The sequence below is a fragment of the Rutidosis leptorrhynchoides genome, chromosome 2 (genome assembly GCF_046630445.1).
Source record: "Rutidosis leptorrhynchoides isolate AG116_Rl617_1_P2 chromosome 2, CSIRO_AGI_Rlap_v1, whole genome shotgun sequence".
Taxonomy (NCBI): domain Eukaryota; kingdom Viridiplantae; phylum Streptophyta; class Magnoliopsida; order Asterales; family Asteraceae; genus Rutidosis; species Rutidosis leptorrhynchoides.
The window spans coordinates 42476141-42548229 of NC_092334.1; the positions used below are offsets into that span (position 1 = coordinate 42476141).

General features: G+C 33.4%; 1 non-coding gene and 1 pseudogene across 1 annotated transcript; both read right to left on the reverse strand.

The window, feature by feature from the left end:
* Nucleotides 1–8293: 8293 nt before the first annotated feature.
* LOC139887827 (CENP-B homolog protein 2-like) lies at nucleotides 8294–55734 on the reverse strand (annotated as a pseudogene).
* On the reverse strand, nucleotides 12443–12549 carry LOC139894809 (small nucleolar RNA R71). The gene has a single exon (XR_011775291.1). It is a non-coding gene; the product is annotated as a small nucleolar RNA R71 (small nucleolar RNA).
* Nucleotides 55735–72089: the final 16355 nt, after the last annotated feature.

The window sequence follows — 72089 nt, forward strand, 5'->3', positions numbered from 1 at the left end:
AAGTCGTAAATTGTATATTTATCGTTCGTAATTAGTTTTAAATTAGTTTTTGCCGTAGTTATTTTTATTTCTAGTTTTTAGACTTTGCCGTAAAATCTCTTAAGTACTTTTTCTTTAGACTAAGATTTAGGTACTTTAGAAATTTGCGACGCCGTTTAAAGATTTTAGTACTTTTTAAGTTATTGCCGTTTTGGATATAGAATTCCTTTTAAGCTTTAATACCTTTAGACGTAAGTTTTAAATTTTAGTTTTTAAACTTTTAAGTTTCGACGCTGCATTTTATTATTTTTCGACGCTTATTTTTCGACTTTTATTTTTCGATGTTTTTCGACGCACTCTTTTTCTTTCTTATTTCTCGACGCTCTAGTTTTTAGGGCATCGAATTTTCTATTTCTTCTCTAAAATTTCAAAACGAAAAATTATTTTAAGCGCTTAAATTGATAGACATCCAAAATTTTCTGGTTCTTAGTAATAGTTGGACTTGTTAGTGGCGAGTTGTGGGCTTCCGATTTAAAGGGTCCTGGCTACCTGCTGCATCTATTGGCTATTCGAAACGTGGGCAAAATCAGAAAATTCTATTAATTGGATAACTTATATAATTTTTATTTTTATAACTAATAGGATATTCAGTGAATGCACCGAGCAAAACGTTCACCACTTTTTATACGTTCACCACCTGTAACTCGATCAAGACATCTGGCCAATATTGTCGTCGTTGATTTTTCTTTAGAATCGTCATCTAGTCGACCAAGTACTCCAATTCAAGTTTCCGATAATCCATTTTTTGAACCCGACTTCACTACCGAAAACCCGGAGGATATTCAAGGACAATTCCAAGATCCAGAACCACTAATCATTCCTCCTGAACCACAAACCGTTAAATCAGAATCCTCTAGTGATTCGTATTCAACAATTTCAATTATGGAAGTAACGGAACCTCTAAGTATGGAAGACCGAATGAGAGCCACACGCACGGGCCAAGGTTACGCCATTATTAAGCCAGACATTAATGCGCCAGATTATGAAATCAAGGGACAAATCCTACACATGGTAACTAATCAATGCCAATATAGTGGTACGCCAAAACAAGATCCAAACGAACATCTTCGAACATTTAATAGGATCTGTACTCTATTCAAAATCAGAGAAGTTGAGGATGAACAGATCTATCTCATATTATTTCCCTGGACTTTAAAGGGAGAAGCCAAAGATTGGTTAGAATCGTTACCTGAATGGGCGATTGATACATGGGATGTCTTAGTTGAAAAATTTCTTAAGCAATTCTTTCCGGCATTCAAAGCGGTGAGACTTCAAGGAGAAATTGTTACATTCACGCAGAAGCCAAATGAAACTCTATATGAGGCGCGGACAAGATTTGGAAAGTTGTTAAGAGGATGTCTGCAATATGGTTTAGACACTTATCAAATAGTACAAATATTCTACCAAGGTGTCGACGTTGCTACACGAAAAGACATCGATACAGCAGCTGGTGGTTCCATTATGAAGAAAACCGCAACTGAAGCTCACAAGATAATTGATAATACAGCCTCCCACTCGCATGAGTAGCACCAGGAAAAAGATATCTTTCGTTCATCTAAAGCGGCTAGAGCCGATTCTAGCCATGACTTTGATTCCGTTTTCGCAAAAATAGATGCTTTCGAGAGACGAATGGAAAAGATGAATAAAGATATTCACGCAATACGAATCAGTTGTGAGCAATGCGGTGGACCACACTTAATGAAATATTGTCACATCGAGCAAACGATGGAACAACGTGAGAATGTCACCTACATGAACCAAAGACCGGGAAATAATTATCAAAATAATTATCAACCGCCAAGGCCAAACTTCAATCAAAATCAAAACATTCTTTACAATCCAATGGACCCAACAATAACTCGTATAACCAACAAGTCTGAATAACCAACCAACTCAAAACAACACTTTCAATCAACAAAGACCTGGCTTGTATAAACCACCACAACAAACCGAAGAGAAAAAACCAAATCTGGAAGAAATGATGGCAAAGTTAATGGAATCTCAAACACAATTTATTACAACTCAAAACCAAACGAATGAGAGGTTTGATCAGTCATTAAGAACTCAACAAGCTTCCATTTTGAATCTAGAAAAACACGTAGGTACTCTTGCTAGCATGATGAGTGAGAGGGAACAAGGAAAGCTACCGAGTGATACTGAAGTAAATCCTCGGAATGAGAATGTTAATATGGTGTCAAAAAAATCTGAAAAACCATCATCAGAAGATGGGAAGGTTTTTGATGTGAGTAACAATGAAGAAGTTACAACACCACCACCACCACCCGAGTATGTAAAGCCAGTGGTGGCACCATACAGACCACCCATTTCGTTTCCAAGAAAAGGAGTTGAGTATGAGCAAGTAATAGGTAATAAAATTTGTGATACCTCTGGAAAAAAAAGAAGAAGAATAAGAAAGTGCAAGAAACAAAAACCGTAAAAATAAATCCGGTGAAGACAGTTCCACCAAAACCTCCACCCAGGTTGGGTGATCCGGGTGAATTTATTGTTCCTTGTCTACTTAGTGATTGTGTCATGTATGATGCATTAGCAGATTTAGGTGCGAGTATGAGTGTTATGCCTCTTTCATTATATAAGAGATTAGGAGTAGGTGAGTTAAGTCCAACGGAGATGAGTGTCCGACTCTTTGATCAAACCATTAGGCACCCAGTTGGAATTGCTGACAACCTACCCGTTCAAGTGGGTAATTTAAACTTTCTAGTCGAATTTATTGTCATTGACATAGAAGAGGACCCAAACATTCCTCTAATTTTAGGTCGACCATTCTTAGTATCCACCGAGGCGTTATTTGATGTAAGAGAGGGTAGAATGACACTTAGTGATGATAAAAAATCGATCACCTTTGTGAGTCGAAAGTCTAAATCTCCACCAACCAAAACCGTTGAACCAACAAAAACGATTAGTAAGAACTACATTGTTTTACCAACTCCAACGGTAGTGCTTAACAATAATAAAATGCCTAAGTGTGGGGAAGATGAAGTAACACCTAATGATGACCTGATAACAAAGAACCCCATTGTTGATATGAAATTAAACGACCCCGTTATTAATAGTTCAATGAAGAAACTTATTAAACGGATTCGCGATGCTAGAATTAAGGGGAACTTTAAGTTATGTAACCGGTTAGTATCCAATCTATCGCCTAAAGAAAAGGCAAAACTAGTTGAATTTGTGGATATTTCACAGGAATCCGACCAATGGCTTAAAGCAAAAGTCACAGATATGCAAGTTGATTATGGTCCAAAAGAAATTGACGATGAAGTTAATCACAATTTCGACACCACAGCTACCTAAGTGTGGGGAGATTCAAATGTTCTAAAAATAAATTACTGTCTAGAGTTATTTGTTCTGTTCTCGTGTAGTTCCGAGAATGGAATCCGATTGGTCTTTTCCACTAGCAGACACTAAAGAACTAGTTTTCTCCCCCCATTCTGAATTTTTGTTTTGTAGGTTTTGTATGAAATTAATATGCATTTTTAAATTTAATTTTTGTGTGATTTTAAAAAAACAAAAATTACTTTATTTCTTTAAGTTTAAAAAAATAATTTCTAAAATTCGTCGTAAGTTAAAGACTAGGTCATGCAACTGAAATTGCTTTACCCGAGGGGTGACAAATTTTGTTATCATTATTTTTAATATTATTGATCTAAAGTATACCAAAAAAAATTAAAAAACCCCAAAAATCTTTACTTTTAAAACAATCACTTTAAAAACGACAAATTTTAAATTTTGTCGAGGGACGGACTAAGTAAACATACTGAAACTACCTAAAGTAAAAAGAAACAAAATTTTTTAAAAAAAAATTATTCATTTAAATTGTTTTAATAAATAAAGGTTTTATAATATATATATATATATATATATATATATATATATATATATATATATATATATATATATATATATATATATATATATATATATATATGTTTGTAGTTTATCTTATGTACAAAACAGGGAAAACAGTGTACTTTCAAAGACTGGCATTAAAGTTCAGCAAAAGTTACTAATTTTGACGACAAGACGCAAAATATCAAATGTGATATAAAATAATATGTTTGCAAACTCGGTATTTTTAATCACTTTTCTACACTAATCACCCTCATGAATTTATAATTATAGTCTGATTTCATGCAAATGAGGGCATTGCATGATCTCAAGTGTGGGGAAGGGTTATAAATTCTCCCGGGTTTACACTTAGTTTAATTGCCAAATTTTGTGAAAATTTAAAAAAAAATTCAACTAAATGAATTCAAAATCATGTTTATACATATTTATGAACGATAAAACTAGGTTTTATTACCGAAATTATTGTTACCTCGGAGAGAACATAAATGGAGAAATAACCCAAAATGCTTTAATTCATTTAAAATGAAATAAAGGAGAATAAAAAGGCAAAGAAAAGAATAAATAAAAGCTAAGTGTGGGAAGAATTTACCAAGTTCTTCAAAACATATATCACATATTTGTACAAGATTATTGCAGGTACTTTTGCTTTGGACTAAACTAATCAGTTTTACCCGATTTATTGTAATACCTTTGAAAGAATAGATGGATCTACACGATGAATCAATTCCATCATTAAAAGAAAGTAAAGTCTTCCGAAAAAGACACGCACTTCTTGATTTAGGTCAGGAAGTTGTAGTCCAGACCAGCTGTAGGTTGACGAAAAATCTAGAAAAGTCATCTCTAAAATCAGCAGGAAATCCACGGACCTCAGCATCAAATAGGGTCGCCAAGAGTTCAGACTTATCCTAACCATGAGAGGATCTGTCTCGTAAAATGGGGAGGGCGCCGTGAAAATTAGCTTGATAAGACTAATGAATTAGACCCTAGAAAGGATAATCTCCTTAAAAGATTAAAAATCAGCTTTTAAGCCTGACATTACTCAATCCTTGAGATTGACCTTAAAGATTGAGAATTACAAACTCATGGAATTCGATGATATCTAAACTCGAGCTTGAACGAGAAAATATTTTGATCAAATTAAAACCGATTTGTTTTTCTGAAAACCTATTTTCAATGTGTTCATTACCATTGAACGTAAAATCCAAGGAATTCACCGGAATTCATTAGGTCACCTGAACTCAATCGGGTGTCAACCGTAAGAACGGTGGTTGCATAGCATGGTCGAAGAGAGGACCTTGTGCCAGATCGAAAAACTATAGGGTGATCTTTGCTATTGCTCCTACAAAGGATATTAATTCCATCCGACACGTTTTAGACCATGAACATCTGCATGTCATTAGACATTGCCTTAACAGTTGCTTGTTCAACGCTTTCCTTTACAACCGGACGATAGTTTACCGAAAGGTAATATATGGAGCAAGTATACTGGACGTGTTTCTTTCCCAATACAAGGTTAGCAAGTAGGTGACACAAAACCACAAGTTTTTGAGCTAAAATTTTCAAAACTGAAACCCACAAAAATATTTTGCAAACACTGGTGAAGGGTTATTCCGGAAAAACTTATCTAGGGTAAAAGCTAGAATGAATTTTTATAAGATCAAATATTTTCATAAAGATCCAATTTCCTTAAAGGATCTAAATTTTCATAGTCATGTGGTACTGTAAACCACATCGTTACTATCATTGTTTATACCGCCGTATCAAAATCACTGATGTATAAAGTGTGAGAATAAAAAAAGTGATTCGAGTGAAGTGTGATTTTATTTCAAGTTATGTATTGCTTGAGGACAAGCAACACTCAAGTGTGGGGATATTTGATAGTGCTCCAAATGAACATATATTTAGGCACAATATCCTTCCAATATGTAAAGCTTTTAGATGTAATTGTTCTATTTTTATGTAATATTCGTTTAAATAAATAAGTGCAAAGATAAAAGAAGAAAACGACGTTTGAAGACGCAAATGACCAAAAAGCTAAAAAGTACAAAGTATAATCCAAGTGGTTCGAAATATTGATGAGAAACATCTCAAAATTACAAACGTACAAGTCGCAAAACGCAAAGTACAAGATATTAAATTATACAAAAGGACGTTCGAAAATCCGGAACCGAGACCAGAGTCAACTCTCAACGCGTGACGCAACGGAGCTAAAATTACAAGTCAACTATGCACATAAATATAATATAATATATAAATAATTCTTAAAATTATATATATATTATATTATATATAAAACGTCGGCAAACTAGAAAACAAAAACATGTGAGCTGATCCAGCTGGCCATGCGATCGCATGAGCCCAAATGGCTGGCCACATCTATAAATTGCAACGTTTTTTTAGCGAATGATACACATCTTTTTCTCTTCTCTTCATCTGTAACATAAATATATATATTTATAATTTTAATTTTAATTTAAGTTTAATAATAATTGGGTTATTGTAAGAAATGTTTTACGGGTTTTAAGTCGAAATTCTGTCCGTACAACGCTACGCGATTAATCACCACTGTAAGTTATGTTCTTCCTTTCTAAATTAATGTCTCGTAACTAAGTTATTATTATGCTTATTTGAGCCAAAGTAATCGTGATGTTAGACTAAATATTAAGACGGGGTTATTAGATTTTGTACCATAATTAAGGTTTGGACAAAAGACCGACACTTGTGGAAATTGGACTATTGACTATTAACAGATAGGGGTATTGTCTAATCGAATGACAACTCATTAGAATCTGTCGAACCTATCTTCAAATTAGTTAATCTAATAATTATTAAAATGATTATGTATGTTCTATTTAGTGACGTTTATACGACATCTTTTACGATCATTTAATTAATTATTAGGGTTGGGTAATTGATTATTCATTCTGATCAAGTGGGTAAATTAATATTCATATCTCATTAAAACAGGGGTGGATTACATACAAGAATAATTGGTGTAATTGTTAACAAAGTATTAAAACCTTGTTACAGTTCGAATCCCTAATTAGTTGGATTATTTGACTTCGGAAATAAGGTTAACTTGACGAGCATTTTATAATTATGACCGATGGACTATTATGGACAAATACCAGATAGGTATCAAATAAACCAGGACAAAGGACAATTAACCCGGGTAACAATTAATTAAAATCAAAACGTCAAACATCATGATTAGGGAAGTTTAAATAAGCATAATACTTTTATTTCATATTTCATCGTACCTTTATTTACTGTCATTTTAATTACTGCAATTTACTTTATCGCAATTTAAATTCTGTCATTTATATTATCGTCATTTATCTTTACGCTTAAAATATAAAATCGACAAACCGGTCATTAAAAGGTAAAAACCTCCTTTTGTAATAATATTACTATATATAATTATATATATTTTATATAAATATAGTTGTAATAAATATAGCGTTAAACTCAGCTAGCTCCCTGTGGAACGAACCGGACTTACTAAAAACTACACTACTCTACGATTAGGTACACTGCCTATAAGTGTTGTAGCAAGGTTTAGGTATATCCCATCTATATAAATAAATAAAACTTGTATCATATTACGCCGTATTTCATATTAAAAATAATACTATTTCGTACTGCACCTCGCATCACATCAATGATTTTCAGTTTGGTTCTCATGAAAGAACCACCCCACTTGACTATACTCATCATTGACTGCTGGAATTACGATTACAATCAGTCTACTTTTCAAGAGATGTAGCAAAAACATCTATTTTTATTTTAACATGCAAAATATATTGTATTATCCTATAAGTGTTTTGTTTTAAAAGACTATTATTATATATAATACTAACAAAGTAAATAATAAAGCACAACTATATGGAGAAATAGAGAAGTGTATGCAATAATCTCAAAGATACAAAAAATGAATGAAAACATCAACTTAAAGTGTTACTCTTTCTATTTGATGGTTTAGCAAACACAACATAAAAAATACAATAAGAAGACAATTATAGCAGAGACTACAGTAGAAACTCGATAAATTAATACTCGATTATTTAATAAAGTCTGATAATATTTTTTGCTGGTTCCGACTCGGGGGTAGGGTGCTAAATTAATAATTCACTAAAAATATAAGATAATACAATTTTGATAATTTCTTTAGACCCCATATAAAATATAAATTAATAATTTCTTATAAAGTATATAGCATATAGCATATATATAGCATATTACATGAATGATTTATGAAGGTTTCTTGAAAAATGACTCAATTGTCTTTTATTTTATGTTGAAATCAATTTCGCCTTTAATCTCGTCTCTAATTTTCCTTAGCATGGTAAGAACTTCTGGTGTTGTTTTCCCATAGCTCAACAAGAAATTATTCAAGTTGGCGAACATATTCTTCAAATAACACACCAGTCATCCAAGCTCGTTTGTTAGCACGGTACTCACAGTTCAAATTGTTCAAGTTTACATTCTTGAAGAACCTTTGTAACATCCTCAACTGGGCCTAGCTGTAAGATTACTGATAATGCTAAAAATGAACATATAATTCATAGCATTATTCCTCAAGGAAGACAAGCTTTTAGTTGCAATTGTTCTATTTACAAGTGATATTCGTTTAAATAATAAAAGGTGAAGACAAAAGACAGATTCGACGAATTGAAGACGCAAACGACCAAAAAGCTCAAAAGTACAAAATACAATCAAAGTGGTTCCAATTATTGATGAGAAACGTCTCAAAATTACAAGAGTACAAGACGCGAAACGCAAAATACAAGATATTAAATTGTACGCAAGGACGTTCGAAAATCCGGAACCGGGACCAAAGTCAACTCTCAATGCTCGACTCAACGGACTAAAAATTACAAGTCAACTATGCACATAAATATAATATAATATTTAAATAATTCTTATAATTATATATATATTTTATTTATTTATAAAAACCGTCGGCATACAAAGAAACAAAGTCTTGTGAGCTGGAAAAAGTGACCATGCGATCGCATGGCCTGGAAGCACATTTGCCATGCAATCGCATAGCAGTAGGTGAAAGGCCACATGCCTATAAATTCGCAGTTTGGTGAACGATATATACATCTTTTTCTTTCCTTTCTCTGAACGTAAACATATATATATATATATATATATATATATATATATATATATATATATATATATATATATATATATATATATATATATTATATAATTTTAATTATAATTTCTAATAATAAGGGTATGTTAGCGAATGTTGTAAGGGTGTAAGTCGAAATTCAGTCCGTGTAACGCTACGCTATTTTTAATCACTGTAAGTTATGGTTAATGTTATTTTTAATTTAATGTCTCGTAGCTAAGTTATTATTATGCTTATTTAAGACGAAGTAATCATGATGTTGGACTAAAATATTTAAAATTGGGTAATTAGGCTTTGTACCATAATTGGGGTTTGGACAAAAGAACGACACTTGTGGAAATTAGACTATGGGCTATTAATGGGCTTTATATTTGTTTAACTAAATGATAGTTTGTTAATTTAATGTAAAGATTTACAATTGGACGTACCTATAAATACCCATATACACTCGATCGGACATGATGGGCGGGATATTTATATGTACGAATAATCGTTCATTTAATCGGACACGGGAATGGATTAATAGTTAATAGACTTATTAAAACAGGGGTGAATTATGTACAAGGATACTTGGCATAATTGTTAACAAAGTATTAAAACCTTGGGTTATACGCAGTCGATATCCTGGTGTAATTATTAAACAAAGTATTAAGACCTTGTTACAGTTTAAGTCCACAATTAGTTGGAATATTTGACTTCGGATATAAGGATAATTTGACGAGGACACTCGCACTTTATATTTATGACTGATGGACTGTTATGGACAAAAACCAGACGGACATATTAAATAATCCAGGGCAAAGGACAATTAACCCATGGAAATAAACTAAAAATCAACACGCCAAACATCATGATTACGGAAGTTTAAATAAGCATAATTCCTTTATTTTCACTTTTAATTATCGCACTTTTAATTATCGCACTTTTATTTATTGTCATTGTATTTAATTGCACTTTTAATTATCGTACTCTTTAATTATCGCAATTTTATTTTATTGCACTTTTATTTATCGCAATTTCATTATCGTTATTTACTTTACGCTTTAAAGTTAAGTTATATTTATTTTTAATATTTTACATTAGGTTTCAACTGCGACTAAAGTTTTAAAATCGACAAACCGGTCATTAAACGGTAAAAATCCCCCTTTTATAATAATAATATTACTTATATTTATTTTTGTATTTTTACAAATATAGTTTTAAAAATATAGCGTTAAGCTTGTTTAATTTTCCCTGTGGAACGAACCGGACTTACTAAAAACTACACTACTGTACGATTAGGTACACTGCCTATAAGTGTTGTAGGAAGGTTTAGGTATATCCATTCTATAAATAAATAAATATCTTGTGTAAAATTATATCGTATTTAATATTATTTCGTTATAAAAATAATACTATTTCCTAGTACACCTCGCACACATCAAGTATTTTTGGCGCCGCTGCCGGGGAACACTTAAACGCTGGAAGCGCAACGCTATAAAAAAAATAAAATATTTATATATTTTTAATAGTTTGTTATATATATATAAAATTATAAAGTTTCTTTATTTTTATTTTAGTTTTTAAAATACAAGTTTTTTTTATTTATATAATTATTTATTAAAACAGAAAATTAAAACAGAAAAAATATATATATATATATAATAAAATACTCGGCCCGTACTGTAGCAGCCCATTTACTGGCCCGAAACCCTAGCTCATGCGATCGCATGAGCCCGATGGCAAAACTTCATGCGATCGCATGAAGCTCTCTGACACGCGACAGTTGACTGGTTCCAGCAATAATTACGTAATAATTGTTATTATTATTATTTAATTAAACCCTAATTAGGGTTTAGTTATTAATTAATTTAGTTTAGTTTTTAATTAATTTGTTTTATTTAGTTTATTTAGTTTTAATAAATTATAAAATTAATAGTTTTATAAAATAAATAATATAAAAATAATATTTTTATAAAAATTGTACTTTTTACAACTTTAAGTATATTTTTATATTTTTTGTATCTTTTATTTGTTTTAGTGTAATATTTGTATTTTTCACTCGTATTTAGTTTTAAGTCATAGTTTTTGCCATAGTTATTTTTATTTCTAGATTTTTAAGCTTTGCTGTAAAATCCCTTAAGTGCTTTTTCTTTAGACTAAGATTTAGGTGCTTTAGAATTTTGCGACGCCGTTTTTATATTTTAGTACCTTTTTAAGTCATTGTTGTTTTGGATATAGTTTTTCTTTTAAGCTTTAATATTTTTAGACGCGACTTTTAATTCTTAGTTTTTAGACTTTTTAAGTTTCGACGCGCTACTTTCTTATTTTTTATTTTTCGACGCCTATTATTTTTCGACGTTTTTCGACGCACTCTTTTTCTTTCTTATTTCTCGACGCTCTAGTTATAGGACATAGAATTTTTTTTCTATTTCTTCTCTAAAATTTCTTTAAATTTCAAAACGAAAAAATATTTTAAGTGGTTAAATTGATAGACATCAAAATTTTCTGGTTCGTAGTAATAGTTGGATTTGTACGTGGACCGGGTTATTGGAGCCAAACAGTACTCAATTATACTGAGACCAAACGAATCCTGCCCCTTTGCTGCATCTTTTGGCTATTCGAAACGTGGGCAAAATCAGAAAAGTCTATTAATTTGATAACTTATATAATTTTTCTTATTTTTATAACTAATAGGATATTCAGTGAATGCACCGAGTAAAACGTTCACCACCTTTTGTACGTTCACCACCTGTAACTCGATCAAGACATTTAGCAAATATTGTCGCCGTTGATTTTTCTTTAGAATCGTCATCCAGTCGACCAAGTACTCCAATTCAAATTTCCGATAATCCATTTTTTGAACCCGACCTCACAATTGAGAATCCGGAGAATATTCAGGGACAATTCATAGATCCTGAACCACTAATTTTTCCTCAGGAACCACCAATCATTCAAACAGATATTGTCGAGGAACCAACCATTAAATCAGAATCATCTAGTGATTCAGATTCAACAAATTCAATCATGGAGAATCTGGAACCTCTAAGTATGGAAGACCGAATGAGAGCTAAACGTACTGGCCAAGGTCACGCAATTACTCAACCTGACATTAATGCGCCAGATTATGAAATCAAAGGACAAATCCTACACATGGTGACTAATCAATGCCAATTTAGTGGTGCGCCGAAGGAAGATCCAAATGAACATCTTCGTACCTTTAATAGGATCTGCACTCTATTTAAAATTCGAGAAGTTGAGGATGAACAGATATATCTCATGTTATTTCCCTGGACTTTAAAGGGAGAAGCCAAAGATTGGCTAGAATCGTTACCTGAAGGGGCGATTGATACATGGGACGTCTTAGTTGAAAATTTTCTTAAACAATTCTTTCCAGCATCTAAAGCCGTAAGACTTCAAGGAGAAATTGTTACGTTCACACAGAAGCCAAATGAAACTTTATATGAAGCATGGACAAGATTTGGAAAATTATTAAGAGGATGTCCGCAACATGGTTTAGACACTTGTCAAATAGTATAAATATTCTACCAAGGATGCGACATCACTACAAGAAAATACATCGATATAGCAGCTGGTGGTTCCATTATGAAGAAAACCGCAACTGATGCTTACAAAATTATTGATAACACTGCTTCCCACTCACATGAGTGGTACCAAGAAAAAGATATCATTAGATCATCTAAAGCAGCTAGAACCGATTCTAGCCATGACTTAGATTCCATTTCCGCAAAGATAGATGCTGTCGAGAGACGAATGGAAAAGATGACTAAAGATATTCACTCAATAAGAATTAGTTGTGAGCAGTGTGGAGGACCACATTTAACAAAAGATTGTCTCAGTATTGAACTAACAATGGAACAAATAGAGAATGTTTCATACATAAACCAAAGGCCTGGAAATAATTATCAGAATAATTATCAACCGCCAAGACCAAACTACAATCAAAATCAGAACTATAACCGTAATGTTCCATACAACAACCAACAAGGTCCAAGTAATCAACAAGTATCCAACAATACTTACAATCAGCAAAGACCTAATTTTCAAAACAAACCACCACAAACCGATGATAAAAAGCCAAATTTAGAAGATATGATGTCAAAGCTAGTTGAATCTCAAACGCAGTTTTTCACATCTCAGAAACAAACCAATGAACAAAATGATCAAGCATTTAGAAATCAACAAGCATCTATTCAAAATTTGGAACAAAAAGTAAGTAACTTAGCAAGGTTGATAGGTGAAAGAAAACCGGGAAGTCTACCAAGTGATACAAATGCTAACTCCCGGAATGAAACAGCTAAAGCCATTACCACAAGAAGTGGTACTACACTTAAACCACCTGAAATACCTATAATTTCTGATGAAGCTATTCCTACTCCACAAGAACCACAATCTGAACAAGATAAGGAAAAAGAACCGGTAGTTGAAAAGGTTAATGAAGATAACACAGTTAAGGCTAAACCTTATGTTAAACCATACCAACCACCACTTCCTTACCCGAGTAAAATGAGAAAAGAGAGACTTGAAGCTGAGCAATCTAAATTCTTGGATATGTTTAAACAGATAAATGTAAATCTTCCTTTCATTGATGTAATTTCAGGAATACCTAGATATGCTAAATTTCTAAAAGATCTAATCACAAATAGAAAGAAAATGGAAGAACTCTCGGCTGTTACTATGAATGCTAATTGTTCTGCAGTGTTGTTGAATAAGATACCAGAAAAACTTTCAGATCCAGGAAGTTTCACAATTCCATGTTTTCTGGGAAGTCTTAGTTCAATAGAAGCATTGGCAGACTTAGGTGCTAGTATAAATTTAATGTCATATTCATTATACGCTAAACTAGACCTTGGAGAATTGAAACCAACACGAATAAGTATACAACTAGCAGATCGATCAGTAAAATATCCTAGAGGGATAATGGAGAACATGCTAGTTAAAGTTGGTACTTTAGTATTTCCAGTAGATTTTGTTATTCTGGACATGGAAGAAGATTCTCGAGTTCCTCTCATATTAGGAAGACCATTCTTAACACAGCTAAAGCAATAATAGACGTGTTTGGTAAGAAATTGACCCTAAGTATAGAGGACGAGGGTGTTACTTTTCTGTTGATAGAGCCATACAACAACCGCAATCTGCAGATGATACATGTTATTATATTCAAACTATAGATTCACATGCAGATTTGTTAGAAGAATTTCCAGAATTACAAGAAACAGGAGAATGTTCTTTAGGAGAAGGAACTGAACCAATTGATGAAACTGAAATGTTAGCTACACTTATGGCTAATGGATATGAACCAACAACAGAAGAAATTCAAATGCTAAAAGAATAAGACAGATATCGATACAAATCATTGATAGAAGAACCACCGACATTAGAGTTAAAGCCACTTCCAAACTATTTGGAATACGCTTATTTCCATGGTGAATCTGAATTACCTGTAATAATATCGTCTTCTCTTACTGAAAATGAAAAATCTCAACTCATTTCTGTGTTGAAAGCTCATAAACCAGCTATTGCATGGAAAATTCATGATATTAAAGGAATAAGTCCTTCGTATTGCACACATAAAATCCTTATGGAAGAAGGTCATAAAACGTATGTGCAACACCAACGAAGACTAAATCCTAATATGCAAGATGTTGTTAAGAAAGAAATAATTAAACTGCTAGATGCAGGTTTAATTTATCCAATTTCTGATAGTCCATGGGTAAGCCCAGTTCAATGCGTACCTAAGAAGGGTGGCATGACTGTCATCACAAATGAAAAAAATGAGCTTATTCCTATGAGAACTGTAACAGGATGGCATGTCTGTATTGATTATAGAAAATTAAATGACGCCACCAGAAAAGATCACTTTCCCTTACCTTTCATTGATCAAATGTTGGAACGATTAGCCGGAAATAGTTACTATTTTTTTCTTGATGATTTTTCCGGATATTTTCAAATTCCAATAGCACACGAGGACCAAGAGAAAACCACATTCACGTGCCCTTATGGTACTTTTGCTTACAAACGCATGCCATTTGGACTTTGCAACACCCCTGCAACCTTTCAAATGTGCATGATGGCGATTTTTCACGACATGATAGAAGAATGCATGGAAGTTTTCATGGATGACTTTTCAGTTTTCGGTGATACATTTGAATCATGTCTAGTTAATCTTGAACGAATGCTTATTAGATGCGAACAATCAAATCTAGTACTTAATTGGGAGAAATGCCATTTCATGGTTAAAGAAGGCATCGTTCTTGGTCATAAAATTTCAAAAGAAGGAATTGAAGCGGATAGAGCTAAAGTAGATGTAATTGCTAAACTTCCACATCCCACCAATGTTAGAGGAGTTAGGAGTTTTCTAGGGCATGCCGTTTTTTACCGACGTTTCATAAAAGATTTTTCTAAAATTGCCACTCCTATGAATAAACTCCTAGAAAAGGATGCTCCATTCATCTTTTCAGATGAATGCATCAAATCTTTTAATATTCTTAAAGAAAAACTCACTAATGCGCCGATCATGATAACTCCAAATTGGAATCTACCGTTTGAACTAATGTGCGATGCAAGTGATTTTGCAATGGGAGCCGTTTTTGGATAAAGGATTGAAAAACGATTTCAACATATATATTATGCTAGTAAGACGTTACAAGGAGCACAAACGAACTATACAACTACTGAAAAAGAACTCCTTGCTATTGTCTTTGCTTTTGACAAATTTTGATCATATCTCATTCTAGCTAAAACGGTGGTCTATACCGACCATTCTGCTCTTAGATACCTATTTTCGAAACAAGATGCTAAAGCAAGATTAATCCATTAGATCTTACTCTTACAAGAGTTCGATATTGAAATCCGAGATAAAAAGGGAGCAGAAAATCTCGCCGTTGATCATCTTTCTCATCTTGAAAATCCTGAATTAGAAGTTCTAAATGAATCGGCCATACAAGACAACTTTCCTGATGAATATCTATTGAAGATAGATTATAATGAAATTCCATGGTTTGCAGACTATGCAAACTACTTAGTATGTGGATTCCTTGAAAAAGGATTGTCGTACCAAAAACGAAAGAAATTCTTTAATGATATAAAACACTATTTCTGAGAAGATCCACATTTGTTTAAAAGTTGTCCCGATGGAATAATACACTGATGTGTATTCGGAGATGAAGCTAGTCAAATCTTAAACCATTGTCACACAGGACCAACAGGAGGGCATTATGGGCCTCAACTCACAGCAAGAAAAGTTTACGATGCGGGATTCTATTGGCCTACAATTTTCAAAGACGCATACCTCCTTTGCAAAACCTGTGACGCTTGTTAAAGGACCGGAAAAACAAGTCAACGTGATGAAATGCCACAAAATGTCATTCAAGTATGTGAAGTATTTGACATTTGGGGTATTGACTTTATGGGTCCATTTCCAAAATCTCATAATAATCTCTACATTCTCGTTGCCATTGATTATGTATCTAAATGGGCGGAAGCACAAGCTCTCCCAACTAACGATGCACGAGTTGTAGTCAACTTCTTAAAACGTCTTTTTGCAAGGTTCGGAACACCGAAAGCTTTAATAAGTGATCGGGGTACTCATTTTTGTAATAATCAACTTGAGAAAGTTCTTAAAAGATATGGAGTAACTCATAAAATCTCCACTGCTTATCATCAACAGACAAGTGGACAAGTTGAAAATACCAACCGAGCTTTAAAACGTATTCTAGAGAAAACCGTAGGATCAAATCTGAAGGAATGGTCCATGAAATTGGAGGATGCACTCTGGGCTTTTAGAATAGCCTACAAAACTCCAATTGGAACCACACCTTTCAAACTCGTTTACGGAAAAGCATGTCATCTTCCAGTAGAAATTGAACACAAAGCATTTTGGGCTTTGAAGACATGTAATCTTGATTTACATGAAGCCGGACGTCTACGATTAAGTCAACTAAACGAATTAGAAGAATTGAGACATGAAGCATATGAAAATTCGTTAATCTATAAAGAAAGAACGAAGAAATGGCATGATAAAAGAATCAGAAGTTCAAAAGAATTTAAAGAAGGAGATCGAGTTCTTCTTTTCAATTCACGATTCAAGCTATTTCCTGGAAAATTGAAATCAAGATGGTCTGGACCATTCATAGTCAAAACAGTTTTCTCGTACGGAACCGTAGAATTAATAAATTCAAATGGGATTGAATTTAAAGTTAATAGTCACAGAGTTAAACATTACATAGATAGTCTGATAGAAGTTGACAACGAAGTAAATCACAATTTCAACACCACAGCTAACTAAGTGTGGGGAGAATCAAGTCTTTTTAAGGATAATATGTATTTCTGTTAGAGTTAGATTTTCTATTTTCGTGTAGTTCTCGAGAATGGAACCCGAATGGTCTTTCCCTAGCAGACCCTAAAGAACTAGTCTTCTCCCCCCATTCTGATTTTTTATTTTTTTTAGGTTTTACGAGATTAAGACTTCCTGTGAACTAAACCATGGTCTAATGCTACACGCTTTGATCACTAAACGTAATAATGACACCCTTCCAAGTGAATTGGTATCATTAATCAGAGGTAAATTGGAGGGAGTAAGAAAAGAATCCAGGAACAAAAATAATAAGTTACATTTTGGTAAAGGAAAATCAAAATTCGCAGCGAAAAGAAGAGCACGACACCTTGAAAGATGTCACAAATGCGGAAAATGGTCACACGAAGGAAAATGCTCGACGAATCAGACATATTCCAATACCGAATTCGTTACTTTATGCAGAGATGGACCGTTCATATGTTTCGAAGAAAAAACATTGAATGCTCGAGGTTATGCCTATGTAGCTATGGAAAACCAATTAGTCCGACTATCTTATGAGTGGGCTAAAGCAGGTCACTAAGAATTCTATTTCACAGGTAAGTATGTACAGTTTTTATTTTTATTTTATTGCTTTTAACCTTTTGATAATAAACGCTAAATTGTTCGCTATAAAGTATTAAATTGGTACTCAATAAAATTAGGTTTTGCGACCGAAATTATTGATATCATACAAAAATTTATTACATCACTGCGAAATTTACCGTTTATTCTTAAGGTATAAATATCTTTAATCAATCAATCCAAAATATTTCAAAAATTCGTCATGAGTTAAACTAGGTTATGGAACCGAAATTACTTTACCGAAAAGAGGGGCGTATATTTTTGATAATATTTGATTGATTAAAGTGGGATAAAAGACCAAAAAGATTTTTAATTTTATTTTTATTTTGTTTTTAAAATTAATATTAAAATAATATTGTAAACTTTTTAAATCAATATATTTAAAATTGTAAATATTTAAAAAATTAATATTTTTAATATAAGTTTGTATGTATAAAAACAAAAATATAATTTAAGTTTGGTGTGAATTTTTAATATGAATTTTTAATTTATGCATTTTAAATTTAAGTTTGGTGTGAATTTTAAAAAAACAAAAATTTACTTTATTTCGCTAAGTTAAAAATTGATTTTTAAAATTCGTCGTAAGTTGAAGACTAGGTCATTGAACCGAATTACTTTACCCAAGGGAGGGACGAGAACTTTTATTATCATTATTTTTAATCTTATTGAATTAAAGTATGCCAAAAACATTTTAAAAAAAACCAAAAATCTTTACTTTTAAAACCGCGCTTTGAATTGACAAATTTTAAAATTTTGTCGAGGGACGGACTAGGACAACGATCCGAAACGACCTCATCCTAAAAAGAAACAAAATTTTAATTTTTAATTAATTATATGTTTTAAAAGTGTAAGGTTTTATATAAAAAAATAAAAATAAAAAAATAAAAAACCCAGACCCATGCGATCGCATGGGATTTTCACTATACCTCCATGCGATCGCATGGAGGCAAAAATCAGGCCAGAAACAAAAGCAGCTCGCTGCTTCTGCTCTGCACTCCACCACACACACATACGCGAAACACACTCAAAACACTCTCAAATTTCACCATTTTTTCGCCTAATTTCATCCTACAATCCGCTATAATCATGCCTAGGTTCGGATTCTTCAACAAAAAGGTAAAAATTACACCCCTAAACTCATAAATTTTTTAGTTTTTGTGATAATTACCAATATTTTACCTAATGCAATTTTGTTAATTTCTAGTGTAATTAGAGTTAAATTGTTAGTATTTTATGCATGTATAACCTAGAGTGATGCTAATTAACATGATTTGAAGCCAAAAACTTCAAAAATTTTAGGAATCTAGGGTTTGTGTTCTTGAGCAATTTGGGGCTTTTTGATATAAACAGGTTATGGCCGATTTTTGTCATGAATTATTGCTAAATTAAGTAGTGTAATATGTTTAGGTAGCTAAATGATCCAAACTTTGATCCTAAACATGATTTTTGAATATTAAAGTGGACTTTTTAAGTCTAAAATTCATGAACTTAATTAATTTGATATAATTGCCATTTGAGACTTGTTTAATTGTTAGTAATGACTATTTTGGCATGTTATTTGAGTTAAATGCTTATAAACTTTGTATACATTTTCATATGTGCTTATTTGAAAAAGTGTAGAATTGTAAAAAATGTGAACATGTGTATAAGTTTAATTTTGATTGAACATGTTATTGTGGTTAATTTAAGTTGTTATTTTGCTAACACTAATGCATATTTGGATGCACAAATTTTGTGTTTAATGTGTTTTGCAGAAAACCGATAATGATGGTGCTTCATCATCATCTAGACAACCATAACAAGAACCTGAACCAGAATATGAGCCGCAATACGAGCCATAACCCGAACAAGAACCACAACAGGAACAACAACATCAGCCTGATCAACATGTACCTTATTATGATCCGCTACAGTTTGATAATGAATTCATAGTAGTACCGATGCATCTGCCACTAGAATACCCAAAGATTCCTGAACATACATTGCATCCTAATCTGAGATTCGATAGAAGCTGGAGAGATTACCCGACATATCAAAGTAATAAATTTAAATTAGTAACGAAAGATGTAGATGTGCCTAGGGTAATTGATTGGAATCCTTTGGAAAGGGTCCAACTTGCTGACCGTGTTAGGGAACATTTGATCCAAAGGTATGACAGTTCTTCTTTTACTGATTGAGAACGCTTATTCACCATTCGTAGACCTATATATAAGGAATGGTGTGTTGAACTCATGAGTACTATAGAATGTAGATGTAGATAGATTAGATGATAGAAGTTTTCTTAGGTTTATACTTGGTCGTAGGATGTAGAGGATGTCCATGCTGGACATGGCCAGGGCATTACAGATTTACACGCCCGCTGAATTACTACTACCCGATTGTATGAATTTGATTTATCGTGGTGAAAGGGTAGATAGGAATTTTGATGCAAACGCCGTCTGGAGGTGTATGTCAGATTATAATGTTTTTGGGCGGGCAGGAACACATACCTACTTACGTATTAACAAAGCCGAACTTCGTATAATTCATAGATTTCTAGCTAACTCGATTACACAGAGAGGTCATAACAAGGAGAAAATGACCTTACATGATTTATTTTACCTAAAGTGTATTCGAGACCCAAGAGTCTTTGTTAATATCCCCTACTGTGTTGGTTTTTATTTATCTAAGATAGTTGAAGGAATACAGGAAGGGGGGATAATTGGAGGAGGTATTTTTGTTACTCTCATTGGAGAGTATTTGGGTGTAGATAAGGAGTAAAGGAGTCCACTTTTGGAATGTAGGGAACAGGTTGAGCTTTTAGGATTGAGGGTTTATACGGGTGCTAAGGTATTAAAGAGTAGACGTAACCAGGAAATACCCTATGAATGTAGTCATCCTCAGGTAGAGAGAGGCTCAGATGAGGAGATGGAGGAAGCGGATGACATTAGGGATATCATTCGGGAGGCTATGACTGATGTCTACCAGCGTGTAGAGGATGTAGATATGACAAACGCAGAGAGATTTCGTCGGATGGAATAGTGGCAAGCCCGGAATGATTACGAGCATTCCAGGCAACTACAGCATGATAGATGGGACTATCATCAGCGTCAGATTATGAGCCAGCTGTTACCTCAGGATCACTACGTTTCGACCCGACCCGCTTACTATCCTCCACACCAACCTGAGATGAGACCGCCATTTACTCTCTACGACCCTAACCAGGCATACCAGTACACCTATCACCAACCGTGGAACCCGGATGATGACATGAACTGGAACCCCTATCCAGATTGATTTAGTTCCGGTTGGTAATTTTTATGATTTTTATTTTTATTATTTCTTTTTGTTTATGTTTAAACACATTATATTATGATTCTTTTAATGTTTAATATTTTTATTTTGTACTAATATTTCATATTTGATTTGAAAGTGGGATTTTAAGTCCCATTTCAAATTAACATGCATGTTTATATTTGTATGTATGTATATTGTCAATTATACACAACAGGGTAAAACAGCGCATTTTCAAAGACTGGCATTAAGTTCAGCAAAAGCTAGTACTTTTGTCGATAAAACAAAAAACAAATATGATGTAACAACAAGACGGAATGAACAAATGATGTGCACCATTTATCATTCAGCAAACAAACGCCAATAAGTTTGGAAACTTTGGTAAAATTTAATCATTTTTCTACGCTAATCACCTCAATAATTTAAATTGTTACTGATTTCTTGCAAATGAGGGCATTGCAAGATCTTAAGTGTCGGAAGGGGTTAAATTCTTTCGCATTTTTAAAATTTTTGACTTATACACTTGGTTACCATTAAAAATACTAGTAACGCAGTAGTTGTATTAGAATCTAGTGCTCTCTGATAATAAAGAGCAGCCCTAGTCTTATATACTGACTACCCAATTCTTGTAAAATTTTGGCTATTTTCAATTAAATGAATTCAAAATCATGTTTATACATATTTATGAACGATAAAACTAGGTGTTAAACACCAAAATTATTGTTACCTCGGAAAGGACATAAATTGAGAAACAACCCAAAATATTAGAATTCATTTAAAATGGAATAGAGGACAATAAAAAGGCAAATAAAGGAAAATAAAAGCCAAGTGTGGGAAAAATTTACCAAGTTATTCTGAACATATGTCACATATTTTTGTACAAATAACTGAAGATACTTTTGCTTTGGACTAAACTAACCAATTTTACCCGATTTAATATATTTGAAAGAAAGATGGAGCTACACGATGAATCAATTCCATCATTAAAAGGAAGTAAAGTCTTCCAAAAAAGAAACACGCTTTTTGATTTAAGTCATGAAGTTGTCGTCCAGACCAACTGTAGGTTGACGAAAAATCTAGAAAAGTCATCTCTAAAATCAGCAGGAAATCTGTAGTGACCCGAAATTTTCCATGTTTATATATATATTAAATGAAATTGTTATTTATATAATTAAGTGTTTCCAACATGTTAAGCAATCAAACTTGTTAAGACTTGATTAATTTAAATAGGTTTCATATAGACAATTGACCACCCAAGTTGACCGGTGATTCACGAACGTTAAAACTTGTAAAAACTATATGATGAAATATATATGGTTATATATATAGTTAACATGATATTATGATAAGTAAACATATCATTAAGTATATTAATAATGAACTACATATGTAAAAACAAGACTACTAACTTAATGATTTTGAAACGAGACATATATGTAACGATTATCATTGTAACGACATTTAATGTATATATATATCATATTAAGAGATATTCGTACATCATAATATCATGATAATATAATAATGTAAAATCTCATTTGATATTATAAACATTGGGTTAACATTATTTAACAAGATCGTTAACCTAAAGGTTTCAAAACAACACTTACATGTAACGACTAACGATGACTTAACGACTCGGTTAAAATGTATATACATGTAGTGTTTTAATATGTATTCATACACTTTTGAAAGACTTCAAGACACTTGTCAAAATACTTCTACTTAACAAAAATGCTTACAATTACATCCTCGTTCAGTTTCATCAACAATTCTACTCATATGCACCCGTATTCATACTCGTACAATACACAGCTTTTAGATGTATGTACTATTGGTATATACACTCCAATGATCAGCTCTTAGCAGCCTATTTGATTCACCTAACACATGTGGGAACCATCATTTGGCAACTAGCATGAAATATCTCATAAAATTACAAAAATATGAGTAATCATTCATGACTTATTTACATGAAAACAAAATTACATATCCTTTATATCTAATCCATACACCAACAACCAAAAACACCTACAAACACTTTAATTCTTCAATTTTCTTCATCTAATTGATCTCTCTCAAGTTCTATCTTCAAATAAGTGTTCTTCATAAATTCTACAAGTTCTAGTTTCATAAAATCAAGAATACTTCCAAGTTTACTAGCTTACTTCCAATCTTGTAGAGTGATCATCCAACCTCAAGAAATCTTTCTTATTTACAGTAAGATATCTTTCTAATACAAGGTAATACTCATATTCAAACTTTGATTCAATTTCTATAACTACAACAATCTTATTTCGAGTGAAAATCTTACTTGAACTGTTTTCGTGTCATGATTCTGCTTCAGGAACTTTCAAGCCATCCAAGGATCCTTTGAAGCTAGATCCATTTTTTTCATTTCCAGTAGCTTTATCCAGAAAACTTGAGGTAGTAATGATGTTCATAACATCATTCGATTCATACATATAAAGCTATCTTATTCGAAGGTTTAAACTTGTAATCTCTAGAACATTGTTTAGTTAATTCTAAACTTGTTCGCAAACAAAAGTTAATCCTTCTAACTTGACTTTTAAAATCAACTAAACACATGTTCTATATCTATATGATATGCTAAATTAATGATTTAAAACCTGGAAACACGAAAACTAAATGATTTAAAACCGCGGGCTGTTTTGGGTTAGTTAATTAAAAACTATGATAAACTTTGATTTAAAAGTTGTTCTTCTGGGAAAATGATTTTTTCTTATGAACATGAAACTATATCCAAAAATCATGGTTAAACTCAAAGTGGAAGTATGTTTTTCAAAATGGTCATCAAGACGTCGTTCTTTCGACTGAAATGACTACCTCTTACAAAAACGACTTGTAACTTATATTTCCGACTATAAACCTATACTTTTTCTGTTTAGATTCATAAAATAGAGTTCAATATGAAACCATAGCAATTTGATTCACTCAAAACGAATTTAAAACGAAGAAGTTATGGGTAAAACAAGATTTGGATAATTTTTCTTGTTGTAGCTACGTGAAAATTGGTAACAAATCTATATTAATCATATCCTAGCTAACTTATATTGTATTATACATGTATTCTAATATATTATATAATCTTGGGATACCATAGACACGTATGCAAATATTTTGACATATCATATCGACCCATGTGTATATATTATTTGGAACAACCATAGACACTCTATATGCAGTAATGTGGGAGTTAGCTAGACAGGGTTGAGGTTGATTCCAAAAATATATATACTTTGAGTTGTGATCTAGCCTGAGACGTGTATACACGGGGTCGTGGATTGATTCAAGATAATATATATCGATTTATTTCTGTACATCTAACTTTGGACAACTAGTTGTAGGTTACTAACGAGGACAGCTGACTTAATGAACTTAAAACATCAAAATGTATTAAAAGTGTTGTAAATATATTTTGAACATACTTTGATATATATGTACATATTTGTTATATGTTTGTGAATCGACCAGTGGCCAAGTCTTACTTCCCGACGAAGTAAAAAAATCTGTGAAAGTGAGTTATAGTCCCACTTTTAAAATCTAATATTTTTGGGATGAGAATACATGCAGGTTTTATAAATGATTTACAAAATAGACACAAGTACGTGAAACTACATTCTATGGTTGAATTATCGAAATCGAATATGCCCCTTTTTATTAAGTCTGGTAATCTAAGAATTAGGGAACAGACACCCTAATTGACGCGAATCCTAAAGATAGATCTATTGGGCCTAACAAACCCCATCCAAAGTACCAGATGCTTTAGTACTTCGAAATTTATATCATGTCCGATGGAGGATCCCGGAATGATGGGGATATTCTTATATATGCATCTTGCTAATGTCGGTTACCAGGTGTTCACCATATGAATGATTGTTATCTCTATGTATGAGATGTATATTAAAATATGAAATCTTGTGGTCTATTGTTACGATTTGATATATATAGGTTAAACCTATAACTCACCAACATTCTTTTGTTGACGTTTTAAGCATGTTTATTCTCAGGTGATTATTAAGAGCTTCCGCTGTCGCATACTTAAATAAGGACAAGATTTGGAGTCCATGCTTGTATGATATTGTGTAAAAACTGCATTCAAGAAACTTATTTAGTTGTAACATATTTGTATTGTAAACCATTATGTAATAGTCGTGTGTAAACAGAATATTTTAGATTATCATTATTTGATAATCTACGTAAAGCTTTTTAAACCTTTATTGATGAAATAAAGGTTATGGTTTGTTTTAAAATGAATGCAGTCTTTGAAAAACGTCTCATATAGAGGTCAAAACCTCGCAACGAAATCAATTAATATGGAACGTTTTAATCAATAAGAACGGAACATTTCAAAATCCACGGACCTCAGCATCAAACAGGGTCACCAAGTGGTCAGACTTATCCTAACCATGAGAGGATCTGTCTTGTAAAATGGGGAGGACGCCATACAAATTAGCTGGATAAGACTAATGAACCAGATCCCCAGAAAGGATAATCTCCTTAAAGATCAAAAATCAGCTTTTAAGCCTGATATTACTCAATCCTGGAGATTGACCTTAAATATTGAGAATTACAAACTCATGGAATTCAATGATATCTAAACTCGAGCTTGAATGAGAAAATATTTTGATCAAAACTACAAACCGATTTGTTTTCTGAAAACCCATTTTTAATGCGTTCATTATCATTTAATGTAAAATCCTAGGAATTCACCTGGAATTCATTAGGTCACCTGAACCAAATCGGGTGTCAACCGTAAGAACGGTGGTTGCATAGTATGGTCGAAGACAAGACCCTATGCCAGACCGAAAAATTATAAGGGTGAGCTTTACTATTGCTCCTACAAAGGATAGTAATTGCATCCGACACATTATAGACCATAATTAAAAGCATGTCAGGGGACATTGCCTTAACAGTTGCTTGTTCAACGCTTTCCTTTACAACCGGACGGTAGTTTATCGAAAGGTAATATACGGAGCAAGTATACTGGACGTGTTGCTTTCCTAATACAAGGTTAGCAAGTGGGTGACACAAAACCACAAGTTTTGAGCTAAAATTTTCAAATCTGAAACCCACCAAACCCACAAAAATAATTTGCAAACACCGGTGAAGGGTTATTCCGGAAAACTTATCTAGGGTAAAAGCTAGATTGAATTTTCAAAAGATCAAATGTTTTCATAAAGATCCAATTTCCTTAAAGGATCTAAATTTTATAGTCATGTGGGACTGTAAACCACATCGTTACAACCATTGTTTATACCGCCGTATAGAAATCACTGATGTACAAAGTGTGAAGAATAAAGAAGTGATTCTAGTATGTTTTTATTTCAAGACTATATTGCTTGAGGACAAGCAACGCTCAAGTGTGGGAATATTTGATAATGCTAAAAATGAACATATAATTCATAGCATTATTCCTCAAGGAAGACAAGCTTTTAGTTGCAATTATTCTATTTACAAGTGATATTCGTTTAAATAATAAAAGGTGAAGACAAAAAACAGATTCGATGAATTGAAGACGCAAACGACCAAAAAGCTCAAAAGTACAAAATACAATCAAAGTGGTTCCAATTATTGATGAGAAACGTCTCAAAATTACAAGAGTACAAGACGCGAAACGCAAAATACAAGATATTAAATTGTACCCAAGGACGTTCGAAAATCCAGAACCGGGACCAAAGTCAACTCTCAATGCTCGACGCAACGGACTAAAAATTACAAGTCAACTATGCACATAAATATAATATAATATTTAAATAATTCTTATAATTATTTATATATTATATTTATTTATAAAAACCGTCGGCATACAAAGAAACAAAGTCTTGTGAGCTGGAAAAAGTGGCCATGCGATCGCATGGCCTGGAAGCACATTTGCCATGCGATCGCATGGTAGTAGGTGAGAGGCCACATGCCTATAAATTCGCAGTTTGGTGAACGATTTATACATCTTTTTCTTTCCTTTCTCTGAACGTAAACATATATATATATATATATATATATATATATATATATATATATATATATATATATATATATATATATATATATATATATATATATATATATATATATATATATATATATTATAATTTTAATTTTAATTTTAATTTCTAATAATAAGGGTATGTTAGCGAATGTTGTAAGGGTGTAAGTCGAAATTCTGTCCGTGTAACGCTACGCTATTTTTAATCACTGTAAGTTATTGTTAATGTTATTTTTAATTTAATGTCTCGTAGCTAAGTTATTATTATGCTTATTTAAGACGAAGTAATCATGATGTTGGACTAAAATATTTAAAATTGGGTAATTGGGCTTCGTACCATAATTGGGGTTTGGACAAAAGAACGACACTTGTGGAAATTAGACTATGGGCTATTAATGGGCTTTATATTTGTTTAACTAAATGATAGTTTGTTAATTTAATGTAAAGATTTACAATTGGACGTACCTATAAATAACCATATACACTCGATCGGACACGATGGGAGGGATATTTATATGTACGAATAATCGTTCATTTAACCGGACACGGGAATGGATTAATAGTTAATAGACTTATTAAAACAGGGGTGAATTATGTACAAGGATACTTGGCATAATTGTTAACAAAGTATTAAAACCTTGGGTTACACGCAGTCGATATCCTGGTGTAATTATTAAACAAAGTATTAAGACCTTGTTACAGTTTAAGTCCCCAATTAGTTGGAATATTTGACTTCGGATATAAGGATAATTTGACGAGGACATTCGCACTTTATATTTATGACTGATGGACTGTTATGGACAAAAACCAGACGGACATATTAAATAATCCAGGGCAAAGGACAATTAACCCATGGGAATAAACTAAAAAACAACACGTCAAACATCATGATTACGGAAGTTTAAATAAGCATAATTCCTTTATTTTCATATTTAATTGCACTTTTAATTATCGTACTATTATTTATTGTCATTGTATTTAATTGCACTTTTAATTATCGTACTCTTTAATTATCGCAATTTTATTTTATTGCACTTTTATTTATCGTAATTTCATTATCGTTATTTACTTTACGCTTTAAAGTTAAGTTATATTTATTTTTAATATTTTACATTAGGTTTTAACTGCGACTAAAGTTTTAAAATCGACAAACCGGTCATTAAACGGTAAAAATCCCCCTTTTATAATAATAATATTACTTATATTTATTTTTGTATTTTTACAAATATAGTTTTAAAAATATAGCGTTAAGCTTGTTTAATTTTTCCTGTGGAACGAACCGGACTTACTAAAAACTACACTACTGTACGATTAGGTACACTGCCTATAAGTGTTGTAGCAAAGTTTAGGTATATCCATTCTATAAATAAATAAATATCTTGTGTAAAATTGTATCGTATTTAATATTATTTCGTTGTAAAAATAATACTATTTCCTAGTACACCTCGCACACATCAATTACTAATTTGCTCTTAAGTTTATGTTGTGTTATTATATGCTTTTATTTTAATTTAACATTAATTATTATTTGATGATGTGGTTAGGACCAGTTTGTGACAAGGGTCACAGAACAGATTTGTTTATTTAATTTGGACTTCGTTGGGTTGCCAAATGATGTACGAAAGATATCAGATAACTGATAAATACCCGTGTGTTGCACAGTGTGGGAATTAACCTCACTTAAAAGACTAGTGCAGTGTTCTTCTTCCCATTTCTAGACCTTTCTTCTCAAATACACCGTACCTACACTTTCACACTCATCAAACCCTAAAATATAATCTTTGATCTAGAGTTTAAATTATTCACATCTTATTTTTCTCTGTGATTTTGTGATCATTTTAAGGTAACCATCTCTTTGATTCATGTCTTGATTCTTGCTTAAATTGGGTTTCTGTGTTTTTGAGTAAAAGTTAGGTTTTAATGCTTGATTCTTGATCTTAAGTGTTTGTTATGCTCAATTGTTGTTAGTAATAGCTTATATATAGTTTATATGTTGTTTTTGAAGTAGTTTTGGTGTTAGAACTTGCAAAAATCATGATTTGGGGTCAAAAAACGCGAAAACAGCGAGCTGGAATGTTCTAAAAGCCCCCACACTTTTGACAGCTCAATCGTATGGTTGAGTACGCATTTGAGGGATCAACCACGTGGTTGAGGGCTCAACCATACATTTGAGGTCTCAGCTACGCGGTTGAGCACTGGTCAACTTTTGGTAAAATTGAAAAGGGCATAACTTTCTAACCGTAACTCCATTTTCGATGAATAATCTATCGTTGGACTCGTCTTGAAGTTTAATTTACAATGATAATGTTTTAATAAGATAGATCAAACTTTATTTAGGTCATAAGTAGGGGTTTTTAAGTGTATGTCTTGTTGTGTACTCATTGAGTGTCGATATTGATTGAATTTTTGATGTAGGCTTATCATATATTGAATATATGATGGTATATGTTAAGTTAATGTATGTATTTATGTTGTGCATTTTGAATTGAAACCCGTATAAACATCTGCTGCTACTGTTTTTCATCACTCGCACGAGTGAGCTTTCACTCGTACGGTTGGGGTGGTCAACCGTGTTATGAACCGTGAGAGTGAGTGGTTATAGAGAACTATTGTTTTACGTAAGATGATACGTACGGTTGGGATGTGACTCGTACGAGTCACTGGTCACTCGTGTGGTGAACCGTACGGATCATTTAATTCTTTGATGGGTGTTCAGTCCTAGATCAAACGTATGAGTAAGATTGTCAACCGCACGGTTGAGTATTCTCAAACGTGCGAGTGAGAGTGTTACTCGTACGGTGATGCGTGCGAGGGGTAGTACGTAATAGATTATATTTTACTACGAAATACAATTAAATACGATACAATTTTACACAAGTTATTTATTTATTTATTGAATGGATATACCTAAACCTTGCTACAACACTTATAGGAAGTGTACCTAATGGTAGAGTAGTGTAGTTTTTAGTAAGTTCGGTTCGTTCCACATGGAGCTAGCTGAGTTTAACGCTATATTTATTTTAAACTATATTTGTATATATATATATATATATATATATATATATATATATATATATATATATATATATATATATATATATATATATATATATATATATAAGTAATATTATTATTGTTATAAAAGGGGGTTTTTACCGTTTAGTGACCGGTTTGTCGATTTTAAGATTTAAATCACAGTTAAAACCTAATGTAAAATATTAAATATAAATATAACTTAATTTAAAGTGTAAAGTAAATGACGATAAATAAAAGTGTGATAAATAAAATTGCAGTAATTTAAAGTACGATAAATAAAATAACGATAAATAAAATTGCGATGAGATATAAATTAAAAGAATTATGCTTATTTAAACTTCCGTAATCATGATGGTTGACGTGTTGATTTTAATTTATTACCATGGGTTAATTGTCCTTTGTCCTGGATTATTCGATATATCCATATGGTTTTTGTCCATAACAGTCCATCGATCATAAATATACAGTGCGAGTGTCCTCGTCAAATTACCCTTATATCCGAAGTCAAATATTCCAACTAATTGGGGACTTAAACTGTAACAAGGTCTTAATACTTTGTTAATGATTACACCAGGTTATCGACTGTGTGTAACCCAGGGTTTTAATACGTTGTTAACAATTACACCAAGTGTCCTTGTATGTAATTCACCCCTGTTTTAATGAGTCCATTGACTATTAATACATCCCCGTGTCCGGTCAAATGAACAATTATTAGTATTTATAAATATCCCACCCATCGTGTCCGATCGAGTATATGTGGTTATTTATAGATACGTCAAATTGTAAATCTCTATATTAAATTAAATAACTATCATTCAGTTAAACAAATATAAAGCCCATTAATAGCCCATAGTCCAATTTCCACAAGTGTCGGTCTTTTGTCCAAACCCCAATTATGGTCCAAAGCCCAATAGCCCCGTCTTTAATTTTTAGTCCAACATCACGATTACTTTGGCTCAAATAAGCATAATAATAACTTAGTTACGAGACATTAATTTAAAAAGGGAGAACATAACTTACAATGATTATTTATCGCGTAGCGTTACACGGACAGAATTTCGACTTACAAATATAAATATATATATATATATATATATATATATATATATATATATATATATATATATATATATATATATATATATATATATATATATATATATATATATATATATATATATATATATATATATATATATATATATAAGTGTTTAAAATTAAAAAGTTTTTATTTTTAGTTACAAAAACTAATAAGTAATTTTTGTTAAAATATAAGTTTTACTTAAATTATATTTTCTAAAAATTAAAATCAGAAAAAGAAAATAAAAATCAAAATATAAAAAAAAATATTAATATTAAAAACTGAACCTGCACGAATTTGGCCTGCACAAAATCTGAATCTGCAAACTCCTCAATCGTGGAGACATTTAGGCATCAAGCATCCGCACTCGCGGAGCTGTCTGACAGCTGCAACCTTGTACGCATTAATTGCTGATTAGGGTTTTAATAATTTAATTATTATTATTAACCTAATTAGGTTTTGATTTATTTAATTAATATTTAGTTTTATTTTTATTTTGTAATATTAAGTTATTTAATTATTATTAAATATATAAAATTAATACTTTTATAAAATAATATAAAATAATATTTTTATAAAATTTGTAATTTTATCATTTTTGTATCTTTTTATTATTTAGTATGTAGTTTATATTTATCGTTCGTAATTAGTTTTAAACTTAGTATTTTGCCGTAGTAATTTTATATTTCTAGATTCATAGGCTTTGCCGTAAAATTCCTTAAGTGTTTTTTCTTTAGATTAAGATTTAGGCGCTTTAGAATTTTACGACGTCACTTATCGCTTTAGTTTTAAATAGATTTTAGTGCCTAATTAAGTTATTGCCGTTTTGGATATAGAATTCCTTTTAAGCTTTAATTCCTTTAGACGCAATTTTTAATATTTAGTTTTTAGACTTTTAAGTTTCGACGCTTTACTTTCTTATTTTTCGACCTTTTATTTTTCGACGTTTTTCGACGCACTCTTCTTCTTTCTCATTTCTACACTCTAGTTTTTAGGACATAGAATTTTCTATATTTTCTTTAAATTTCGACGAAAAAAATTATTTTAAGCGGTTAAATTGATAGACATCAAAAATTTTCTGGTTCGTAGTAATAGTTGGATTTGTTAGTGGCGAGTTGTGGGCTTCCGATTTAAAGGGTCCTGGCTACCTGCTGCATCTATTGGCTATTCAAAATGTGTGCAAAATCAGAAAACTCTATTAATTTGATAACTTATATAATTTTTTATTTTTATAACTAATAGGATATTCAGTGAATGCACCGAGCAAAACGTTCACCACCTTTCATACGTTCACCACCTGTAACTCGATCAAGACATCTAGCCAATATTGTCGCCGTTGATTTTTCTTTAGAATCATCATCAAGTCGACCAAGTACTCCAATTCAAATTTCCGATAATCCATTTTTTGAACCCAACCTCACAATTAAGAACCCGGAGGATATTCAAGGACAATTCAGAGATCCTGAACCACTAATCATTCCTCCTGAACCACAAATTAGTCATCCAGAGATTGTCGAGGAAGAAACCATTAAATCAGAATCCCCTAGTGATTCAGATTCAACAAATTCAATTATGGAAAATCGGGAACCTCTAAGTATGGAAGATCGAATGAGAGCTACACGCACTGGCCAAGGTCATGCAATTACTCAACCAGACATTAATGCGCCAGATTATGAAATCAAAGGACAAATCATACACATGGTAACTAATCAGTGCCAATTTAGTGATACACCGAAGGAAGATCCAAACGAACATCTTCGTACATTTAATAGGATCTGGACTCTATTCAAAATCAGAGAAGTTGAGGATGAACAGATCTATCTCATGTTATTTCCCTGGACTTTAAAGGGAGAAGCCAAAGATTGGTTAGAATCGTTACCTGAAGGGGCGATTGATACATGGGATGTTTTAGTTGAGAAATTTCTTAAAAGATTCTTTCCGGCATCTAAAGCCGTGAGACTTCAAGGAGAAATTGTTACGTTCACGCAAAAGCCAAATGAAACTCTATATGAGGCATGTACAAGATTTGGAAAGTTGTTGAGAGGATGTCCTCAACATGGTTTAGACACTTATCAAATAGTACAAATATTCTACCAAGGATGCGACATTACTACACGAAAAGACATCGACATAGTAGCTGGTGTTTCCATTATGAAGAAAACCGCAAGTGAAGCTTACAAAATTATTGATAACACAGCCTCCCACTCACATGAGTGGCATCAAGAAAAAGACATCATTAGATCATCTAAAGCGGCTAGAGCCGATTCTAACCATGACTTTGATTCCATTTCCGCAAAGTTAGATGCTTTCGAGAGACTAATGGAAAAGATGACTAAAGATATTCACGCAATACGCATTAGTTGTGAACAGTGTGGAGGACCACATTTGACAAAAGATTGTCTCAGTATTGAACAAACAATGGAACAAAGAGAGAATGTTTCATACATAAACCAAAGGCCTGGAAATAATTATCAAAATAATTATCAACCGCCAAGACCAAACTACAATCAAAATCAGAATTATAACCGAAATATTCCATACAATAACCAACAAGGTCCTAGCAATCAACAAGTATCTAATAATACTTACAACCATCAAAGACCTATTTTTTCCAAATAAACCACCACAAACCGATGATAAAAAGCCAAATTTAGAAGATATGATGTCAAAGCTAGTTGAATCTCAAATGCAGTTTTTCACATCTCAGAAAAAAACTAATGAACAAAATGCTCAAGCATTGAGAAATCAACAAACTTCTATTTAAAATCTAGAACAAGAAGTAAGCAACCTAGCAAGGTTGATAGGTGAAAGAAAATCGGGAAGTCTACCTAGCTATACAAATGCTAACCCCCGAAGTGAAATAGCTAAAGTCATTACCACAAGAAGTGGAATTACACTCAAACCACCTGAAATACCTGTAATTTCTGATGACTCTATTCCCACTACACAGGCATCACAGCCTGAGCAAGAGAATGAAACAGAACCGGTAGTTGAAAAGGTTAATGAAGATAACACGGTTAAGGCTAAACCTTATGTTAAACCATACCAACCACCGCTTCCTTACCCGAGTAAAATGAGAAAAGAAAGACTTGAAGCCGAGCAATCCAAATTTTTTGGATATGTTTAAACAAATAAATGTCAATCTTCCTTTCATTGATGTGATTTCAGGAATGCCAAGATATGCTAAATTCTTGAAAGATCTAATCACAAATAGAAAGAAAATGTAAGAACCCTCGGCTGTTACTATGAATGCTAATTGTTCTGTAGTGCTGTTGAATAAACTACCAGAAAAATTATCAGATCCGGGAAGTTTTACAATTCCATGTTTTCTGGGTAGTCTTAGTTCAATAGAAGCATTGGCAGACTTAGGTGCTAGTATAAATTTAATGCCGTATTCACTATACGCTAAACTAGACCTTGGAGAATTGAAACCAACAAGAATAAGCAAACAACTAGCCGATCGATTAGTAAAATATCCTAGAGGGATAATGGAGAACATGCTAGTTAAAGTTGATACTTTGATATTTCCAGTAGACTTTGTTATTCTGGACATGGAAGAAGATTCTCGAGTTCCTCTTATATTAGGAAGACCATTCTTAAACACGGCTAAAGCAATAATAGACGTGTTTCGTAAGAAACTGACCCTAAGTATAGAGGAAGAGAGTGTTACCTTTTTTGTTGATAGAGCCATGCAACAACCGCAATCTGCAGATGATACATGTTATTATATTCAAACTATAGATTCACATGCACAATTGTTACAAGAATTTCTAGAATTACAAGGAACAGGAGAATGTTCTTTAGGAGAAGGAACTGAACCAATTGATGAAGCTGAAATGTTAGCTACACTCATGGCTAATGAATACGAACCAACAATAGAAGAACTTCAAGTACTGAAAGAGGAAGACAGATATCGATACAAATCATCGATAGAAGAACCACCAATATTAGAGTTAAAGTCACTTCCAAACCATTTGGAATCGCTTATTTACAAGGTAAATCTGAATTACCTGTAATAATCTCGTCTTCTCTTACGAAAAATGACAAATCTCGACTCATTTCTATGCTAAAAGCTCATAAACCAGCTATTGCATGGAAGATTCATGACATTAAAGGAATAAGTCCTTCGTATTGCACACATAAAATCCTTATGGAAGAAGGTCATAAAACATATGTGCAACGCCAACAAAGACTAAATCCTAATATGAAAGATGTTGTTAAGAAAGAAATTATTAGACTGCTCGATGCAGGTTTAATTTATCCAATCTCTGATAGTCTATGGGTAAGCCCAGTTAAATGTGTACCTAAGAAGGGTGGCATGACTGTCATCACAAATGAAAAAAATGAGCTTATTCCTACTAGGACTGTAACAGGATGGCGTGTTTGTATCGATTATAGAAAATTAAATGATGCCACTAGAAAAGATCACTTTCCCTTACCTTTCATTGATCAAATGTTGGAAAGGTTAGCTGGGAACAGTTATTATTATTTTCTTGACAGTTTCTCCGGATACTTTCAAATTCCAATCGCACGAGGAGCAAGAGAAAACTACGTTCACGTGCCCTTATGATACTTTTGCTTACAAACGCATGCCATTTGGACTATGCAACGCTCCTGCAACCTTTCAAAGGTGCATGATGGCAATTTTTCACGACATGATAGAAGAATGCATGGAAGTTTTCATGTATGACTTTTCAGTCTTCGGTGATACTTTTGAAACATGTCTAGTTAATCTTGAACGAATGCTTATTAGATGTGAACAATCAAATCTGGTACTTAATTGGGAGAAATGCCATTTCATGGTTAAAGAAGGCATTGTTCTTGGTCATAAAATTTCAAAGGAAGGAATTGAAGTGGATAGAGCTAAAGTAGATGTAATTGCTAAACTTCCACATCCCACCAATGTTAGAGGAGTTATGAGTTTTCTAGGGCATGCCGGTTTTTACCGACGTTTCATAAAAGACTTTTCTAAAATTGCCACTCCTATGAATAAACTCCTAGAAAAGGATGCTCCATTCATCTTTTCGGATGAATGCATCAAATCTTTTAATATTCTTAAAGAAAAACTCACTAATGCACCAATCATGATAACTCCAAATTAGAATCTACCATTTGAACTCATGTGCGATGCAAGTGATTTTGCAATGGGAGCCGTTTTAGGACAAAGGATTGAAAAACGATTTCAACCTATATATTACGCTAGTAAGACGTTACAAGGAGCATAAACAAATTACACAACTACTGAAAAAGAACTCCTTGCTATTGTCTTTGCTTTTGACAAATTTCGTTCATATCTCGTTCTAGCTAAAACGATGGTCTATACTGACCATTCTGCTCTTAGATACCTATTTTCAAAACAAGATGCCAAACCACGATTAATCCGTTGGATCTTACACTTACAAGAGTTCGATATTGAAATCCGAGACAAAAAGGGAGCAGAAAATCTCGCCGCTGATCATCTTTCTCGCCTTGAAAATCTTGAATTAGAAGTTCTAAATGAATCGGGCATACAAGATAACTTTCCTGATGAATATCTATTGAAGATCAATTATAGTGAAATTCCATGGTTTGCAGACTATGCAAACTACTTAGTATGTGGATTCCTTGAAAAAGGGTTGTCGTACCAAAAACGAAAGAAATTCTTTAGTGATATAAAACACTATTTTTTGGAAGATCCACATTTATTCAAAAGTTGTCCCGATGGAATAATACGCCGATGTGTATTCGGAGATGAAGCTAGTTAAATCTTAAACCATTGTCACACAGGACCAACAGGAGGGCATTATGGGCTTCAACCCACAGCAAGAAAAGTCTATGATGCTGTGATTTTATTGGCCTACAATTTTTAAAGACGCACACCTTCTTTGTGAATCCTGTGATGCTTGTCAAAGGGCCGAAAAATAAGTGAACGTGATGAAATGCCACAAAATATCATTCAAGTATGTGAAGTATTTGACGTTTGGGGTATTGACTTTATGGGTCCATTTCCAAAATCTCATAATAATCTCTACATTCTCGTTGCCATTGATTGTGTATCTAAATGGGTGGAAGCACAAGCTCCTCCAACTAATGATGCACGAGTTGTAGTCAACTTCTTAAAACGTCTTTTTACAAGGTTCGGAATACCGAAAGCTTTAATAAGTGATCGGGGTACTCATTTCTGTAATAATCAACTTGAGAAAGTTCTCAAAAGATATGGAGTAACGCATAAAATCTCAACCGCTTATCATCCACAAACAAGTGGATAAGTTGAAAATACCAACCGAGCTTTAAAACGTATTCTAGAGAAAACTGTAGGGTCAAATCCGAAAGAATGGTCTATGAAATTGGAGGATGCACTCTGGGCTTTTAGAACAGCCTACAAAACTCCAATTGGCACCACACCTTTTAAACTCATTTACGGAAAAGCATGTCACCTTCCAGTAGAAATTGAGCACAAAGCATTTTGGGCTTTGAAGACATGTAATCTTGATTTACATGAAGCTGGACGTCTACGGTTAAGTCAACAAAACAAATTAGAAGAATTAAGACATGATGCATATGAAAATTCGTTAATCTATAAGGAAAGAACGAAGAAATGGCATCATAAAAGAATCAGAAGTTCAAAAGAATTTAAGGAAGGAGACAGAGTTCTTCTTTTCAATTCACGATTCAAGCTATTTCCTAGAAAATTAAAATCAAGATGGTCTGGACCATTCATAGTCAAAAGAGTTTTCCCATACGGAACAACAGAGTTAATAAATTCAAATGGGATTGAATTTAAGGTTAATGGTCATAGAGTTAAACATTACATAGATAATCCAATGGAAGTTGAAGATGAAGTTAATCACAATTTCGACACCACAGCTAACTAAGTGTGGGAAGATTTGAATCTTTTAAGGGTAATATGAATTTCTGTTAGAGTTAGATGTTCTGTTTTCGTGTAGTTCTCGAGAATGGAATCCGATTGGTCTTTCCATAGCAGGCCCTAAAGAACTAGTCTTCTCCCTCCATTCTGAATTTTTATTTCTTTTAGGTTTTACAAGATGAAGAATTCCTTTGATTTGAACCATGGTCTGCTACTACACGCTATGATTACTAAATGTAATAAAAACATCTTCTCGAGTGAACTAGTATCATTCATAAGAGGCAAAATGGACGAAGTGAGGAAAGAACTCGGGAAAGATCATCATAAGACACATTTTGGTAAAGGAAAATCAAAATTCGCAACAAAAAGAAGAGCACGACACCTTGAAAGATGTCATAAATGCGGAAAATGGTCACACGAAGGGAAATGTTCGAACAATCAAACACATTCCAATACCGAGTTCGTTACTCTTTGCAGAGAAGGACCGTTCATATGTTTAAAAGAAAAGTTATTGAAAAATCGAGGTTACGCCTATGTAGCTATGGAAAACCAAATCGAACCACTCTCCTATGAGTCGGCTAAAGCAGGTCTCTGAGAATTCTATCTCACAGGTAAGTATGTACAGCTTTTATTTATTTTTATTTATTGCTTTTAACCTTTTAATAATAAACGCTGAATCATTTGCTATAAAGTATTAAATTGATATTCAATAAAATTAGGAATGCGAAACCGAAATTATTGATATCATACAAAAATTTAATGCATCACTGCGAAATTTACCGTTTATTCATAAGGTATAAATATCTTTAATCAATCAATCCAAAATATTTCAAAAATTCGTCAGGAGTAAAACTAGGTAATTTAGCCGAAATTACTTTACCCAAAAGAGGGACGTATATTTTTGATAATATTTGATTGATTAAAGTGGGATAAAAGACCAAAAAGATTTTAATTTGATTTTTACCTTATTTTTAAAATTAATAAATATTAATTTAATATTACTATAAATTTTTAAAAACCAATATATAACTATATTATTTTAAATGTAAGTTTGAAAAATTAATAATATTTATATAAAATTTTATGCATTGTAAATTTAAGTTTGGTGTGAATTTAAAAACAAAAATGTACTTTATTTCATTAAATTAAAAATTAGATATTTAAAATTCATCGTAAGTTGAAGACTATGTCATTGAACCGAAATTGCTTTACCCGAGGGCGGGACGAGAAATTTTATTATCATTATTTTTAATTTTATTGATCTAAAGTATGCCAAAAACATTAAAAAAAACCCAAAAATCTTTGCTTTTAAAACAATCACTTTAAAATGACAAATTTTAAACTTTTATCGAGGTACGGACTAGGTAAGCGTACCGAAACGCCCTCAATCTAAGGAAACAAAATTTTAAAAATTAATTAATTAATTATTTTAATAGTTAAAGGATTTATAAAAAAAAAGCCGCACTCGCTGAGCTTTTTGGGGTCCCTACATCCGCACTCGCGGAGCTTTAAAAAACCAGAACACCTTAACTGGTTGACTGACTAGTTTACTCACACACCACACACATATTTCTGCGAAAATACCCACAAAACACTCCCAAATTCGCGATTTTTCACCGTTAATCATCAAATTTTTTGCTAAAATCATGTTGAGAAGAATCCTACCAAGAAGTTTTTCAAGGAGATCGGTAATTTTTACATCTAAACACTCTTTAATCCGGATTTTTAGTGTTCTTGAGCAAAATTATACCTAAATTTGATTTTGATGATTTCTAGTTTAATTGTGCTTAAATTGTTTGTATATTATGCTTGTATAACCTAGATTGGTGCTATTTAACATGATTAGAAGCCTTAAACTTCAAATTTTGAGTAATCTAGGGTTTGTGTTCTTGACCAAAATTGGAGTTTTTTGATATAAATGGGTTATGGCCGAATTTTGTTGTTAGTTCATTCTTAATTAAGTAGTGTAGCATGTTTAGGTTTCTAAATGATCAAAACTTTGATCCTAAACATGATTTTTGAGCATTAAAGTGGACTTTTTAAGTCTAAAATACATGAACTTGATTAATTTGACATGAATGCCATTTGAAACCTGTTTAAATGCTTAATGATTATTTTTGACATGTTTTAGAAGATGAATGCTTAGAAACATTGTGTACATTTTGATATATGTTTATTTGAAAAAATGTAGAATTGTTAATTTTATGAAATTGTATATAAGTTTAATATTGTTTAAACATGTCATTATTGTTTTGATTTATGATTTTGCTAACACTAATGCATATTTGGATGCACAAAAATTGTGTTTAATGTGTTTTGTAGACTGAAAGAGATGAATCCTCATCCGCATCCCAGGCTCACAATGCTCCTCCTGAGAATGCAGAAAAACAGGAGATTAACGACCAATACAGACAAAATCTACCGCATCAATTCATTTCATATTCAAATATACAATTGGCAGATTTACACCCTAATTTAAGATTTGACAGACATTGGATAGATTATCCAAAATATCAGAGGAACTTACACACCCTTCAGTCAAATAATGTTGAAGTACCCAGGATAATAGATTAGGAACCGTTAGAAACAGTGGGATTGGCCGAGCCAATCAGAGAATTACTTACACAAAGGTATGGTAATTCTACTTTTAATGATTGGAAACGATTATTCAATATACGTAGGCCTGTATATAGAGAATGGTGTGTGGAATTATTATGTAGTGTTGAAATAAATGATCGGGTAGCTACCTTAACCGATTGGAGTTTTATTAGATTTTTGTTAGGAGGTGTGATGCGCCATATATCTCTACTAGATATGGCTCAGGCTTTGTGTATATATATATATACGCCTGAGGAACTAGCATCTACTGATTGTCAAATGTTGATAATTAATGGTAGGAGGGTTGATGAAAATTTTGATATGAATGGAATATGGAGTAGAATGACTAGCCATAACCGATTTCGTGGGGGATATTACTCTTATACTGATATTAATAGAGCTGAGCTAAGAGTGATCCATAGGTTTTTAGCAAACTCGATTACAAAGCGAGGTAGGAACAAAGAGAAGGTAAATGAAAATGATTTATTTTACCTCATGTGTATTCGAGACCCACAGAGCGTTGTGAGTATACCTTATTGTGTGGGTTATTATTTATCGGTAATGGTTAGGGGTATGCGGCCTAATAGTATAATAGGAGGTGGTATCTTTATTACTTTAATTGATGAGTATCTCGGTGTGGATAGAAGTCAGGGGGGATTATTAATTGCAGTACCAGAACCCCGTGATAGAATTGGTTTGCAAGTATATCATGGTGCAAAGGTTTTAAAGAAACGACATAACGCTGCAGCACCATATGATGGCGTGCATCCACATGTAGAACGAGATCAGGAGCAAGATAATGTGGGTGGAGGAAATTAGATGACAGAAATGCAAAATTTTATTGGCCCAACATGAGTATGAAATGGCTAGACAACGAGCATTTGCAGATTGGCAATATCATCAAAGCCAAATCATAAGCCATTGTGCCTACATAAACACAAACTACATTCCTACTCAACCGGCCATATTTCCTCCCTGGACTATACATACCCGACTACCGTTCCCTACATATAACCCAGCTCAAGCATTCTACAGCACTTACGGCTATGAATGGAATCCCTACTGGAACCATCCTCATCAACCGTAATTTTCTTTTATTGATATTTTATTTATTTTGTAACTTGTAATTTTATACTTTTAATACTTCTTTTGATACTGTAATAGTTTTTATAATTTTCTAACTTTTATTATTAGATTTTAATAATTTTTTAATGTGGGGTGATATACCCAACTTCAAAAATATGTATATATATATATATATATGTTTGTAGTTTATCTCATGTACAAAACAGGGTAAACCAGCGCACTTTCAAAGACTGGCATTAAGTTCAGCAAAATCTACTAATTTTGATGACAAAACGAAAAACAAATGTGATGTAACAATAGACGGAATGAACAAATGAAGTGCACCATTTATCATTCAAAGCATACAACAATATGTTTGGAGACTTTGGTAAAATTTAAATCATTTTTCTACGCTAATCACCCTCAATAATTTAAATTGTTACTGATTTCTTGCAAATGAGGGCATTGCAAGATCTTAAGTGTGGGAAGAGATTAAATTCTTTCGGATTTTAAAGGTTTTACTTATACAATAGCCACCGTTAAAATACTAGTAACGCAGTAGTTGTATTAGAATCTAGTGCTCTCTGATAATAAAGAACAGCCCTAGTCTTATATACTGACTACCCACTTCTAGTAAAAATTTAAAAAAAAAATTCAAATAAATGAATTCAAAATCTCGTTTATACATATTTATGAACGATAAAACTAGTTGTTAACACCGAAATTATTGTTACATCGATAAGGACATAAATTGAGAAACAACCCAAAACGCTTGAATTCATTTAAAATGGAATAAAAGAGAATAAAAAGTCAAAGAAAGAAATATAAAAGCCAAGTGTGGGAAAAATTTACCAAGTTATTTAAATCATATATCACATATTTTTGTACAAATAATTGAAAGTACTTTTGTTCTGGACGATTTTAATCAGTTTTACCCGATTTCTTATAATATATTTGAAAGAAATGTGCCACTTGATTTAAAAGGAAGTAAAGTCTTCCGAGAAAAAGACACGTGCTTCTTGATTTAGGTCAGGAAGTTGTCGTCCAGACCAGTTGTAGAGTCTACGAAAAACCTAGAAAAGTTTTCTCGAAAATCAGCTGGAAATCCACGGACCTCAGCATCAAATAAGGTCTCCAAGTGGTCAGACTTATCCTAACCATGAGAGGATCTGTCTCGTACAATGGGGGGACACCGTGCAAATTAGCTTATAAGACTAATGAATCAGATCCCCAGAAAGGATAATCTCCTTAAAGATCAAAAATCAGCTTTTAAGACTGATATTACTCAATCCTTGAGATTGACCTTAAATATTGAGAATTCAAACTCATGGAATTCAATGACATCTAAACTCAAGCATGAACGAGAAAATATTTTGATCAAAATTACAAACCGATTTGTTTTTTGAAAACCCATTTTCAATGCGTTCATTACCATTGAACGTAAAATCCTAGGAATTCACCTGGAATTCATTAGGTCACCTGAACCAAATCGGGTGTCAACCGTAAGAACGGTGATTGCATAGCATGGTCAAAGATAGGACCTTGTGCCAGACCGAAAAACGATAGGGTGATCTTTACTATTGCTCCTACAAAGGATAATAATTGCATCCGACACGTTGTGGACCATGAACATAAGCATGTCATTAGACATTGCCTTAACAGTTGCTTGTTCAACGCTTTCCTTTACAACCTGACGGTAGTTTACCGAAAGGTAATATACGGAGCAAGTATACTGGACGTGTTGCTTTCCTAATACAAGGTTAGCAAGTGGGTAACACAAAACCATAAGTTTTGAGCTAAAATTTTCAAATCTGAAACCCACAAAAACAATTTGCAAACACCGGTGAAGGGTTATTCCGGAAAACTTATCTAGGGTAAAAGCTAAATTGAATTTTCAGAAGATCAAATGTTTTCATAAAGATCCAATTTCCTAAAGGATATAAATTTTTATAGTCATGTGGGACTGTAAACTACAACGTTACTATCATTGTTCATACCGCCGTATTAAAATCACTGATGTACAAAGTGTGAAGAATAAAGAAGTGATTCTAGTAAAGTTATATTCAAGTTCTATATTGCTTGAGGACAAGCAACGCTCAAGTGTGGGAATATTTGATAATGCTAAAAACGAACATATATTTCATAGCATTATCCTTCAAGAAAGACAAGCTTTTAGTTGCAATTGTTCTATTTACAAGTGATATTCGTTTAAATAATAAAAGGTGAAGACAAAAGACAGATTCGACGATTTGAAGACGCAAACGACCAAAAAGCTAAAAAGTACAAAGTACAATCCTAGTGGTTCAAATTATTGATGAGAAACGTTTAGAAATTATAAGAGTACAAGCCGCAAAACGCAAAGTACAAGATATTAAATCGTACGAAAGGACGTTCAAAAATCCGGAACCGAGACATGAACCAACTATCAACGTACGACTCAACGGAGCTAAAATTACAAGTCAACTATGCACAAGAATATAATATAATATATAATTAATTATATATAATATTATATAATATAAATAATCAGCAGCCCACGTTTAATTCGTTTGGTGAGCTGGAATCCAAAGCTCCGCGACTGCAGAGCCGTGAAGAAGAAATGTACTGCACTCGCGGAGCTGTACAGTTAAAAGTGGGCCTATAAAAGGTTGCGCATTCTGCTCGATTCATCATCCCTTTTTCTTTCTTTCTATCTACGTAATATATATATATATATATATATATATATATATATATATATATATATATATATATATATATATATATATATATATATATATATATATATATATATATATATATAATTATAATTTTAATATTAAGTTAATAATAATAAGGTTATAGTGGCGAATGTTTTAAGTCTTTATATTTTTGTTTTTAATATTTAAAACTTATATAAATATTTTTACAAAAATAACTTAAAAACTAAAAAAAAATATAGCGTTTCGCTTCGGCGTTGAGTGTTCCCCGGCAGCGGCGCCAAAAATACTATGATGTGTGCGAGGGGTAGTACGTAATAGATTATAGTTTACTATGAAATACTATTAAATATGATACAATTTTACACAAGTTATTTATTTATTTATTGAATGGATATACCTAAACCTTGCTACAACACTTATAGGCAGTGTACCTAATCGTAGAGTAGTGTAGTTTTTAGTAAGTCTGGTTCGTTCCGCAGGGAGCTAGCTGAGTTTAACACTATATTTATTTTAAACTATATTTGTATAAAAATATATATATATATATATATATATAAGTAATATTATTATTGTTATAAAAGGGGGTTTTTACCGTTTAGTGACCGGTTTGTCGATTTTAAGATTTAAATCACAGTTAAAACCTAATGTAAAATATTAAATATAAATATAACTTAATTTAAAGCGTAAAGTTAATGACGATAAATAAAAGTGCGATAAATAAAATTGCAGTGATTTAAAGTACGATAAATAAAATAACGATAAATAAAATTGCGATGAGATATAAATTAAAAGGATTATGCTTTTTTAAACTTCCATAATTATGATGTTTGATGTGTTGATTTTAATTTATTACCATGGGTTAATTGTCCTTTGTCCTGGATTATTCGATATATCCATATGGTTTTTGTCCATAACAGTCCATCGGTCATAAATATAAAGTGCGAGTGTCCTCGTCAAATTACCCTTATATCCGAAGTCAAATATTCCAACTAATTGGGGACTTAAACTGTAACAAGGTCTTAATACTTTGTTAATGATTACACCAGGTTATCGACTGCGTGTAACCCAAGGTTTTAAAACGTTGTTAACAATTACACCAAGTGTCCTTGTATGTAATCCACCCATGTTTTAATGAGTCCATTAACTATTAATCCATCCCCGTGTCCGGTCAAATGAACAATTATTAGTATTTATAAATATCCCGCTCATCGTGTCCGATCGAGTGTATGTGGTTATTTATAGATACGTCAAATTGTAAATCTCTATATTAAATTAATGAACTATCATTCAGTTAAACAAATATAAAGCCCATTAATAGCCCATAGTCCAATTTTCACAAGTGTCGGTCTTTTGTCCAAACCCCAATTATGGTCCAAACCCCAATAACTCCGTCTTTAATTTTTAGTCCAACATCACGATTACTTCAGCTCAAATAAGCATAACAATAACTTAGTTACGAGACATTAATTTAAAAAGGGAGAACATAACTTACAATGATTATTTATCGCGTAGCGTTACACGGACAAAATTTCGACTTACAAACTTAAAACATTCGCCACTATAACCTTATTATTATTAACTTAATATTAAAATTATAATTATAATATATATATATATATATATATATATATATTTATATATATATATATTACGTAGATAGAAAGAAAGAAAAAGGGATGATGAATCGAGCAGAATGTGCGGCCTTTTATAGGCCCACTTTGAACTGTACAGCTCTGCGAGTATGGTACATTTCTTCTTCACAGCTCCGCAGTCGCGGAGCTTTGGATTCCAGATCACCAAACGAATTAAACGTGGGCTGCTGATTATTTATATTTTATAATATTATATATAATTAATTATATATTATATTATATTCTTGTGTATAGTTGACTTGTAATTTTAGCTCCGTTGAGTCGTACGTTGATAGTTGGTTCATGTCTCAGTTCCGGATTTTTGAAAGTCCTTTCGTACGATTTAATATCTTGTACTTTGCGTTTTGCGGCTTGTACTCTTGTAATTTCTAGACGTTTCTCATCAATAATTTGAACCACTTGGATTGTACTTTGTACTTTTTAGCTTTTTGGTGGTTTGCGTCTTTAAATCGTTGAATCTGTCTTTTGTCTTCACCTTTTATTATTTAAACGAATATCACTTGTAAATAGAACAATTGCAACTAAAATCTTGTCTTTCTTGAAGGATAATGCTATGAAATATATGTTCGTTTTTAGCATTATCATACGGTTGGTGGACCAAACGTTAAGTGCTTAAGTGTTGGTATTTGGTGTTATTGTTTTGTTGTCGGGTTGTTACCGAGACATTATAACTAACTTGTGTATATGTATTTCTCAGGAGAAAAGGAGAAAGAGAAGGTTAAGTAATTAGACAGCTGAACACCTTCTCATTTGCTGGTAATCGGTGAGTGGGACTAACTGGAGAACATAATATATAGTAGCATGTTATATTATGATTGCCATGCTTGTTAGATATACTTACTGTTGTGGTTAGTTAGTATGTTGTGATGACTGCATGTTAGTTGATACTTGTCTGCTGGAGACCAGTGCGTCCCTATTGTGTGTTAGCCTCGGTAGAAGAGATTAACCTGCAGGTTGGGTTCCTCATGTGGTAGCCTAGACAATCGTGGGGTATATATGTGTGAATGACGCGTCCGTCACGTGTGGATTATATATATACAACATGATGGTGGAGAAACTTCTGGTAAGCCCCAGTCCGATCAGCTGGTGGTTAATGGTTTGGCCGAGCCACCAGAGTCTCTGTAGACAGCACTTGGGTGATGTTTGTGTATTAAATTTTGTGACATGATTAGTATGATGGTTCCTGTATACTATTGCATGTAGTTAGTCGTACTCACTTAGCTTCGTGCTAATTCCCCTCCATCTCCTCCCTGCAGGTTGTAGCTTTGTAGATATTGCTTTTGGGAGAAGACGGGCATGACAATGTTATGTTTGATAGTGTTTAACTCTGATGAAGTCTTTATCATATGAATTTTGTTCTTTTGTAAACCGAATGTAATTACATCTTTTCCATTTAAAACATGTATTTTGTTATGTGGTCACGTGACACTGTTAAAGTGTATTTGGTAATTAATAAATAAATACTTCCGCCATGTATAAAAAAAAATTGTCGTGTCACAAATTGGTATCAGAGCTTAGTTTGGCAGCATGTGCATTGTGATTTAAATGTCATGTTCCCAAACTTAGTCGAGTCATGTCAAACATAACATGTTGGGGATGGGTTTAGTGAGTATTAGGACAGATTATGTGTTAGTTGTTAATACTAACCGAGTTTATACTAAGCCTTAGTGTGAGTGTTGTGGTAGTGCAGTAATGGCAGATAATGAAGCAAACGCTACTAGCCCCACTGTCCCTGGAACTGGTATTTTTAGAGCTCCCGATGAAGATGAGCATGTGTCATCAGAAGAGGAAACCTCACAAGAAGTTATAAACCTTCAAAGTCGATTACTAGAAGCTCAGGAGAAAATTAAAGAGTTAGAACAAGAACGGGCGCAATGGCACCCTAATACCACTGCGTTGAACACAACTTTTCCTTTAAACCTTTATAATCAAGTCGGTGGCATTTCTCAATCACAGTTTCCACAAAATACGTATCAAAACCTTCAAATGCCATACCCGTTTAACTAAGCCCTTTCGAATCAGATGATCTACCCATTTCAAATCCCTGAGACAAGAAAGAAGTGTACGTATAAACAGTTTCTAGACTGCAAATCCCCTGAGTACAACGGTCACACAAACCCTACAATAACACTCAATTGGTTAAGAGAAGTGGAGCGAGCATTGGAAGCATGTTTCTGTGAGCCTGAATCTATGGTACTATTCACTAGTAGGCTTCTAAAAGGTGAAGCAATGGAATGGTGGGACTCTATCACTGCATATTTACCCAAAGAACAGATCAGTCAAATAACCTGGGGACAATTTGCTGCTGAGGTGCGTGAGAAGTATTGTTCTGAGTATGAGATGGAAAAATTAAAAGCTGAGTTTCTAAATATGAGAATGACAAAAAGTATAACAATTGATGAGGTTTTGAGAATATTTTACATCGAAGCTAAGGTTCGTCCAACAATGGGTACCGACTGAGAAGGATAAGATTCGACATTTTATGCGGGTGATTAAGCCAGAGTTTAGAACGGTTGTGAGATTTGCAACGACTTTGTCACAGGCTCATGAGATGGCTAAGATTACTGAGGGTGACATCAATGTAGCGAAAAGAGAAAGTTCGAGAGGTGGATCTTGTGGGGGTAAATCAGAAGGTCAATCGGGTGGACAGTTGACTCAGCAGTTGGGTAAGCAATTCAGTTTTCGTGGTAAAAAGCCAGGCGGGTTTAAACAGAAAAGTAAGTCTGGTATTAGTGGATTGGGTTCAAGTCAATCTGGGTGGTGTAATGTTTGTAAGTCGACCCATGTCGGTCCGTGTTCTTCAATGACCAGAAGGTGTTTGAAATGTGGAGTGTTAGGTCATGAATCAACAGCTTGTTCTTTTAAGTCTAATGTTTGTTGGAGTTGCCATCAAGAGGGGCATAGATCTGCAAATTGTCCATCTGTATCAAGAGCCGGTTCTGGGGCAGGGTCAGGGGCGAGGTTAGCAACTTCTGGGGGATCTTCTGCTTCTACCGCCGGGCCGAAGAGAAAGAATCCTCCAACAGCAGAGGCAAGGGCATTTCAGATGACGGTAGACGCTGCAACCACTACCGATGACATCATTACCGGTATGTTCTTGGTTAATTCCTTGCCAGCCCGTGTGTTGTTTGATTCAGGAGCGAATTGTTCTTTTATGTCCTTAGGCTTCTGTGATAAATTGAAGTTTCCTGTTAGGATATTAGATGCGCCTTTGAGAATAGAAGTAGCTGATGGTAAAATGGTTCCATGCACATCATCTGTGTCTGGAGTTACCATCGAAATCGATGGCCATTCCTTCCCTTTAACCTGTTTGTTGATGCCTATACCTATCTTTGATGTAGTCATAGGCATGAATTAGTTAAGAGCTAATAGGGCTAATATTAAGTGTGATAAGAAGATGATTTCTTTCCGTTTGGCTGATGGATCCCGAGTGATAGCTAGGGGAGAGCGCAGTGGATTTAACTTCCCTATGGTTTCCCTAATGAAAGCTTAGAAGGCGATATGGAAGGGGTGTGACTCATTCTTAGCCTACGTGATCGATGTTAAGAAAGAAAAGAAGCAGGTGACAGATATTCCTGTTGTGTCAAAATTTCCCAAAGTGTTTCCAGATGATCTACCAGGGTTACCTCCAGTATGTGAAGTAGAGTATAAAATTGATTTGGTTCCAGGTGCTACGCCAGTTGCAAAAGCTCTTTACAGATTAGCTCCGTCAGAAATCCGAGAAATGATGTCTCAGATTCAGGAACTGTTAGATAAGGCGTTTATCTGACCAAGTTCTTCACCGTGGGGTGCTCCTGTGTTGTTTGTGAAAAAGAAAGATGGGTCACTTAGAATGTGTATAGATTACCGCGACTTGAATAAGAGAACAATCAAGAATAAGTATCCGTTACCAAGAATAGATGACTTATTTGATCAGTTACAGGGTGCTTCCTACTTTTAAAATATTGATTTACGTTCAGGGTATCATCAGGTACGTGTTGCAGAGAACGTACCAAAAACAGCGTTTAGAACTAGATATGGTCATTATAAATTTTTAGTTATGCCATTCGGGTTAACCAACGCACCAGCAGTGTTTATGTATTTAATGAACAGGGTGTGTCGTCAGTATTTTGACAAGTTTGTGATTGTCTTCATAGATGATATCTTAATATATTCAAAAACCGAGAAAGATCATGCTACACATCTGAGGTTGGTGTTTGAGCTTCTGAAACAGGAACAGTTGTACGCTAAGTTCTCCAAGTGTGAATTTTGGTTACAGGAAGTACAGTTTCTGGGTCATGTGATTTGTGAACAGGGTATCTTAGTAGATCAGTCTAAAATAGAAGCTGTAATGAATTGGAACTCGCCGAAAACGCCGACATAAATTAAGAGTTTTCTGGGTTTAGCAGGTTATTACCGTAGATTTATTAAAAACTTTTCTAACATAGCAGGTCCGTTGAATAAGTTAACCAGAAAAGATGTAGCCTTTCGATGGACGGATGAACAAGAAAAAGCTTTTCAGACTCTCAAACAGCTGTTATGTCAAGTGCCGGTTTTAGCTTTACCAGAGGGAACAGAAGATTTTGTGGTTTACTGTAATGCGTCACGTGCAGGTCTGGGTTGTGTTTTGATGCAAAGAAATAAAGTCATAGCATATGCTTCACGACAGTTGAAAAATCACGAACGAAACTACCTTACTCATGATTTAGAGTTAACTACAGTTGTGTTTGCTTTGAAGCTTTGGAGACATTACTTGTATGGTACACATTGTGAAATTTATACAGATCATAAGAGTCTTCAGTACATCTTTTCACAGAAAGAATTAAATATGCGTCAACTTCGATGTCAAGAATTGATTAAAGATTATGATTGTGAGATTAAATACCACCGGGAAAAAGCAAATGTGGTCGCAGATGCTCTGAGTCGAAAGAAAATCGTCGAAAATGTCAGATTTATGAGAATTAAGATTGTTTCAGACTTGATCGATCGATTGAAAACAGTTTAATTAGCAGCATTAAATGATGAAAACCTAAAAACTGAGCAAACGACTAAAAGAAAATTTGACCTATGCAATGATTCAAGAGGATTAAAGACCTATAAAGACAGAATTTGGGTGTCTATGCTTGGAGATTTGAGGGATTTAATCCTTACTGAAGCGCATAAATCGAGATTGACAGTACATCCGGGTAGTACTAAGATGTATAGAGATTTGAAAACGTTGTATTGGTGGCCGACAATGAAGACAGATGTTGCAAGTTTCGTTGAAAAATGTCATATTTGTGCGCAAGTTAAAGCAGAACACCAGAAACCGTATGGGTCTCTACGACAGTTAGAAATTCCTCAGTGGAAATGGGATCATATAACGATGGATTTTGTAACCAAGTTACCCCGAACCCAGAAAGGACACGACATGATCTGGGTGATAGTGGATTTTCCAACCAAGAGTGCACACTTCTTAGCTACTCGTGAAACCGCTTCGTTAAGTGATTTGGCATAATTGTATTTGAAAGAGATCGTTTGTCGTCATGGTGTACCGTTGTCAATAGTTTCCGACAGGGATATTAGATTTGTATCTAACTTCTGAAACAGTTTGCAGCAGAATCAGGGTACACGCGTGAATCTAAGTACAGCTTATCACCCACAGACAGACGGTGAAAGTGAACGTACAATTCAGACACTAGAAGATATGTTGAGAGCGTGTGTCTTAGAATACGGTGGTTCTTGGGATTCGCATCTTCCACTGATAGAGTTTGCTTACAACAATTCGTATCATTCGGGTATCGGAATGCCGCCATATGAAATGTTGTATGGTCGTAAGTGTAGAACTCCGACATGTTGGTTAGAGGCGGGTGAGAAACAATTTACAGTTCCCGAAATTGTTCAGATAACCTCATAAAAGGTCGAAATCGCACGTGAGAAGTTAAAAGCAGCCAAAAATGACAAAAGATGTATGTTGATCCGCGCAGATGTCCGGTGATATTTAATGTAGGTGATCGTGTATATATGAAAGTCTCGCCATGGAAAGGGGTGATCAGGTTTGGTAAACGTGGTAAACTAACACCAAGGTTTATTGGGCCATTTCCGATCATAGAAATTTTGAACGATCAAACGGTAGTTTTAGATCTTCCCTCAGAATTAGCGGGAATTCACAACACATTCAATGTGTGTTATTTAAGGAAGTGTAAAGTAGACGATGAAAGTTTGATTCTTCCGTTGAAGGACTTGAAACTGGATTTGAGCAAGAAATTAGTCGAATAGCCAATTAGAATAATGGACAAGAAAGTCACAAAGTTAAGGAAGAAGTAGATTCCAATGGTATTAGTGGAGTGGCGGCACAGCTTAGGTTCCAAACTAACATGGGAAATCGAGGAGTTAATGAGGGCGCGCTATCCCCATTTGTTTGACCTTGACTAGATTCCGATGACGGAATATTCTTAAGGGGGTAGATTTGTAACATCCTTAACTGGGTATAGCTGTAAGATTACTAGTTTGCCCTTAAGTTTATGTTGTGTTATTAGATGCTTTTATTTTACTTTAATATTAATTATTATTTGATGATGTGGTTAGGACCAGTTTGTGACAAGGGTCACAGAACATGTTTGTTTATTTAATTTGGACTTCGTTTGGGTTGCCAAATAATGTACGAAAGATATCATATAACTGATAAATACCTGTATGTTGCACAGTGTGGGAATTAACCTCACTTAAAAGACTAGTGCAGTGTTCTTCTTCCCATTTCTAGACCTTTCTTCTCAAATACACCGTACCTACACTTTCCCACTCATCAAACCCTAAAATTTAATCTTTGATCTAGAGCTTAAATTATTCACATCTTCTTGTTTTCTGTGATTTTGTGATCATTTTAAGGTAAGCATCTCTTTGATTCATGTCTTGATTCTTGCTTAAATTGGGTTTTTGTGTTCTTGAGTAAAAGTTAGGTTTTAATGCTTGATTCTTGATCTTAAGTGTTTGTTATGCTCAATTGATGTTAGTAATAGCTTATATATAGTTTATATGTTATTTTTGAAGTGGTTTTGGTGTTAGAACTTGCAAAAATCATGATTTGGGGTCAGAAAACGCGAAAACAGCGAGCTGGAATGTTCTAACAGCTTCCACACTTTTGACAGCTCAACCGTACGGTTGAGTACACATTTGAGGGCTCAACCACGCAGTTGAGGGCTCAACCCCCGTTTGAGGTCTCAGCCACGCGGTTGAGCACTGGTCAGCTTTTGGTAAAATTGAAAAGGGTATAACTTTCTAACTGTAAATCCATTTTCGATGAATAAACTATCGTTGGACTCGTCTTGAAGTTTACTTTACAATTATAAGGTTTTAAGAAGATATATCAAAGTTTATTTTGGTCAGAAGTAGGGGTTTTTAAGTGTATGTCTTTTTGTGCACTCATTGAGTGTCGATATTGATTGGATTTTTGATGTAGGCTTATCATATAGTGAATATATGATGGTATATGTTAAGTTAATATATGTATTATATTTTATATTGTGCATTTTGAATTGAAACCCGTATAAACAGCTGCTGCTACTGTTCTTCATCACTCGCACGAGTGAGCTTTCACTCGTACGGTTGGGGTGGTCAACCGTGTTATGAACCGTGCGAGTAAGTGGTTATGGAGAACTATTGTCTTGGGTAAGATGATACATACGGTTGGGATGTGACTCGTACGAGTCACTGGTCACTCGTGTGGTGAACCGTACGGATCATTTAATTCTTTGATGGGTGTTCAGTCATAGATCAAACGTACGAGTATGATTGTCAACCGCACGGTTGAGTATTCTCAAACGTGAGAGTGAGAGTGTTACTCATACGATTGGTGGACCAGACATTAAGTGCTTAAGTGTTGGTATTTGGTGTTATTGTTTTGTTGTCGGGTTGTTACCGAGATATTATAACTAACTTGTATATATGTCTTTCTCGGGAGAAAAGGAGAAATAGAAGGTTCAGTGATTAGACAGCTGAACACCTTCTCATTTGATAGTAATCGGTGAATGGGACTAACTGGAGAACATAGTATAGAGTAGCATGTTATATTATGATTGCCATGCTTGTTAGATATACTTACTGTTGTGGTTAGTTAGTATGTTGTGATGACTGCATGTTAGTTGATGCTTGTATGCTGGAGCCCAGTGCGTCCCTATTGTGTGGTAGCATCGGTAGGAGAGATCAACATGCGGGTTGGGTTCCTCATGTGGTAGTCTAGACAATCGTGGTGTATATATGTGTGAATGACGCGTCCGTCGCGTGTGGATTATATATATACAACACGATGCTGGAGGAACTTCTGGTAAGCCCCAGTCCGATCAGCTGGGGGTTAATGGTTTGGCCGAGCCGCCAGAGTCTCTGTAGACAGCACTTGGGTGATGTTTGTGTGTTAGATTTTGTGACATGATTAGTATGACGGTTCCTGTATACTATTGCCTGTAGTTAGTCGTACTCACTTAGCTTCGTGCTAATTCCCCTACATCTCCTCCCTGCAGGTTGTAGCTTTGTAGATATTGCTTTTGGGAGAAGACGGGCATGACAATGTTATGTTTGACAATGTTTAACTCTGATGAAGTCTTTTATCATATGAATTGTGTTCTTTTGTAAACCGAATGTAATTACGTCTTTTCCGTTTAAAACATGTATTTTGTTATGTGGTCACGTGACACTGTTAAAGTGTATTTGGTAATTAATAAATAAATGCTTCCGCCATGTATAAAAAAAAAAATTGTCGTGTCACAACCTTTGTTTAGTATATTTCCCAATAATCCATAAAGGAAGTTAATCTTAACCGTCCTCATTACAGCAAATAGCAACAGTTAGTCTTTCCTTGTCTTGTTTTTTCCCTTCAAGCTGCATTGTTGCAAGGGAATGATCCGGTTGAAGTCTAAAAAATAAACCTGTTTAAGATCAAAAAATGTAAATAATTACATCACTAAAGTACAATATATAAAATAAAATAATAATAAAAAAAATCTGTTTCATCCATATTAAAGATGTCTTTCATTTCAAACTGATCAACTTTGTCTCTTATGAATTTTAATTTGTCCTCCATGCCCTCCATTTCAATAGATCCACTCTCTCCAAAATGCCAAAAAATTTTAATTCCATATCTTGCTTTGAACTTTTCAAGCCAACCAATAGAAAAAGTAAAGTCTGGAGTATCCACTGGATACATATCTTTCATGAACTTTTTCGCCTTCTCGATTATTAGTTCACATGTCATATTCACATGTTCTTGATATTGAAGAATCCATTCATATAGAGATTTTTCTAGGTCGGGAATTTTGCCGGTTTGTGTCGCTTAACATCGCCTCTTTCGGGAGCAAGTGAGAGATACTCTAAAGACCGCTTAACTGTATTCGCTATTGTCGCTTGACTCACCTGCAAACCATAGTTACTATGAACCCATTCTTGCAATTGCTTTTGAGTGAGACTTGGATTATCCTTGTTGTGCTTGCATAATGCTCTTCGAATCTCGTCTGTCATTGTTTTTTTTTTCACACCTTTAAGATGGGAAGCCATGTTGTGTGTATGATTTGTTTGTGTTAACCTATTTTGATCTTGTATTTATATAGAAAATATATTTAATGTCCATAAAGTGATACATTGAACACAAGAAGCATAATAAGGTGGGAGATTGAAGGTTTCTTTTAAATTAGGCCGTTCATTTGATATACATGCATTGTATACAATAATTAAGTGGAAGGTTGAAAGGTGTTTGTAAACTAAGTATTCTACTATAAATTAATAAAATATTAATTAATATATAAATTATTAATTATTAATTTATCGATTAATTAATAACTCTTTTAATTAATAAATTTTGGTGATCTCAAGTGTATTATTTTATAGAGTTTCTACTGTATTTGTTAAATTATATATGGATAAAATGTAAATATTTCAGTCCGGTCCATTTCCCGATTTTTCGGGTTTGGTCCGTCCCGTACCAAGGACCGAAAATATGAAATTTAAGGACCATGGACCGTATCAAAACTAATCGGTCCGGTTCGGTTTCTGTCCAGTTCGGTCCGGTCCTCAGTTTTTTCGGTTTTTTCCCGTACCATGCACACCCCTACAATTACCCTTACAAAATAGGCTTGACCACTTTATGATTTGTGACATATTTTTTGACATGCGAGAATTACAAACAAACACTAACAATTAAATAAAACTTATAATATTAATTCTATATAAGTTAATAAACCGATTATTCCCAACATTGACCGCCTTAATCGATTTCTTCATGCTATTGTTTAGGAATCATCGGTTTATTAAGTTTAATAGAATTAGTATTTATTAGTTTGAATTAATTATTAGTGTTAGTTTTAATTCTCACATATCAAAAGAATGTCACAAAGCAATAAGTGGTCAAGCCTATTATGTAGGAATAAATCGGTGTAATGCTTTATGGGGAGTAATGGGTAGTTTTGTTACTATAGGTTTAGTGTTGTATATATAGCTATAATATTTGTTATGAATAGAAATGGTGAAAAGAAAGCTAGTAAAAATGTTGTCATTATGTGTTTTTAGTCTTCATACTCATTTAATTATTAAGTAGAGTATAAGCATGTTCCAACAATTGGTCTTAGCAGGTAATACGTTCTAGATCGTAACATGTACAAGCATAAATTAGTGACTAGTAGGGATGATCACAATGGATTTGATCACCAAAAACACATTAGAAAAGCAGACAACATCAGAAAGATTATAAGTTGTAAACAACACTAAAAGTAGCAGAATGGAAGCACTTTAGTAGCAACAAATTATCAGCTGAAAGATAGCAGATCATCAAATTGTTAGTCACAATTTAGATTGTAAACAATAGCAGTAAATTGCAACATTAAAGAGTAGTAATTAGCTTCAAGGAATTTAGCATATTAGCAGCATGGAAAAACAACAATTAGCAGCAATTTGTTACTAAAAACAGGAACAAAATTGGAAGTTGCAGCAAAGCATGAAGATTTATGATCATCAGAATGTGTAGCACAGAAGCACAACATGAAATGAGGTTATAACAACTAGCACGGTAATCGGTAAGTTTATTCAAAAAAGCAACAATAAACAACAGCAACCAAAAAAAAAAAAAAAAAAAAAACAGTAGAGCACAAGAATCAACAACAACAACTAGCTGGGTAATGAGTAAGTTTATGCAAGAAAATAAGAAGAGCAATGTAGCAAGAGATCAAGATAAAGCATGTTTTCATCTTTAAGAGTGTCCCAATATAGTCGTAACATGTAGCATGTTTTTATATTTATTAGGAGAGTGGCAAAGAAATCACAATATAGTCCCAACATGTTTTTGATATCTTTGTTTATTTACAAAAAGTATATTAACCACCAGCTATGAATAGTACCCAGCTACAGTACTTTTCCCCTTTTTTTTTTTACATAACTTAGTTTTTTCGATCGCCACCAGCTACGAATAGTACCCCGCTACAGTACTTTTCCCTTTTTTATTTTTATTTTTTACATAACTAAGTTTTTTCGATTCATTAGCCACCAGCTATGAATAGTACCCCGCTACAGTACTTTTTTACTTTTTTTTTTTACATAACTTAGTTTTTTCGATTCAAATTTTCCGGCTCAACGAAGTGGGCCAACTGGCCACTTCCTAGTTTAAAGTATACCTGTCAATCGAGACACATATATTCTCAAATTTGGGTCAAATGAATCAAGCTTTCGAGTCAAATGAGGTTTGAAAAAAAGTTAAGTCTAGCAATGTAAATCAAAACTTAAGAAAAAGGTTCAATAATTTTTCTCCAACCTATTGAGTCATATAAATTATAAAAGAACGGGTCAAATGAATATCAAATCCTAAAATTCAATAAGTCATTTGAATGAGCCAAATGGGTCTCACATAACAAGTTTCAAATGGGTCATATGGTTAGCAAGGAATGACTTCATCTTCAATGGCAACTACACTTATTGGGCATCCATCGCCCGACAAATAAAACTCAAAGTGTTCGTTTCGCAACAACTTTTAAATTGTGTTATATTCATCAATCTTATGTTTGGGAAGTAAATCCTGGGCTTTTGTGTCGCTCGTGTTGAATTTCCTTGTAATTTTCTTTTGAAGGTTGTTTTATTCTTCTTTTGTAGTACCTTGTATCTGTTTCATCGTTTTGATGAAAAATCAATCTTCATATTAATGATATTCTTTTTTCATTGAAAAAAAAAAAAACAAGTTTCATTTATCAATCTATAATAAAAGCATTAATGATTATATCAATAATTGTGTATATTAATAACTAATATTTTCTTGAGTTAATTACACTGATGATCCCTGCGGTCTTGGTTCAATTACGTCGCTAGTCCCTAACTCTTAAAAATTATATGCTTCGTCCCAGTAGTTTTAAGTTCAAACGGCGGTGGTCCATGTGGTCTCGGTTAAATTACATCCCCGTGGTCTTAAAAATTATATGTTAGAACGAACCTAACATCATGACTCTCGAAAATTGTCTTGCCATTCGAGGTCGTCAGGATTTCGAAAAAATACATTTTACTCATTTTTAATGTTCTTTTTGAACGTTTTCGATTTACATCGTATTATTACTTTTTAGTTTTAAGACATATTATTTCACTCATAATGTAATTATGTATAACGCATATAAATTTGAATCTAATGTATCTTCATTAAATACAATTTTTAAATCATTAATATGCACCGCCAGATGGAGTAACATTTGACGGCGCATAACGAGCAAGACTGTCTGAACGTGCTTGCGATTCAAGGCCGTCTAGATTCCAAAAAGACATCTTTCCTCGCAATTTCACACAACGCACCTAACAACACCGACAGTTCGTGGTGCTTTGGCGTTTTGTGTCTTTGGCCAAAATGTTAGATCTATCGTATCTTTTGACTCGTGGTTCTGATTTAGTCACAGTTTTTTTAACCAAGACCCAATTAACCCGAAAACTTGACCCATTTAACCCGAATATGAGTGTTTGGGTCTCAATTGCAGATATACCGTAAACCCAACTCAAACGCACTTTTGTTGCCATTTATTTAATCATCCATTTACACAAATCCTCTAGTAACATTGAATATTCACTCGATCTAAAACCTACTCGTGTTTGATTACAACTGAATAGGAAGATTCAAAATGTTCGGTATACAGCAAATTTGTTTGTAATACTCCGTTTATAATTTAGCAAATTATACATAAACGACAAAAAAATAGCACTATTCATTTAAAACTTTTTCCAGCTGTCACCTTATCCCCCGATTTTTACATCATGTTAAATTTCACCCCCTTTTGACTACTTTTTTAATTTTGCCCAACCCTCTAATTTTAAGGGATATATATTAAACACTATAAAATAATAACACAAAGACATAAGTGGCTGTGGCTTTTATTGTTTCCAGATGGCTGCAGGTTCAATTCTTGAAGGGGACATTTTTTTTTTCCTTTCAGGCTAGCAATTTTGGGCCCAGCGAAGCGGGCCGACCCGAATACTGCGGGTCGACCCGAATACTTGTTAGGTTAAATAAATGAAAAAAATATGTGTAATGAATAGTTCATTCTCAAGCAACTTTATTTTCTTTTAAACTCTACTTGTTAGGTTAAATAAATGAAAAAATATGTGTAATGAATAGTTCATTCTCAGCAACTTTATTTTCTTTTAAACTCTTCATAAATAAATTATACAGTATCAAAAAGACAAAATATATATTATATTTTATTATATAAAAAATTAACACTAACATCATTCAAACCTACTAAAAAAAATTTAAACACGTTATTTCATTAAAGCGAGGTTAAATCAAAATCTTTGAATCATTCGAACAATTAAACAATTTATTATTATAATTTAGCAGATTAGACATTTTAATTTAGCAGATTCGACATTTTACCACTATGAATGTCTCTATAAAAAACTAAGACTTTTGCTGAAAAAGTATATCAATATACTCTTGTTTTTTTATTAACAGAAAAAACGGATTAATAAAAGTATACAACCGAATCATGAATCGGTTAAAAAAAAAAAATTGTTACAGCACTGAGATTTACTATACCAAAACTTTATGATTTCGTCTTGTATGTTACAAAATTAGTAATGTCAACCAATTACATTGAAGCACGACTCCATAAACAAGGAGAAGACTTAAGCAGAATGGGTGAACACATAGAGTATTCTTGTAAGCACAAATAAAATCCTGGAAATATGTTGAAAATTCATCTCCAAGAAGAACTTATGTGCTTTGTTTTAATCATATTTGATTGATTTGATTGATATTTTACTATTGATAAAAGTATAAAAACAGGAAAAGAAAAAACGGAAAAGATACATCGCTACTTCTGCAGCCGGCTGGAGGCAGAATACCCTAAAATTAGATGCATCGTGGTTTATGTTTTATAGAATTGACAATTTACATACCTAGTCCCTATATTATTCGTCATTTGATAAACCTGCTCATAAATTAAATTTAATTTTACGTATTATTACCCTTAATATACTCTATCTATCCCAATTCTATTGTTCATTAGTCACTTTTTAAAATGTCTTAAATTAATTGTTCACTTTCATAAATACATGAAAATGATAATTCTTTTGTATCTCTAGTTTATATATTAATGACGTACGTCCCGCCATAGCCGTCACGTGTGACGCATGGCGTATTCTGTAGCTGGACGTTTAGCTTCAACTCCTGGTTGGATACCAAGTCAACGCCGTTCTTAGGCCACGATTACCCCTACGCTACGCCACCCGTAGCGTACCGTTAACCGTTTGACTTGGTTTGCACAGCTACTTTTCAGTCCGACAAATCAGGAGAACGTGGAGCAGTTAGTGGGCATGATTAGAGGATTCCAGGAGTGGTAATCGTGGTTTAGTGGGCTAGTGGTGGTTATCCTTGGTAACCGCCATCTTATGCCTATAAATACTGCTCATAATCACACATTTATCAATCAATCAACACTTTACACTTACCACAGCTGATTACTCTTCTAAGCTCACCTTGGAGGCTCAGCAAAAGTTAACCACCACAACACCCCTCATACTCATCACGCAAACCGAAGGAAACCCCTCCGAAGGTTAGTCATTCAACTAATTGCACTCAAGTCAATTTTAGCTTGATCATTTGGCGCCATCCGTGAGACCGTTTGATCAATACTTTTAACACAGGATGACAGGCGATTCTAATCCGTCACCAAAAGCCAACACCGGCAAAGAACCGTATGACCCTTTGAATCCCAACGACGACAGCTCTTTTGAGACACCAGACGACTCAATCAAACGTACCAGGTTGCAATTTGACGATGATGATGAAGCCAATAGGCGTGACGCCGAGGATACGGAAAACCCGGAAACGAATTTAAGCCGACTTAAACCCATCGGCGGAGCAGAAGCGATACGTTTTCTGGAAAAATGGGGATTCGGTTTACCGTCACTTATGTCTAAAGGCGGCGAAAGGCCAACGGGTATGTCCAAAGTTCAACCACGAAGCTCTACACGTCTGGCGTCAGACGTTGGTAAAAGTTCTGGCAAAACCCGAGAGGAAGCACGAAAGGACTTAATTGAGAATTTAATTCTAGCCGTGCCGAAATCTATGAGCGCTCAGGTCGAGCAGCCTGGCGTGGCGGATAACATGTTGAACAATTGGTACGCTATGATGGGAGACAACGTTAAGAGGACGTTCGAAGTTTCTGCGACGTCTGAGAAGTTTACCCGAGAGATAGCCACCCATCTGTTGCCCGCCGTCCTTAGTACTCCCCTCACGCTAGGGGTGTATGACGGCACCACGGATCCGGAGGACTTCCTGCAGCAATTCGAACACGATGTCAAGACGCAGCATTGGGATAGCTCGACGGCATGCCACATGTTCCCGAGGCAGCTCCAAGCCGTCGCGAGAGAGTGGTTTTCCAAATTACCTGCCTTGAGCATATCCAGCTACACGGACCTCAGAACTAAGTTTGTGCAGCGTTTCCAGAACTTTAAATGCACCAAACTGACCCACCTAGATGCGCACAGCATCAAGATGAGGTCGCGTGAATCCCTAATGAATTTTACTTCTCGCTTCACAGCGGAATGCCAAAAAATTCCAGATCTGCCTGAATCGCAGCAGATCTCCGCGTACATCATGGGAATCTGCCAAACTCGTCATTTGTCGTTGGTAAAATAGATGCGGCGTAAGTTGCCAAAAACGTACGTTGAAGTTGTAAAAATGGTAAATGGTTATGTACGTTCCGAGGAGTTTGTAGACGCTGTCGTTGGGGATCACAGCACAACGGACCTGAGCGATAAAGACGACAAGGGAAACAACAAAGGTAATACAGGTAACAAGTATAAAGGAAGTGGTAGCGGCGACCACAGGGGCTAAGGCTTCAAAGACATCAATAAGGCTTGTCCCAAAGACAACTATCCGCTACCAGAGATAGACTGGAAGGTAGAGTCATTGGCGGGCTTTCGTTTCAAATGTTTCCTTGATGCTTACAAGGGCTATCACCAGATCCAAATGGCGGAACGCGACGAGGACAAGACCGCGTTCCACACAGACCAATGGATTTTTTGTTACAAAAAGATGCCCTTTGATTTGAAAAATGCCGGCGCGACGTACTAACGTGTTATTGACGCTGCGTTCAAAGAACAGATCGGTTGAAATGTGGAAGCATACGTCGACGACATAGTAATCAAAAGTCACGCCAAAATGGACCTTTTGAAGGACATTCAGGAAACGTTCGATTCTCTACGAAAAATCAACATGAAGCTGCATCCAGAGAAGTGTAGTTTTGGATTCGAGGAAGGAAAGTTCTTGGGGCACGTCGTCACAACGCTTGGCATACGGGCAAACCCTAAGAAAATTCAAGCTATTGATGAAATGGCAGCACCGCGAACGAGAAAGGAGGTACAAAGTCTGAACGGCAAGTTGGCAGCATTGTCCAGATTCCTGTCAAAGGCGGCAGAACGGTCACTTCCATTTTTCAAAGTGTTGAAAGACAACGTGGGACGGAACTTCGACTGGACTCCTGAAGTGGATCAGGCTTTCCAGGAAATGAAGGCTTTGATAAGGATGTTGCCGACGTTGACGGCACCAGTACCGGGTAAAGTAGCCGTTCTGTAATAATTTTTTACGAATTTATAAATATTGTGATGCTAACATGTTAGAGTTCTCAGGCGAAACTTTGACAATTTACTTGGCAGCGGGAACTGATGCTATTAGCTCGGTGCTCGTCGCAGAGCGTGGCGGCACACAGATGCCAATTTATTTTGTGAGCAAAGTGCTACAACATGGCGAAGTCAACTACAAACCGGCCGAGAAGCTCATTTTCGCGTTGTTCCACACCGCAAGACGGTTGCGACGGTACTTTCAAGCGCACCCAATGCTGGTGCTAACTGATTCGCCTATTAAACAGGTATGGTACGGCGATTGAGACCGGAGCACCTTGGCGGAAAGTTATTCTAACAATTTTTTCATGCAGGTATTGAGCAAACCGGAGGTTTCTGGCAGGCTAGCCAAGTGGGCAATCGAACTGGGTGAACATGAAATCCATTACGCCCCCCGTACCGCTGTTAAAGGCCAAATCATGACAGATTTTATGGTTGAATTCATATGCGCCGCGCCACCAGCGCCGGTCTTTGAAGAAGTACCGAATATCGTCACATGGGAACTATTCACGGACGGAGCATCGAGTTTTGATGGAGCGGGTGCAGGTCTAATTTTAATTGGTCCTGACAGAGAGGAACATACCTACACGTTGCGTTTCGAGTTCCCCGCCTCCAATAATGAAGCGGAATATGAGGCATTGCTATCTGGTTTGAGAATGGCTGAAAAGATGGGAATAAAATACCTAAAGGTGTCGGTTGATTCCCAACTCGTGGCGAATCAGATGAACGGGACGTTTGAAGCTAGGGATCCGGCTATGCAAAATTATTTGGCATTGGCAGAAGAAATGGCCAACAAATTCGAGCGTTTCTCAATAACGCAAGTGCCACGATCCTTGAACAAAAAGGCCGACGCACTCAGCAAACTCGCATCAAGCGTGTTCAGCCACTTCGCCAAGGACGTTTGGGTGGAGGTCCTTAGTCAAAAATCCACTGACGTGGTACAGGTATCGACTCGCTTCGATAACAAACATGCTATACGCATAATCTGATTATAACGCAACATACACATGCCCTGATTTTCTTGCAAAATAATCACAGGAGGCTGCCACTGTAGAAGAGGTCGAGACGTGGATGAGTCCTATCGTTACGTACCTAAAGAACGGGACGTTGCCGGTCGACAGTGAAACGGCACGTAAGATTCGAATTAAAGCACCTATGTACATGTTAAGGGATGTAGTTCTTGTGACGACCCGGAAATTTCCGACCAAATTTAAACTTAAATCTTATATGATTTTGACAAGATGAGCAAAATCTGTAATATCGAGTCTCAAAATTTTGGAACTATTTATAAGTATATAGTTACCCTTTGACTATTCCCGACAATTCACGATCAATTGTGTGTAAATAAAATATATATGTAAATATAAATATAAGTATATATATTAAGTTAATTTAATATAATACCATTTAATCATTGAATTAAATATGTAGAGTGATATACAAAATCATTAAGATGATACTAAAATAAAAATATACAGATATATATATATGAATCCTATACACAATTAATATAATATGTATGTTGTAATAAATCTATACACATAAATATATAGGAATTCTATGTATAAGTATTACTATATGTAATAATTCAATTATATATTGTATATAATTATTAAACATTACATAATAAACAAATTGTAATGTTAATATATTAAAAGTAATCCTAAGTTAAAATATTGATATTATTACTTTCATTATTATTAAAATAAATACTAATACAAATAATAAAATCAGTATTATTAGTATTTTTAATTAAAATATAAAAATATGGAAATTGATACATGTAGTTTGCTATATTATTAGTAATATTATTAATATTAATATTATCATTATAGTATCATTGTTATTAGTAATCTTAAGTATTATTATGATTATTAAAAGTATTATTATTAACTTATTTACTAAAATTTCCATTTTATTAAAGTTATTATTATTATTCTTATTGTGATAATAATATCATTAATTTTATTATTATTATTTATAATATTAAGTGTATTATTAATATAGTGTATTTATTAAGTATTAAGATTAATTATAAGTTATACATAGAGATATATAAACACAGACTTATTTATATAAGTTATATAAATGCAGATATATACTCCGCATATAAATATAGATATATACATACTCCGTATATAAAAAAAACTGTTTATTCTATCTCTATCAATTCTTTTCTATTTTCTCCTATCTCTGTTAAACCCGTGATATGTTGTCATTAACGATCACCACTATAAAACTATGTTTAATCAATTATAACCACAAGGATAGATATTAAACACTTTGTAATATTTAACTTCTGCAAATCACAAATGAAGTACAATTTTTTTTATAAAAAAAAAAGAAACCGTCGGTCCCCTGCCTTCAACACTTTTTAACCATAACTTGATTTTAAACGAGATTTCAAAATCTAAAATTGCTGTTTTGTTAGGAATCCATCATTCAAGCTTTCTGTAAAATTTCAACCTACAATTTGTTGTTTTGATCGTTAATTTAAGAGTCAAAGTTTTTGCAATAAAAGTCAACAGATTTGTTTATGATGAAATTCGAACTCATTTCTGTTTTTCAGATTAAATTTACGATTCATAGAGTTTATATGAATGATTTAAAATACTTTTCATGTTATAACTATTAGCTAAAACGTCCTAAAATTTGGAAATTGGGATTGGAGTTCTTTATTTATTTTTTTTCGAACAAAACAGTATCTGGGTTCAATCATTTTAATTCATCTTTTGTGTCTGTTAACCAGAAGTACTAGTTGAAATCGGCTCAATCTTAGATATCCTAATTTAAATCGAAAACCAATTGTTATGGGGATATGAACTCCTGTCGGGTTGAACTTATTAAGGAAGGAGATAGAACAGAAACAGAATAAATAAATGGGAGGTGTAAAATAAAACAGAAAATATTAGACAGCCGAATGGTTTCATGTGATGACGGGTATGCGGGAGGTCGCGGGTTCGAGTCCCGGCAGTAGCGTATTTTTTTGAGTTTTTCTTCAAAGGTTATAATCCTTCATTATTATTATTATTATTATTATTATTATTATTATTATTATTATTATTATTATTATTATTATTATTATTATTATTATTATTATTATTATTATTAATTAATTAATGTTATTATTATTAGTATTATCATTAAAATTATTGGTATTATCATTATTGTATTATTGTTATTATTATGATTATGAATATTATAAATATTATTATAATTTCTATAAAAATCATAAAATTTACTATTTGTTCATTAAAAACTAATACTTGTATCATTTTATAAGTTATAATATTATTATTAGTATCGTTACTAGTATTATAATTATTATTAAAATTATAATAATCATTATAAGTATCATAACTATCATTATTATCATTATTACTAATATTGAGTATTATCATTATCATATTTATCATTACAAATATTAATTGAGTATTATAATTACTATCTTAATAAACAAATGATATATATATATATATATATATATATATATATATATATATATATATATATATATATTTAATACTAATAACATAACAAAATTAATATTTTATATACAAAATGAATATATGAGACGTATATATGTTATTAATATAAAAATGATATAATTAGTAAATTATATATATACAAACTTATTTAATTACGATATGTATATTAATAAATATACAAATGATATAGGTTCGTGAATCCGAGGTCAACCCCACACTTGTTCAATGATGTTATATGTATTTTTACTACAAAATACAGTATGGTGAGTATATAGTCCCACTTTTAAACTCTAAATATTTCGGGATGAGAATACATGCATTTTATGATTCACGTTATGGACACAAGTAATTAAAAATACATTCTACATTTAGTTGTACCACTGGCATATTTCCCTGTAGCTTGGTAACTACTATTTACATGGGTATTGTAAATGCGAATCCTGTTGATAGATCTATCAGGCCTGACAACCCCAACCGGACTGGACGACCAGTATTCAACGGTTGCACAGTACTTCGTTTTGTAGACTACACTTGGTACAGTGTAGTGAGATTTCATAATAAAGGGAATATGCGACGTTGATTAATAGTTAAGTATGGTTACCAAGTGCTCAACCACTTAGAATGCTTACATACACTTGCGAGTGTATTATGTTTAAGAATATGAAATCTTGTGGTCTATATTTATAACACTGCTAGCACTTAAACCTATATCTTACCAACTTTATGTTGACGTTTTAAAGGATGTTATTCTCAGGTACGAATTAAGTCTTCCGCTGTGCATTTGCTCAATTTAAGGACATTACTTGGAGTCGATCATCGCAATGGGACCAAATGTTGATGACTTTGTCCAGGTGGATTAGGACGGGTTATTAGAGTTGGTATCAGAGCGGTGGTCATAGCAAACTAGGTCTTGCATTAGTGTGTCTACCTAGTAGTTGTTAGGATGCATTAATGAGTCTGGACTTCGACCTTGTAGTTGTTAGGTTATATTAATGAGTCTAGACTTGAACCTGGTCTGTATGTTAAAAGTTTTTGCTTACCACCATTTGTCGAAAAATATCTACTTATCATTATCAGTCTCGACACATCTTATTGCAATTATTGCATTGATAGTGTATAGACAAAGTCATATCTTAGCTTATCTGCTAATCCATATCTTAGCGTATCTGTTACTTTAGATTTTATCGGACACGTTTCCTTAATTTCCTTCGTCATCTACGTGATATTCTGTACTACATATAGGTATTCTATGTAATTAGAATATCATATAATATCCAAAAAAAATCATTCCATATCGAAAACCCTTTATTTAACCGTACAAGATGGAACTCGCAACTAGTTCAAATTCCTCGGATTTCGACATGGAGTCCCACTCAAGCTCTGAAAGCAGTATAACTGGAATGAACCAACCAATCAGTCATCCCCAATTCATCTGATGTGTTCGTAATTGATTTAATCAATGGAGATGAGAAGAAGGCGATCATTTCCTTCCACCAACTGAATTCACCTCTTGGCAAAAAACCTGAAGCACTTACCGACAAACCAGTCCGAAACACCATCTTCACTCTCATTTCCAGAATATCTCGCAACGATTATATAATATCTCAAATTCTAAACCTTATGCATCCCCTTGTTTAAACCGCCAATCATCCCGGAATAATAGAAGAAGTCAACGAATTTCGCGCTCGAGTTGTAGCTTTGAAAAATATGGTGCAAAATGTACCAGCTTCAGCAACATCACCGGCACCAACAACATCACCAACATCAACACCAGTACCATCCACAACCCAAGTTTCAACATCACATGCCTCAACATCTCATTCTGTACCTCGAGCATAATCATCGTTCTACGTATCGTTCTATCTACTTTATCTTCGTTCTACATATCGTTCTACATCGATTATCTTCACTCGACATGGCGATTATGTAATTTCTAAAGTTTTAGAGATTATATAATCTAGTATTAACGATAAATCAAATGAGTTTAATATCTTATTGACTCATTAAATCCATGATTACATCTGAAGAAAATATATATGTATGTATATTTTCATAAAGATTGTAATTAAAAATTCTTTTGTACAAACTGTTAATGCTGAAAATATTTAAACGGGTAGGTAACACTCGAGGAATATTTAGATTTCACATTAATAAGTTACAGTGTACATTCTTCAAATCTGATTCAATGATCATCTATTATCCTGTTTACATTCACCGATATATGAATCTGTTTATCGCAGAATAACCATTTTCATTCAATTTCATATTTGGATTTTGACCTATCAGAATCCAACAAGTGGCATAATGAAGAAACATTGGACAAAATAAAATTTGTTAGAAACAAACAAATTAACTATGAGAAATTCTGTTAAGAATCTACGCTAACTGTTCCTAGCTAACTGATTACATTTTATTTATCGCAATATAATTATCGTAATTTACATTCTCGCAATTTTATTTATCGTCATTTAATTTCTGCTATTTATTTTACGCACTTTAAATATCGGGACACATGTACACAATACGTCGGATTAATTCTAAGACAATAAGTTGTACACGGGTCATGATACATATTTATTAATTCGAATATTTGGTACATTCTAACACAATAAGTATACAATACGTTTTGATAAATCCTAAGACAATACGTACACAATACGTCTTAGTTAATTCTAAGACAATACGTCTACAATATGTCTCTGGGTTGGTGCAAAGACAATACGTATACAATACGTCGTTGGGTAATTCTAAGATTATATATGTATAAACAAATTATTGAATTATCAACTAAGGACTGCCATTATTGGACAATTAAAATGAATTAAAATAATGATTATAACATATGAAACTTAACAATTCTTCAAGTTTGCCACTTGATTTCATCTTAAATCTCATTTGTACCTTGATGATTATACTCCACGTTAAAACCTATCATGATTCTTGAAAATACCTCAATCGAGAGGATGAACCAACCGCACTTCATCTACGGAAGGAAGGATTTATGCGTATAGTTATGCACCTGAAAAACTCTCAGAAACTGAGTAAACATTTAACATATGGCTGTGCTAATCCCTTAGTGTTATTATTACCCAAAATAACATTTCTATTTTTTTTCAAATTAGCCAATTTTGTCACAGCTCCAGCAAGACAACTTCGACTTTTCGTTCGAAACAACCTTATTATAACCTTGATATATATATGCGTACGCTTTATTGTTACTGGGGAACATTTTATATGTCACTATATTACCATCAGCGTTTAATCATCTAAAAACACAATTCTCCTAAAACCACCTCGGTTTGATAACCGATGACCCAGATCCATTAACTTTGAAAATGCTGACGAAGCAGCATGTTGTAGATGGTCTTAATGGCTAAAAGTTGATGATAAAGAACGGAGTGTTGGAAACGCTCAATAGAAAAATTTAGTACTGAAAAGCGGATTATGCGAAATTATGAAGGAAGCCGTGGACAAATCACAAAGAATAAGTTTGACTTCAAAGAATTCATATAATTCAATGCCTGCTGAAGTCTTTAGCGAATATCTTGCTTCATACTCTAAACCCTTGCGGACAATAGTCTCCATCATCCTTTGATCTTAGATATTCAAAGATATTATCGTATCTTTCCTTATAAATATCCTCAATATTTCTGAAGATATCTTCATAAATATTTTGTCCGATATTAATTATCTCTCCGCTCTATTACATCATAAAAGAAACTATTTTAGTTTCTAAATTTTGAAACCTTCGAGTTTAAAGTATGAATGCTTTTGAAGTAGTGTTGGAAACTGAAGCATGAGTTAGTAAAATATAACGACACTTGATCAACGTGATTATATTACAGTAAGTCATGCTGAGTTTCTAATGAAACGTGATGATTCACAGACTCTAACGTCATCATGTGCCATGTCACACAACTCTTGTATTCTATTTAAACCTCTAAAATATCATGAAAATATTTTCTTGATGATTCGGTCTTTTCCTGGGTATTCTGGTAATTTAACCAATCAAGATCTTGCCATTACCATTCCTTTATTAGAACATTAACAATGTTCATTCTGAAACTTATATCTGCGAATTCTGGACCATTACAAGAGATACCTAACCGCAAGAAGAAAAAACGAAGGGACAAAGCTCCGAAATAGAAATTGGAGTATAAATTGGAGCAAATAGGGGGAAGTATTAATTGGGGATGACAATGATTATAGAAAACAGAAGCAAGGACTTCAAAGTATAAAAGAAGATATAAAGCCTGATAATAACACATAAATTACAAACCGTGTATATCAATGTTTATAGCAACATAAAGACACGGAAGGATTAAAAGCACTATAACCCCAAGGGGCAAAGTAGAAGTAAGCAGATTCCTCTGGTGGAAGTTGAAAAAGGAGAATGATGGTTGTGATAGTAAGGATAAGGACAAGAATCAGAACTGGATTTAGCATTTTCATAAACTTTTGAATTTGAGAATTGGGTATAGGAATGGTAAAAGTAACAGAATGGAAGAAGTTAATTTATAGTGAAATATCTGATAGAAAAATCAAGGCAGATCTCCGCATTTAATTAGAGAATCTTAATTTTCTTATTCGCCGAAGAATCAAATCATTTAGATTTAGAAGATTTTCTTTAAATCCCTGGAATTCCGGAATTCCACCAAGACAACGTCAAAAGGAAAGAAGCACCTTATTTTCTAAATTCAATTGTGACCACGTCAAAAGTTAAATCTCTATCTCATTTTTTTGTGATAGCTTCATTCATACTCTTCGAACAATCGAATTGTTTTATCCATATTACTCGGTAATGATAAAACTCTATATATCAACTCAAATTCGTCATGAAAATATTTTTAGTGTCAGCCATGACCACCTCACTCAAATTTCGGGAAGAAATTTATTTAACGGGTAGATACTGTGACGACCCGGAAATTTCTGACTAAATTTAAACTTAAATCTTATATGATTTTGACATGATGAGCAAAATCTGTAATATCGAGTCTCAAAATTTTGGAACTATTTATAAGTATATAGTTACCCTTTGACTATTCCCGACAATTCACGATCAATTGTGTGTAAATAAATAAGTAAATAAAATATATATGTAAATATAAATATAAGTATATATATTAAGTTGATTTAATATAATACCATTTAATCATTGAATTAAATATGTAGAGTGATATACAAAATCATTAAGATGATACTAAAATAAAAATATACAGATATATATATATATATGAATCCTATACACAATTAATATAATATGTATGTTGTAATAAATCTATA